The 71,742-nt window shown below is 46.9% G+C and overlaps 1 pseudogene across 1 annotated transcript; it reads left to right on the top strand.

Moving 5' to 3' along the window:
• Positions 1-13,103: 13,103 nt before the first annotated feature.
• On the top strand, positions 13,104-32,441 carry LOC147119697 (targeting protein for Xklp2-like; annotated as a pseudogene). Its single transcript, XR_015078060.1, has 7 exons — positions 13,104-13,174; positions 13,591-13,735; positions 15,873-15,978; positions 23,820-23,959; positions 27,135-27,284; positions 30,712-30,889; positions 31,734-32,441. The product of XR_015078060.1 is annotated as a targeting protein for Xklp2-like (transcript).
• The last annotated feature ends 39,301 nt before the right edge of the window (positions 32,442-71,742 follow it).

The following is a 71,742-nucleotide window of genomic DNA, read 5'->3' as shown; positions in this document are numbered from 1 at the left end:
GAGAGATTGGGAGTGTGCGAGAGAGAGATTGGGAGTGTGAGAGAGAGAGATTGGGAGTGTGAGAGAGAGAGAGATTGGGAGTGTGAGAGACGGCGAGATTGGGAGTGTGAGAGAGAGAGATAGATTGGGAGTGTGAGAGAGAGAGAGATTGGGAGTGTGAGAGAGAGAGGGATTGGGAGTGTGAGAGAGAGAGAGATTGGCAGTGTGAGAGAGAGAGAGATTGCAAGTGTGAGAGAGAGAGAGATTGGGAGTGTGAGAGACAGAGAGATTTGGAGTGTGAGAGAGATTGGGAGTGTGAGAGAGAGATTGGGAGTGTGAGAGAGAGAGAGACTGGGAGTGTGAGAGAGAGAGAGACTGGGAGTGTGAGAGAGAGAGAGACTGGGAGTGTGAGAGAGAGAGAAATTGGGAGTGTGAGAGAGAGAGAGATTGGGAGTGTGAGAGAGAGAGAGGTTGGGAGTGTGAGAGAGAGAGTGATTGGGAGTGTGAGAGAGAGAGAGATTGGGAGTGAGAGAGAGAGAGAGAGATTGGGAGTGTGAGGGAGAGAGACTGGGAGTGTGAGAGAGAGAGATTGGGAGTGTGAGATAGAGAGAGTGATTTGAGTTTCAGAGAAAGAGATTGGGAGTGTGAGAGGGAGAGAGATTGGGAGTGTTAGAGAGAGAGATTGGGAGTGTGAGAGAGAGAGAGAATGGGAGTGAGAGAGAGACAGAGATTTTGGGTGTGTGAGAGAGCGAGATTGGGAGTGTGAGAGAGAGAGATTGGGAGTGTGAGAGAGAGAGACTGGGCGTGTGAGAGAGAGATTGGGAGTGTGAGAGAGAGAGATTGGGAGTGTGAGAGAGAGAGAGAGAATGGGAGTGTGAGAGAAAGAGAGAATGGGAGTGTGAGAGAGAGAGATTGGGAGTGTGAGAGAGAGAGAGATTGGGATTGAGAGAGAGAGAGATTGGCAGTGTGAGAGAGAGAGAGACTGGGAGTGAGAGGGAGGGATTGGGAGTGTGAGAGAGACAGAGACTGGGAGTGAGAGAGATAGAGATTGGGAGTGTGAGAGAGAGAGAGATTGGGAGTGAGAGAGAGAGATTGGGAGTGTGAGAGAGAGAGACTGGGAGTGAGAGAGAGAGAGATTGGGAGTATGAGAGAGAGAGAGATTGGGAGCGTGAGAGAGAGAGAGATTGGGAGCATTATAGAAAATAGTGTTTCCACACTCATCCCACAAAATAGGTCCATTTTATTTCGTTTTATTGAACTATATAAATGCGTTCTTTCCACATAAGCTGCTGGAATATCCAGGGCCTCCGCTCCTCAACTTTTGGGATGAAGAGTACAGACCCTGAATTCCTAAAAGCTATAAAAGACATTGATATAATTGTGTTAACAGAAACATGGTGCCAAAAGGACATGCCGACCCACTGTCCCCCAATGTACCATGAAATTATTGTGCCTTCAGTAAAGAACATTAAGACACGCAAGGGCAGAACCTCCGGGGGAATCCTGGTGTGGTATAAAGGAGAACTGAACAAACACATCTCACCGATAAAACAGGGAAAATCACACGTATGGCTAAAATTAGATAAAAATATAGGAATAGAAAAAAACGATGTTTACTTATGTGCGATCTACATACCTCCAATAGAATCGCCATATTTTGAAGAGGAGATATTTGACACTCTCCACATGGAAATCAGCCATTTCCAGGCCCAAGGAAAGGTGCTACTATGTGGGGACCTAAATGCAAGGACAGGATGTGAACCTGACTTCATAGACCCACAGGGCAACAACCATGTGTTAGGCCAGACCCCTCTATATGTCACACCAGCCATCGCAAACCGAAACAACCTCGATTGTGAAATAAATAAAAGCGGTAGGGAGGTAGTGCAACTCTGCCGAGCCTTAGGCCTGTACATAGTTAACGGTAGGTTCAGAGGGGACTCCTTAGGGAGACTCACATATTCCTCAACTCTTGGGTCTAGTGTGGTGGATTATACAATCACTGACCTGGACCCCTGCGATATCAACGCATTCACTGTCAGGCAGCAATCCCCCCTCTCAGACCATAACCAAATAAATGTGTACCTTAAACTTTCTGCCCAAACTACAGACACAAAAAAGGAACCCAGTAAGCTACATAAAATAAACCAGACATACAGATGGGCCCCAGACAGTGGAGATAAATTCATCACAGCACTAAATTCACCTGATCTCACAAGTAAAATTTCAAAATTTAAAGAAAATCTATATGAGATCACCAGAGATGGGGTAAACATGGCCATAGAGGATATAAATATGATCTTTCATGAGGCAGCTGTAAAAGCCGACCTCGTGAAACAGAAGAGGAAGAGTCACAAAAGACAAAATAAAAATAAGAAATGGTTTGACCACGAATGCAAAAATGCCAGAAAAGACCTGAGAAAAATATCAAACCAAAAGCATCGCCAACCAAACAATCCGGACCTACGTACTAGATACAATGAAACCCTCAAAAGATATAAACACACCATTAGGAACAAAACACAAAACTATACCCACAAAATACTAGAAGAAATTGAAAACTCCACCAACCCAAAACAATTCTGGGAAATGTGGAATAACCTGAGTACAACACAATTGCAAGCATTACCAATCCAAGATGGCGACATCTGGAGAACACATTTTGAAAACCTCTACAAAGACATCCCAATAAACGAAACAAACCCAAGTCAACATCAGGTCACAGAAAAACTCCACACATTAGAAGCAACAATCAAAGACAACCAAAACCCTCTAGACTCCCCAATCACATGGAAAGAAATGGCCACAAAAACAAAATCTCTCCACCTAAAGAAAGCCTGTGGCCCAGACAACATCAAAAATGAAATGCTCAAGTTCAGCAATATGGAGATGCAGGGTGCGGTACTCAAATTATTCAACATCATATTACGTTCAGGCTGTTTTCCCGATATCTGGTGCCAAGGACTAATCTCCCCCATATATAAAAGCGGAAACAAATCAGACCCAAATAACTACCGCGGCATCTGTGTCAACAGTTGTCTAGGGAAGTTATTCTGCAGTATTCTAAATAGTAGATTACTTGATTTTCTTAACAAACATAATATCCTCAGAAAAAACCAAATAGGCTTTCTTCCAAAACACCGCACCGCCGACCATATCTATACCCTTCACACCCTCATTGAAAAACATATACACCAAACAAAAAATGGGAAAATATTCGCCTGTTTCATCGACTTCAAGAAAGCCTTTGACTCTATATGGCACGAAGGGCTCTATTATAAACTTCTTCAATGTGGAATAGGGGGCAAAGTCTATGACCTTATTAAATCAATGTATCTGAAAAACAAATGCGGGGTCAAAATTGGAGACAAACGCACCGATTTCTTCACCCAGAGAAGAGGCGTCCGGCAGGGCTGCAATTTGAGCCCGACCCTGTTCAACATATACATAAATGAATTAGCAGACATGCTGGAGCAAAGCGAGTCACCAGGTCTCCGTCTCCTAGATGGAGAAGTGAAATCCCTGTTCTATGCGGACGACCTGGTTCTGCTGTCTCCCACAGAACAGGGATTACAGCAACAACTAGACCTACTCGACAAATACTGCCAAAATTGGGCTCTAACAGTAAATCTAAAGAAAACCAACATCATGATTTTTCAAAAAAGGCCCAGATGTCAGGAAAACAAATACCAGTTTACCCTCAGTGATATCACTATAGGACACACTATGAGCTACACCTACCTTGGTCTAACTATTACAGCATCAGGGAGCTTCAGCATAGCAGTGAATGCACTAAAAGAAAAAGCCCGAAGAGCCCTATATGCAATAAAAAGAAAATTCTACAACATCCAAATCCCAATCAAAATCTGGCTCAAAATATTTGACAGCATAATCCTGCCCATTGCACTGTACGGTAGTGAAGTATGGGGCCCGCTAAATCACCAAAGCTACACTAAATGGGAAAAACATACAATAGAAGCCCTACATGCAGAATTCTGCCGAAGCATCCTTCGCACCCAAAGGAAAACGCCAACAAATGCATGCAGAGCCGAACTAGGCAGATACCCACTGATAATAAACATCCAAAAACGAGCACTAAACTTCCTAAATCACCTCAAATCTAGCTCCCCAGACACCCTTCATTTCAAAGCCTTTCAGACCCAAGAGCTAAACCCAGAAAAGAGTCCCCTGAGTCAGCTGCTACGGAAACTAAGTACTCAGCCGGACCCTGACCAGCCCCAGACCAACACAGCCGCCCAAACACCAATCCGAGTGAACCAAATCATTAAAAAATGCAAAGAAACCTACCTGGAACATTGGAACAAAATAACCGAAAGCCAAAGCAGATTAGAATGTTACCGGGCCCTAAAAAGAGAATATAAACTGGCAGACTACCTCACGACCATCAGAGACACAAAACAGAGACAGACCCTCACCAGGTACAGACTAAGCGACCACCAACTGGAAATTGAAAAAGGCAGATACAAGAAATCCTGGCAGCCTAGAGAGAATAGAATATGCGATCAATGTCTGGCTGGCGAGGTTGAAACAGAAATGCATTTCCTCCTAAAATGCGAAAAATTCAACACATCAAGAAACATATTATTCAACAAGCTAAGCCAAACAACCCCAGATTTCAAGGAATTGGATGATCTGTCAAAATTGAGATTAGTCCTAGGAGAAGGAGACAGACCATACCTTGGGGCCAAATATGTAACAACATGTCACAACCTGAGGACTGTTTAAAATTAAGACTGTTTAAAATTAATATTGAACGTACCAAATGAAGTACAAAGACTGTTTAAAATTAATATTGTTTAAAAGTAATATTGTATGTACCCAACAAATGTCAAATCGATTGACACCTACAGAATGTTGGAAAACTGTACCTTTTTGCTATGTAAGCTTTGGCAATATGGTTCTCTGTAAACTTTCATGCCAATAAAGCATTTTAATTGGAAATTGGAATTGGAATTGGAGAGAGAGAGAGGTTCGGAGTGTGAGAGAGAGAGAGATTGGGAGTGAGAGAGAGAGATTGGGAGTGTGAGTGAAAGAGACTGGGTGTGAGAGAGAGAGGGAATGGGAGTGTGAGAGAGAGAGATTGGGAGTGTAAGAGAGTTAGAGATTGGGAGTGTGAGAGAGAGAGAGATTGGGAGTGTGAGAGAGAGAGATTGGGAGTATGAGAGAGAGAGATTGGGAGTGTGAGAGAGAGTGAGATTGGGAGTGTCAGAGAGAGAGATTGGGAGTGTGAGAGAGAGAGAGATTGGGATTGAGAGAGAGAGAGTGAGATTGGGGGTGTGAGAGAGAGAGATTGGGAGTGTGAGAGAGAGAGATTGGGAGTGTGAGAGAGAGAGACTGGGAGTGTGAGAGAGAGATTGGGAGTGTGAGAGAGAGAGAGATTGGGAGTCTGAGGGAGTGAGACTGGGAGTGAGAGAGAGAGATTGGGAGTGTGAGAGAGAGAGAGATTCGGTGTGTGAGAGGGAGAGAGATTGGGAGTGTGAGAGAGAGAGATTGGGAGTGTGACAGAGTGATTGGGAGTGTGAGAGAGAGAGAGACTGGGAGTGTGAGAGAGAGAGAGAGATTGGGAGTGTGAGAGAGAGAGAGAGAATGGGAGTGTGAGAGAGAGATTGGGAGTGTGACAGAGAGTTTGGGAGTGTGAGAGAGAGAGAGATTGGGAGAAAGAGAGAGAGAGACTGGGAGTGACAGAGAGAGAGATTGGGGGTGTGAGAGAGAGAGATTGGGAGTGTGAGAGAGAGAGAATGGGAGTGTGAGAGAGAGAGAGAATGGGAGTGTGAGAGAGAGAGATTGGGAGTGTGAGAGAGAGACATTGGGAGTGTGAGAGTGAGAGAGGCTGTGAGTGTGAGAGAGAGAGAGAATAGTAGTGTGAGAGAGAGAGAGATTGGGAGTGTGAGAGAGAGATTGGGAGTGTGAGAGAGAGAGAGATTGGGAGTGAGAGAGAGAGAGATTGGGAGTGTGAGAGAGAGAGAGACTGGGAGTGAGAGGGAGGGATTGGGAGTATGAGAGAGACAGAGACTGGGAGTGAGAGAGAGAGAGATTGGGAGTGTGAGAGAGAGAGAGAGATTGGGAGTGAGAGAGAGACATTGGGAGTTTGAGAGAGAGAGACTGGGAGTGAGAGAGAGAGAGCGGTTGGGAGTATGAGAGAGAGATAGATTGGGAGTGTGAGAGAGAGAGAGATTGGGAGTGAGAGAGAGAGAGAGAGATTCGGAGTGTGAGAGAGAGAGAGATTGGGAGTGAGAGAGAGAGATTGGGAGTGTGAGTGAAAGAGACTGGGTGTGAGAGAGAGAGGGATTGGGAGTGTGAGAGAGAGAGATTGGGAGTGTAAGAGAGTTAGAGATTGGGAGTGTGAGAGAGAGAGATTAGGAGTGTGAGAGAGAGAGATTGGGAGTGTGAGAGAGAGAGATTAGGAGTGTGAGAGAGAGAGATTGGGAGTGTGAGAGAGAGAGATTGGGAGTGTCAGAGAGAGAGATTGGGAGTGTGAGAGAGAGAGAGATTGGGAGTGTCAGAGAGAGAGATTGGGAGTGTGAGAGAGAGAGAGATTGGGATTGAGAGAGAGAGAGTGAGATTGGGGGTGTGAGAGAGAGAGATTGGGAGTTTGAGAGAGAGAGATTGGGAGTGTGAGAGAGAGAGACTGGGAGTGTGAGAGAGAGATTGGGAGTGTGAGAGAGAGAGAGATTGGGAGTGTGAGGGAGAGAGACTGGGAGTGAGAGAGAGAGATTGGGAGTGTGAGAGAGAGAGATTGGGTGTGTGAGAGGGAGAGAGATTGGGAGTGTGAGAGAGAGAGATTGGGAGTGTGACAGAGAGATTGGGAGTGTGAGAGAGAGAGAGATTGGGAGTGAGAGAGAGAGATACTGGGAGTGAGAGAGAGAGAGATTGGGGGTGTGAGAGAGAGAGAGAGATTGGGAGTGGGGGAGAGAGAGAGAGAGATTGGGAGTGTGAGAGAGAGATTGGGAGTGTGAGAGAGAGAGATTGGGAGTGTGAGAGAGAGAGAGATTGGGAGTGTGAGAGAGAGAGAGATAGGGAGTGTGAGAGAGAGAGAGATTGGGAGTGTGAGAGAGAGAGAGATTGGGAGTGTGAGAGAGAGAGAGATTGGGAGTGAGAGAGAGAGAGAGAGATTGGGAGTGAGAGAGAGAGATTGGGAGTGTGAGAGAGAGAGACTGGGAGTGAGAGAGAGAGAGATTGGGAGTGTGAGAGAGAGAGATTGGGAGTGTGAGTGAGTTAGAGATTGGGAGTGTGAGAGAGAGAGAGATTGGGAGTGTGCGAGAGAGAGATTGGGAGTGTGAGAGAGAGAGGGATTGGGAGTGTGAGAGAGAGAGAGATTGGCAGTGTGAGAGAGAGAGAGATTGCAAGTGTGAGAGAGAGAGAGATTGGGAGTGTGAGAGACAGAGAGATTTGGAGTGTGAGAGAGATTGGGAGTGTGAGAGAGAGATTGGGAGTGTGAGAGAGAGAGAGACTGGGAGTGTGAGAGAGAGAGAGACTGGGAGTGTGAGAGAGAGAGAGACTGGGAGTGTGAGAGAGAGAGAAATTGGGAGTGTGAGAGAGAGAGAGATTGGGAGTGTGAGAGAGAGAGAGGTTGGGAGTGTGAGAGAGAGAGTGATTGGGAGTGTGAGAGAGAGAGAGATTGGGAGTGAGAGAGAGAGAGAGAGATTGGGAGTGTGAGGGAGAGAGACTGGGAGTGTGAGAGAGAGAGATTGGGAGTGTGAGATAGAGAGAGTGATTTGAGTTTCAGAGAAAGAGATTGGGAGTGTGAGAGGGAGAGAGATTGGGAGTGTTAGAGAGAGAGATTGGGAGTGTGAGAGAGAGAGAGAATGGGAGTGAGAGAGAGACAGAGAGGTTGGGTGTGTGAGAGAGCGAGATTGGGAGTGTGAGAGAGAGAGATTGGGAGTGTGAGAGAGAGAGACTGGGCGTGTGAGAGAGAGATTGGGAGTGTGAGAGAGAGAGATTGGGAGTGTGAGAGAGAGAGAGAGAATGGGAGTGTGAGAGAAAGAGAGAATGGGAGTGTGAGAGAGAGAGATTGGGAGTGTGAGAGAGAGAGAGATTGGGATTGAGAGAGAGAGAGATTGGGAGTGTGAGAGAGAGAGAGACTGGGAGTGAGAGGGAGGGATTGGGAGTGTGAGAGAGACAGAGACTGGGAGTGAGAGAGAGAGAGATTGGGAGTGTGAGAGAGAGAGAGATTGGGAGTGAGAGAGAGAGATTGGGAGTGTGAGAGAGAGAGACTGGGAGTGAGAGAGAGAGAGATTGGGAGTATGAGAGAGAGAGAGATTGGGAGCGTGAGAGAGAGAGAGATTGGGAGTGAGAGAGAGAGAGAGAGGTTCGGAGTGTGAGAGAGAGAGAGATTGGGAGTGAGAGAGAGAGATTGGGAGTGTGAGTGAAAGAGACTGGGTGTGAGAGAGAGAGGGAATGGGAGTGTGAGAGAGAGAGATTGGGAGTGTAAGAGAGTTAGAGATTGGGAGTGTGAGAGAGAGAGAGATTGGGAGTGTGAGAGAGAGAGATTGGGAGTATGAGAGAGAGAGATTGGGAGTGTGAGAGTGAGAGAGAGATTGGGAGTGTCAGAGAGAGAGATTGGGAGTGTGAGAGAGAGAGAGATTGGGAGTGTCAGAGAGAGAGATTGGGAGTGTGAGAGAGAGAGAGATTGGGATTGAGAGAGAGAGAGTGAGATTGGGGGTGTGAGAGAGAGAGATTGGGAGTGTGAGAGAGAGAGATTGGGAGTGTGAGAGAGAGAGAGAGAATGGGAGTGTGAGAGAGAGATTGGGAGTGTGAGAGAGAGAGAGACTGGGAGTGTGAGAGAGAGAGAGATTGGGAGTGTGAGAGAGAGAGAGATAGGGAGTGTGAGAGAGAGAGAGATTGGGAGTGTGAAAGAGAGAGATATTGGGAGTGTGAGAGAGAGAGAGATTGGGAGTGAGAGAGAGAGAGAGATTGGGAGTGAGAGAGAGAGATTGGGAGTGTGAGAGAGAGAGACTGGGAGTGAGAGAGAGTTAGAGATTGGGATTGTGAGAGAGAGAGAGATTGGGAGTGTGAGAGAGAGAGATTGGGAGTGTGAGAGAGAGAGATTGGGAGTGTGAGAGAGAGAGAGAGATTGGGAGTATCAGAGAGAGAGATTGGGAGTGTGACAGAGAGATTGGGAGTGTGAGAGAGAGAGGGATTGGGAGTGAGAGAGAGAGAGACTGGGAGTGAGAGAGAGAGAGATTGGGGTTGTGAGATTCCTGGGAATCTCCAATGTAAAGCGGGAAGCGAGGATCTCTTTTGGGCGATTAGAGATAAGGAATAGGCTTGCATCTGCAAGGAAGCTGCAGTGGCCACCTACCTCTCTGCGAGAAGCCCTCTGCTCTGCCTCTGGCCCCAATGCCTGCCAAGCCCCTGCCGATCACGTCCAGCACTGCCTCCTCAAAGGGAGTGATCTCTGGAGTCTTGCTTCCCCTCTCCCGGTCGGCTCCTGCTGTTGCTTGCCATGTGCTTGTTTTTCCTGGAACAGAAAAAGACTGGCGATTGTGAAGGAGTGTATTGGCAGGCGTGTTAGTGTGTGTGTGTGTGTGTGTGTGTGTGTTTGTGTGTGTGTGTGAGTGTGTGTGATGCCTCACATGGTTGAGGAGCTGTGAGATGTGTCTGAGGTGTGTGTACTCTTCTGATGGGTACATTAAAACCAATAGACTGTATCTAATAAAACTTTAAAAGAACCTTAACAAATTAAATTAAAATTTAATTGGCCGAGGGGATTTTGCACTCCACTTCCGTGGCACCCACCGGTCGTGGAAGGCCTCAAGCATGCCGGTGGACACCACGTGCTCCATCTCCAAGGCCACCCGGGTGCGAACATGGCTGTGGAAGAGAGAGGCAGGCAGTCAGGCCCCCTCGACCACCCGCTGCCTGGACCAGTTGGTTGCATTATCACCCCGGCCAATGAAATTTTAATTTAATTTGTTAAGGTTCTAGGTAATAGAAAAAGGTTATAGCCTAAAAATTAAAGCCAAGCCTTTCAAGGTGGGAAGTTAGGAAACATTTCTACATGCAAAGGTTGTAGGAATTAGGAACTCCCTTCCACAATCAGCAATTGTTACTAGGTTATTTATTAAGTTTAAACTGAGATTGATATATTTTTGTTAACCAAAACTATTAAGGGATATGGGGTAAAGGCAGGTCTATAGCGTTGGTCACAGGTCAGCCATGATCTCATTGAATGGAGGAACAGGCTCGTGGGGCTAAGCAGCCTGCTCCGGCTCCTATGTTCCCTCCATCATAACGTCAGGAATGGGCCTGTTCGCTAATAGTTGTAGTACTCTGCTCCGTTCGCAACTCCTCAGATAGTGAAGCAGACATATATATGAGTGAGAGGGGAGCAGAGGGTTATGCAGATAGATTTAGATGAGGAAAGGCGGGGGGAGGCTCTAGTGGAGCACAAACAATGAAATGGACTGGTTGGATCGAATGGCCTGTTTCTGTGCCTTATAATTGTGAAAATTGACAGACAGGATGTACTAGAAGTGCTGGGTATGCTTAGAGTGGATAAGTCGCCTGGCCCAGATGGCTTGCATCTCAGAATGCTAAGGGAATTGGGGGAGTGGAGAATGGAAGTGCTTGGTTTAATTTTCCAATCTTCCCTGGATGTGGGGGAGGTGCCTGAGGATTGGAACCTGGCAAATGTGACACCATTCTTCAAGAAAGGCTGTAAGAACAATCCAAGTAACTGCAGGCCAGTCAGTTTAACATCAGTAGTGGGTAAAGTTTTAGAAACAATAATCAAGGAAAATATTAACGGGCACTTGGAGAGGTTTAAGCTACTTAAGGAGAGTCAACACGGGTTTGTAAAAGGAAGATCGTGTTTGACTACACTAATTGAATTTTTTGATGAAGTAACAGGGAGGATCGTTGAAGGGAATGCATTGGAAGTTGTCTACATGGAATTTAGGAAGGCGTTTGACAAAGTACCAAATAGAAGGCTGGTTAACAAAATTGAGGCTCATGGAATAGGTAGGTCAGTGGCAGCTTGCATAAGGAATTGGCTTAAGGACAGAAAATAGCTAGTTGTGGTAAATAGCTGTCTTTCAGACTGGAGGATGGTAGACAGTGGTGTTCCCCAAGGGTCAGAACTGGGGCCACTGCTTTCTTGATATAAATAAATGACCTGGATATTGGAATGCAGAGTAGAATTTCTAAATTTGCTGATGACACCAAACTTGGGGGTGTGGCAAACAGTGAGGATAATAACAATCGACTGCATCAGGACATAGAAAGGCTAGCAGAATGGGCAGACACGTGGCATATGGAATTTAATACAGTGAAGTGTGAGGTGATGCATTTTGGCAGAATGAACAGGGAGAGGCAATATGCACTTAATGGCACAGTTTAAAAGAGTGTGCAGGGACAGAGGGACCTGGGAGTTAATGTGCATAGGCCCCTGAAGGTGGCAGGACATATTGAGAGAGTGGTTAACAAAGCATATGGGATCTTGGGCTTAATAAATAGAGGTATTGAGTAGAAAAGTAGAGAAGTTATGCTGAATCTTTATAAAACGCTGGTTAGGCCACAACTGGAGTATTGTGTCCAGTTCTGGTCACCACAATTTCGGGAGGATATGAATGCACTTGAGAGGGTGCAGAGGAGATTTACCAGAATGGTTCCGGGGATGGGGATGTTAGCTACAAGGACAGGTCGGAAAAGCGGGATTTGTTTTCATTAGAGCAAAGGAGGTTGAGGGGTGATTTGATAGAGGTGTACAAGATTATGATGGGTTTGGATAGGCTGTTCCCACTAGCTGATGGTACAAAGACTAGGGGACACAGATTTAAGGTTTCGGCAAGAGTTACAGTCGGGATGTGAGGAAAAACTTTTTTATGCAGCGAGTGATGAGATCCGGGAACTCGCTGCCAACGGAAGTGGTGGAAGCGGAGACACCGAATGTTTTCAAGGGGGGGCTGGATAGGCACTTGAGGGAAATAAACTTGCAGGGCTACGGTGATAGAACGGGGGAATGGGACTGACTGGACTGCTGTACAGAGAGCCGGCATGGACTCGATGGGCCGAATGGCCTCTTTCTGTGCCATTATGTCTCTATGGCCCTATGACATTGTCCCTTTAAAGAGACACAGAGACACTGCCCCTTTAAACAGACACAGAGACACTGCCCCTTTAAACAGACACAGAGACACTGCCCCTTTAAACAGACACAGAGATACTGCCCCTTTAAACAGACACAGAGACACTGCCCCTTTAAACAGACACAGAGACACTGCCCCTTTAAACAGACACAGAGACACTGCCCCTTTAAACAGACACAGAGACACTTTCAATTTAAACAGACACAGAGACACTGCCCCTTTAAACAGGCAGACAATTATATCGCCGATCCTTTATCGTTGCTGGGTTAAAATCCTGGAACTCCCTCCCTAACTGCACTGTGGGCTTCCGCGACCGGTGGGCGCCACGGGGACTGGAGTGCATAATTGATTTGGACAACCAAATTTTAATTTGATTTGTTCAGGTTTATTTAAAGTTTTATTAGTTACAGTTTATTTTGCTTGGTCCAATCAAAAGAGGAACAGCACTGTGGGAGGACCTTCACCACACAGACTGCAGCGGTTCAAGCAGGCGGCTCACTACCACCTTCTCAATAGCAACTAGGGATGGGCAATAAATGCTGGCCTTGTCGGTGACGCCCACATCCCATAAACAAATTAAACAAAATATAAGTGTTGCCCTAAAACGGACAAACCAAATTTTAATTTGATTTGTTAAGTTTTAGTTGAACTTTTGTTCATTTACAGTCCAATTTGGGGTTTTTTTTGGTCCAAACTAAAAGAGTGCCCTAAAACGGGCACTTGTTGCGATGATTGTTGTTTGATAACTGTCGGGGGGGGGGGCAACCCAGTCTCACCCTGATTGGTCCATCAAAAAGACCCAATGACTGAGGATCGGTTTCGATTCGCAGCGCCTTTTCCACTCAATCCCATGCGACCTGACAAGATGCTGTCTCTCAATCAGCACGGACACCCATTGGACGAGAAAAATGCTGACGTCACTAGTCACAAGGATTTGATTAAAGCTGCGGTTTGATTGGTCAACGCACGGTTAGAGTCCCGTATAAAGCAGAGCTGTGGGCTGAAGAGAAGTAAGAGATGCTCAGCGAGGTTTGATTTGATGTTCTCTGGAAGTAGTTTCTGGGGTTACAGAAGAGCAAGTTTTAGTGAGCGGGCGATTGTTTCTCTCTCCCTGCTCTGTTTGTTTTCGTTCTGTGTTTAGTTGGGGACCAAAAAGTTTCGGGTTGAAGCTGGAGCAGTTTCTGTGCTGATGATGTTTGAGATAGTTGCTGTAATCTCTTATTTAATTATTTATAAGCCGCTGGTTAACCGGCGTGTTTGGTTTTCCTGGTCTCGGCTGATTGATTCCTTCTGATTTAGGCTAAGCCTCTTTTGTAAGCTACGCGGCCGGGAGTTCAGCGCTGCAATCAGAAGAATATAAATAGGCCACTTGGCCCCTCGAGCCTCCTCTGCCATTTCTGAACCTCCTTCACACTTTCCTCTATTTGCTGCCACATTACCGTGTCTTCAAGATATGTTAATGACCATTCCAAACTGAGCTGATTGTCTCCTTCTAATGCAGATCCGATTAAATCTGTCATTCGGTGTAAAACTAGCAGATATGGAGAGTGGTGCCAAAATCAATTTACCTTGTATACCTTGGAGATGTGGCGTTCCTAAGGCTGTGGTGAGCCCGCTGATTGAACGGGAAGAACTCTGCGATTCCGGTAAGTTGCTTTTTCTTTCTTCTCACACGGTCTCTGAAATCCAGATGTTTGGGAGATCCCTGGTTTAGCGGCCGAGTCTGGAGAAGGTTCACTCGGTTTCCTGGATGTTTCATGTCTCTTGACTATTAAAATGATCTCTTTTGTAATGGTGTTAAGAATCTTAAACTTTCATTCATGTAGCGTCTTTCATGACCTCGACGTCCCAAAGCACCTTGTGCCCAATAAGACATTAAGTGTAGTCACTTAAGTTGTGATGTGAGCGTGGAGTTTAATCTCAGTCCAGATCTAATGGCTTGCCCCACATCTTTCCACTCTCTAATCTTACTCTGGGTTTGTAGAGATGAACTAGATGTGAGTAGAATTTTTACCTCGCCAGTTGGGTGTTGGAGGTGCCTTTGCTCTCGAGCTGTGACGGGGCACTAGTTCACTTGCTGGGCCTTAACGGTTTGTTAAATTTGGAAAATACTTTGCAAACTTCTGTGAAATATATCAAGGTATTGTACCATTTAATTTTTAATCAAACTGGGTCAGAGGAATTAGAAAACAAATTAAACCCGGTCCATCTGCAACTCGGTCATGATGGGTGGAGTTTAATGCCCACTTTACTGATCAACTTGTGTCGAGCTGTGGTTCTGCTGGAACCGCCCACAGCTGAAGGTTATGGGTTAATTCCCGTCAGACACTTGAGCATAAAAAAATCTAGGCTGAGACTCCAGCGCAGGACTGAGTGCTGCATTGGCTGGAGGGTGAGATGTTGAACCGAGGCCCTGTCTGCTCGGAGATTTAAAAGATTCTAACAGTGGTTGAAGAGCAGGGAGTTCTCCCTGATGTCCTGGCCAATATTTATCCTCAATCAGTATCACTAAAGCAGATTATTTGGGCACTATCATTGTGGGAGCTTGCTGTGTGCAAATTGGCTGCTGCGTTTCCCACACTACGACAGTGACTCCACTTCAAAAGTACTGCTTTGGCTGTAAAGTGCTTTGAGACGTTTGGCGGTCGAAGAGGCGCTATACTGATGCAAGTCTTTATTTCAGAAGAAAATCTGAACTTTGACCAGAACCGATGCTATAGGACAACAGGAAGAGGAGGAGGCAATTTAGCCCCTCGAGCAATATTCTGCCGTTCAATGAGATCATGGCTGATCTGTGACCTAACTCATTCCCGCCTTTGCCCCTCATACCTTTGGTTAACACATCTGAGTTAAATTTAACATTTGAGCTATCAATTGTTTGCGGATGAGTTCCCAAATTCTACCGCCCTGTGTACTGTCATCTCTCCGAATAATGTTTCACTTTTTGCACCGAATCTGGTACTGCCGGGTTAGACACTTTCGATGTGAAGTTTACTTTTCAAACTTTGCCCCGCCTCTGTGTCGGTGACCGACCCGTCCGACCCGGCTATTCACGTGGGCCACTCGAGTGATTTTTCCAATCCAGGCTCTCGGGAGTCTGGGCTCACAACCGCCAGGCTGGGTTCAAATTACTGCCGTGAACTGACCGAGCCCGGAGAGTGTTCAACTTCTCACTGGGACCTAACCCACTGCCTGCCGCAGTCTCTGGGCTGGAAGTTCCCGGAGGATTATAACCGGCTGGGTTAGAATGAAATGTCATCCTTTGCTGAAGTGGTTTGGGAGAGAATGAGGAACTGTTCTGACTCGGGTTATTGTCTCTCTGACGCTGGGCTGGGATCCCTTTCAAGGCTTGTGATGCAGGATGTGTCTATCGTAGAATCCTCTTACAGCGCAACTTCTGCTCTTGTGACCGACAACCTGAGATGCCCCGTGAGCGCCCGCCGTTTAAACCTAATAACGAGTTAGGAATGGGTCTGTTTGGTGCTTGTATATATGCTCCTAAAATCAAGCGAACCCGAGGGAGTGAATTTCAAGGTTTGGGGGCCGAGGATTTACCCCGTTCCTTTATTAACCGCTCACCCTCTGTACAAGGAAGGGCTGCGAATTCCTACTCCGGGGAGTGTCTCTTGTGGGATCGAGGGCTCAATCCAGACTCGGATCCTGGAGTTTGTGTGAAAATGGCTGTAGACTGCTTAGAATACCGGCTTGGCCTCAGTATCACAATTTAAGAGCTCTGACCGCCCCACCTCCTAAACTCCTGCCTTTCTCCTCCTGTCTCTGCAGAGGGCGGAGCGTCGAGCGCTGGAATCTCCACCAATCCCCCGAACACGGTAAATTCGCTGGCGGCCAGGAGACGGTCCGCTGCTGAGGGTCTGGCCCAGCCTCTGGGGTAAGTAATGCCGAGTCTCCCTCAACCTCCAGTGGCGGAGTCCTTTAGATTGGCTGTGTCACCATTCAGGCTCCGCGTTGGCCGTGAAGACCAGGCTCAATGTGAGGAATGAGTTCGGGTTTCCAGGAATTATCCAGGATCTCTGAAGACCCTGCCTGATACGATCCGGCTTGTCTGTGCTCCCTCTCCGCCGACCGGTGACTACCGAAGGATTGGTGATTAGCTTCGTTGAATTGGGGTTCGAACTAGTTTCAACATAGATTTTAGGGGGATTGTTGCTGCCAGAAATGTAACATAGCATTAATTTAAAAAGCAGACCCTCCAAGGTAGTAATCTCTGGATTATTCCCAGTGCCACGTCCTAGTGAGCAGAAATGGGAAGTGAATGAATGGCTAGCGACATGGTGCAGGAGGGAGGGCTTCAGATCCCTGGGACATTGGGAGCAGTTCTGTAGCGGGAGGGGCCTGTTCAAGAAGGCCGGCTTGCACCAGAACAAAGCTGGGACCAATACTTCTGGACAAGTTAGTCAATGTTGGGAAGGTTTAAACTAATTCGGCAGGATGGTTGGGTACCAATATGTAGTATTTATAAAGTAGAAATAAGATGTACACGACTGAGTTCTAGTTAGAAATACAGAATTGGGTGGGATCATAGACAATAAAGTCCAAGTTCGATTTGGAGTGCATGTGTGCACAGGTTGGTGAGCTGCAGGCGCAAAAAACCGCGAATATGATGTGGCACTAACGAGAACTGGCTCAATGAGGATTGGATGCTTCATATGGTGGTTCCAAAGTCTTCAGGAGATGGGGAGGGGACCAAGCACGAGGGGTAGCGGTTTTGATCGAGGGAAATATTCTAAATGTCCTTGAGGATCAAAGGCAGAATCTTTGATTTGTAGTTGAGAAAGTGTGGAGATATTGGGCTACTTGGGGTATTTTATAGGCCATTAAATAGTGAAGGAGATACATGGGCAGATTTTTCAAAAACTAGAGATGCATGAACGATAGTAGTGATAATGGGAGACATTAACTCCCTCTATGAAATGGGGCTGTGATTTTTCAAGGAGGGAATTCGGGTGTGCTCAAGAGAAATTTATTGATCAGTAGGTTATTAGCCAAAGAGGAAAGGAGGCATTGCTGGATGTAGTCCTGGAACTAACTCGATCAATTGGCGAATGTAACATTTGGAGAGCATCTCGAATATTTATCATAGTATGGTAAGATTTAGTCCAGTTATGGAGGGCTATTTTCAGTGAATTGATTAGGATCTGGCCCGGGTAAATTGGAGTTGCAAGACTTGATGTCAGACATGACAAACCATGAGGGTGAAACCAATCGACTGCAACAAGAGATAGAAAGGCTAGCAGAATAGGCTGGCAAGTGGCAGATGGAATTTAAGTGAGGTGATGCATTTTGGCAGAAGGAACAGGGAGCGGCAATATACACTTAAGGGCGCAACTTTAAAGCGTGCAGGGACAGGGTGACCTGGGAGTTAATGTGCATAGGTCCGTGCAGGTGGCAGGACACATGAGATCTTGGGCTTAATAGAGGTATTCAGTACAGAAGTGAAGAAGTTATGCTCGGCCTTTATAAAGCACTGGTTAGGCCACAACGGGAGTATTGCATCCAGTTCTGGTCACCACATTTTAGGAAGGATATGAAAGTATTGAAGGAAGGGGAGGTGGGGTGGCTGTTAATAAAGGAAGGAATCACTAATAGAGAAATGATATTGGGTCAAAAGATCAGGATAATGAAACAATTTGGGTGGAGGTAAGGAATAATAAGGGGGGGAAAAAACATTAGTGGGTGTAGTCTATAGGCCTCCGAACAATGGCAACTCTGTTGGATGGAGTATCAATCAGGAAATAGTTGAGGGTTGTAATAAGGGAACATCTTTAATTATGGGGGATTTTAACTATCATATTAATTGGACAAATCAAATTGGGCAGGGCTGCCTTGAGGATGAGTTCATTGTGTGTATTAGGAATGGGTTTCTTGAGCAGTATGTAACTGAACCGACCAGGGGGCAAGCAACCTTAGATCTGGTCCTGTGTAACGAGACAGGCTTAATTAAAAATGTCCTAGTAAAGGATCCCCTTGGAATGAGTGACCATAACATGGTTGAATTCCATATTCAATTAGAGGGTGAGAAGGTTGGATCTCAAACAAGCGTGCTAAGCTTGAATAAAGGAGACTATGAAGGTATGAGAGCGGAATTGAGTAGAGTGGATTGGGAAAATTGATTAAAGGGTAAGAGGATACATGATCAGTGGTTTACATTTAAGGAGTTATTTTACAACTTCCAAAAAATATATATTCCACTGAAGAAAAGGGTGTAAAAGAAAAGACAGCCATCCGTGGCTAAGTAAAGAAATTAAGGATAGTCGACAAAAAAACAAGGGCATATAACATAGCCAAATCTAGTGGGAGGATTGGGAATACTTTAAAAGACAGCAAAAAATAACACTGATTAAGAAAGGGAAGATAGATTATGAAAGTAATTTAGCAAAAAATATAAACAGATAGTAAGAGTTTTTATAGTTATATAAAAAGAAAAAGGGTGGCTGAAGTAAATGTTGGTCCCTTAGAGGATGAGACCAGGAAATTAATGGTGGGAAATATGGAGATGGCAAAAACACAATGAATATTTTACATCAGTCTTTACAGTAGAAGACACTAAGAATATTCTAACACTGGACAAACAGGGGGCTAAAGGGGGGGGGGAGGAGCTAAACACGATCAAAATCACTAAGGAAGTGGTACTCGGTAAAATAATGAGACTCAAGGCGGATAAATCACCTGGACCTGATGGCTTACATCCTAGGGTCTTGAGGGAAGTGGCGGTAGGGATTGTGGATGCATTGGTAATTTTCCAAACTCCTTGGACTCGGCAAAGGTCCCGGCAGACTGGAAAACTGCTAATGTAACACCCTTATTTAAAAAGGGCAGTAGACAGAAGGCTGGAAATTATAGACTGGTTAGCCTAACATCTGTGGTAGGTAAAATTTTGGAGTCCATTATTAAGGGGACAGTAACAGGACATTTGGATAATCATCATTTAATAGGACAAAGTCAGCATAGTTTTATGAAGGGGAAGTCATGTTTGACAAATTTGCTGGAGTTCATTGAGGAAGTAACGTATAGGGTGGATAAAGGGCAACCAGTGGACGTAGTGTATTTAGACTTCAAAGGCATTTGACAAGGTGCCACACAAGATTATTGCTTAAGATAAAAAATCACGGGATTGGGGGTAATATTCTGGCATGGATAGAGGATTGGCTATCTAACAGAAGGCAGAGTTGGATAAATGGTTCATTCTCAGACTGGCAATCAGTAACTAGTGGTGTTCCACAGGGGTCAGTGCTGGGTCCCCAACTCTTTACAATCTATATTAACGATTTGGAGGAGGGGACCGAGTGTAACATATCAAAGTTTGCAGATGATACTAAGATGGGAGGGAAAGTAGTGTGAGGAGGACATAAAAAACCTGCAAGGGGACATCGACAGGCTAAGTAAGTGGGCAGAGATTTGGCAGATGGAATACAATACTGCAAAGTGTGAGGTTATGCACTTTGGCAAGAAAAATCATAGAGCAAGTTATTATCTTAATGGCAAGAAACTGGAAAGTACTGTAGTACAAAGGGATCTGGGGGTCCTGGTGCACGAAACTCAAAAGGTTAGTATGCAGGTGCAGCAAGTGATTAAGGCGGCCAATGGAATGTTGGCTTTCATTGCTAGGGGGATAGAATATAAAAATAGGGAGGTATTGCTTCAGTTGTACAAGGTATTGGTGAGACCGCACCTGGAATACTGCGTACAGTTTTGGTGTCCATACTTAAGAAAGGACATACTTGCTCTCGAGTCAGTACAAAGAAGGTTCACTCGGTTAATCCCGGGGATGAGGGGGTGGTCACATGAGGAGAGGTTGAGTAGATTGGGACTCTACTCATTGGAGTTCAGAAGGAGAGGCGATCTTATTGAAACATATCAGATTGTGAAGGGGTTGGATCGGGTGGATGCAGGGAAGATGTTCCCGATGGGTGAAACTAGAACGAGGGGGCATAGTCTTAGAATAAGGGGCTGCTCTTTCAAAACTGAGGAGGAACTACTTCACTCAGGGTGGTAGGTCTGTGGAATATGCTGCACCAAAAAGCTGTAGAAGCTACATTACATAAATAAAAACAGAAATAGTTTCCTAGCAGTAAAGAGAATTAAGGGTTATGGGGAGCGGGCAAGAATTTGGACATAGTCTAGGTTCGGATCGGTCATGGCCCTGTGGGTAGCGGAGCGGGCCCAGGGGCCGTGTAGCCTGATCCTGCTCCTATTTCGTGTCTAATTCTGTTCGATTCAGGAGATGGTTCTGTGATAGTGGATTGGTGGTTAGGATAAGATCAGCCATGATCTTATTGAATGGCGGAGCAGGCTCGTGGGGCTGATTGGCCTACTCCTGCTCTTATTTCTTATGTTATGTACAGACGAGATTTACCGGGATGAGTAATTGCAGTTACGTGGATAGCGAAGCTGGGGCGGTTCTCCTTGGAGCCGAGGAGGCTAATCGGCTGTTTAATAGTGTTTAAAATCAAAGGGTTTAGAGAACTTCTTACAATGGCTGAAGGGTAGCTCACGAGGGCACAGATTTAAGGTGATTGGCAAAAGAACCAAAGGCGACATGAGAAACTTTACGAGTGGTTAGTCTTTGGCATGCACTGCCTGCTGTGATGGTGGATGCCGACTGAACAGTAGCCTTAAAGGGAACTGAATAAATGCTTGCAGGGGATAAAAGTGCATGGATTGCACGCCGAAAGAACAGGCGCAGACTCTCACTACTCTCTGGATATCGTGACTGTCGGCCTTGCTCTGGCGGCTCCTCACTTCACAGTTCACTGGCTGCAAGTGGAACAGTCAGCTCGAATGCTGTTTGAAGACTCGCCTTGTTCATTCAGCCTGGTTACATCCCGGGAGCCGGGGCTATGGTTCATTGAGCCTCTTTAAACTGTGGCCAGAAATCGGCTGGCTTCTCCCACCTGCCCAATTTGGTCTCCTTTTGAGAACTGGCTGGTCTTGGTCGTAATTTCTCCCACCGCCAGTTGCTCATATCTAGACTTCACCAGCAAATTGTCCGGTAAATTTAAGCTCGAGTTCCTTTCCAGAACAGTGGCCGATTCACCAGGTAGTTAACTCCCACAGTCAGGACTAACTGAATGTGGTATTAATAACCAACAGGTTTCACTTGGTTCCATATAACGCTTCCTTATTTCAGCCTGAAGATGGTCTCCCTCTGATAAAGATAATTGGATGTTAAATGAATCGCCTTCTCTTCCGGCAGGCTTGCTGCAGCCCAACAATCGGGAGGTGCTCGAGGTCACGTGGTGATCCCCGGAGACCCAAGCTGACTCTGCCTCGAACTCCCACAGTTCTCAAGTAAGTTGCAAACACGTCGGTCCGAACTGGGCTTGTTCCTTCAGTGTCCAGCTTCCCCATGACTTGACTTTTTAGGGCGGTGCCTTTTAACCGAGAATCCGAATCAGTGGGATGAATGCATAGCTCCTGTTGCAACTGTTCTTTCTCACGGTCGCGGGTCTGATGGGGGCCAGGGAAAGATTGCCTTGTATCCCTTGGTAATAGTTGGGCTAGAGCCCTGCATACAGCTTTGGGGTCGCCATTAAAGGAAATGTGATTGCACTAGAGAAGGTACAAGGGGATTTACCAGGATGTTGACAGGACTGGAGAACTTTAGCAATGAGGAATGATTGGATGGGCTGGGGTGGTTTGCATTGAGGTGTATAAACTGGGGTCTAGATAGTGGATAGGACGGACCTATTTCAGTTGGAGGTCAATAACTAGAACAGATTGAAAGTCGTCTTTAGAGGTGTTTAGAAATGTTCACCGAGGGTGGTGGGGTGGGGGGGCCTAGAACTCGCTACCTGAGGGTGGTAGAGGCAGAGACCCTCATCGCATTACATAGTACTTGGATATGCACAAAGTGTAGTAACCTGTAACGATACGAACCAAAAGATGGAAAGTGGGATTAGACTAGATGGCTATTTCGACATGATGGGACGAATGGCATCCTTCTGTACCGTAAACTTCCGATTGTGATTTCCATCAATCCCGATTCACCACATTGAGCCTCTATCTGCTGTTGTCACCCGTGCTAACTGCTCTCCTGTCAAATCAAACCTCGAGTTTCGTATTTGCCTCGGATTCATCAGGATTAGTTAAGTGAAGTCATGCCGCCCAAAAGTCAGTGTCCGGATATCGCCTTCTGAGACCTGTGAATTCTAAATTCACGCTGCTTCTTGCAGTGATTCCCTGGGTTAAACGCACCACTTAATAATTAAAACCGATCGAAGCTTAATTCCGTAGTCTGGACCTGATTTCTACCGCTTCAGCGGAGTGTTGGACCATCAGGTGTCCCCACTATCCATTTTGAATAAGAGGTGGGGATGGGGAATGGCTGCAGTGTAGTGTCACCTCTGGTCTTGTAAATCTAAATCTGAGGCGTTGGCTCCCTGTCTGTTGTCCGTGCGTGAGGCTCAAACCCGCGCAGTTCAATTATCTAACCAGGAACTAGCGACCCTCCAGTGACTCTGGGGCCGAGGGGAAGTAGGACTGGGAATAGAAGTGACCATTGCAGACCTGGTGATTTTTGAAGTTCAGAGCCAGATTAGCTATCGCAGCCACGCTAATGGGTGACTTGTGCTAAGGAAGCCGACAGGACTCCGAGCTGGTCTCGCTCACCCCGAAGGTTTGAGCCTTCACTCGATGCTGGAGGGCATTTTCCCTCCGAATAACCCTGAACTTAAACAGCCCGAGACCTGGCTAGAGGATGATCACCAGCTGACTCATGACTCCAGTGAAGCCCCCTATAGTTCAGGTCCTGGCACCTGTCCCAATTCCTGCTCACCTTGTAAATTACTGGGGTTGGGTTGCAAATTGAACCTGGATTTTCTTAGGAATTCGCCACCTTTGTGGATGTGAGGCAGGGAGGAGACAGCTGCTGCTCAGTTGGGAGCAACCTCGCCTGAGTGAGGAGGTTGTGGTTTCAAGTCTCACTGCAAAAACCTGTACAATAATCGAGGCTGACACTCCAGTGCAGTACTGAGGGAGTGCTGCACTGTTGCTGGTGCTCACCTTTCAGATGAGACATTAAACCCAGGCGCTGTCTCTTCTCAGATGGACGTAAAATCTCCCATGGCACTAAAACAGCAGGAGTTATCTGCGGTGTGCTGGCCAATATTCCATCAATCAACGTCAGTGAAACAGATATCTAAAAATACTGCAGATGCTGGAAATCTGAAATAAAAACAATGCTGGAGGTCAGGTAGCATCTGAGAAACAGATTTACCGTTTCATGTCGATGACCTTCCGTCAGTACTGGAAAAAAGCAGGAAATGGAAAAGATTTTAAGCAACTGCAGGGGCTGGGAAAGTGGGGAGGGGATGAAAGAACAAAGGGGAAGGTCTGTGATGGGATACAAGGCAGGAGAGGTTCAGATATTCAAGGCAAAAGGAGGTGGTAATGGGACAAGTTAAACAAAGTATCAGATTAAACATTATCTCGTCTATTTGTGGGAGCTTGTGTTCAGATTGGCTGGCACGTTTCCTACATTACGACAGTGACTACACTTCCAAGTTTTAAAGCATTTTGGGACGTGAGCTATATAAAACAGGTCTTAAAATAAACTTGCTTTTTCTTTGGAGAGCTTGAATTGTTGGTGCGAATCAAGTTCATGAAGAATAGACTGTCTAATTTGTAGTGTTGGCCAGCCTGCGTGAACTAACTGCCAACTCCGCTTTTCTGGGTGAACTAACCACATCTGTGCTTCCCTTTACCCCCTAGGCGGTCCAGGAGCCATGTATACTGGAGGCCAATGAGCTCGGAGGAGCGGGAAATGTCGACAATCGCTCGATTACAAAGGGAGACGGCAGAACACAGGCGGCTCAACGAAGCAATGATGCATCTCGCGATTGCTGGCACAAGTAAACTGGTTGACTGCGCGTGGCTGATTTGGAAGAGATTCCAGGTGTCCCTTTTGTAGGGAGGTGTCTATAGCCAGTGTTGGAGAGATGAAATGCAAGTTTCATTAATGCTATTTCGTGAGGCTGACTTTAGATAGCCCACAGGCTATTTGTAACCCACTGAACTATGGGGAGAAGGCTGGTGTGTATGGGGTGCGTAGGTTGTATTGCCTTCCAAGTAATTCAGATTATGTTTCTACAACTGGAGCTCTACCTGCGATCATGTACAGAGTTCAATTTGATTCCCAACATTGTCCATTCTAAAAGCTCATTTTTCATGATTGCCACTGTCACCAGTTTCATCTGAGTCTGTTCTACAAGGGAAAGAATCCCGGACCATTAGCCAATTCCATCAGTTAGTTGATCAGAGGCTGATGGTCAGTATTTAACACAGCGGCAAGGCTAATAATTGGGTCCGTTTGAAGATCGGCTTCTTTAATCTGAGTTTGGAGTCACCAGTCGTCTGTATCTGTTGTCTCTTCCACTCGGAAGTTTCTTCCCAGCAGGATGGCGTGGCACCAGATCCCTACTGAGCATCCCGGGGATGGATAGCGCTGAATGCTTTCACTGGCACTGAGTGACTTCAGAATGGCCTCAATTCCTTCTGGGGCCCTGGATCATTCTTCCTGTGCCGACAAATAAGGCAGTAGCCAAACGACACCGCTCCATTTTGTCTTGGGCTTTTAACTCCAGCTCATCCTTTCAAGTTCACTTCAGCTGCATCCCTGTTGGGTTGCGTCCAGCTCCACATTTGATTAGGATCTTTGTCAGGAATACAGAATATGATTAATCCAGGTCCATCTTCTGGCTGGTGGCATGCAGTACACTTGGACCATCGGATCACGGTAAATCTATTAGGATAAATGATCGTCCACGAGAAAACATTGGGTGGGGGCTCCCACTATCAATGGCCCCCAGGATCTTGCCCAAGTGGTTATGTTTGTGAGGCAGTTCTATGCAGGAGCGGGCACATCACTGAGCCTGATCATTGCCATATTCCAATGTAGAGCTGCTGACATGTCAAGTGGTGTCCCTCGTGTTTCCCTCTTCCGAGATGGATGATGGCCAGTGAATTGCTGTCGTTGATGCTCTGCCAGAGTCCAGCAACTCTGCCCCAAGGCGTGAGACTGTCCTGGGCCTTAATCAGCACCACATAGGTGGCCCGTTTCTCAAGTTCTGCGAGAACTTGAATATTGACCTTGTGCCCTCCTGAGCTGCGTCACTTCAAACGCCCTCCTGTTAATTCTGAAATGGTCCCCTTGCTCTGCTGATGTATCCAGTTTTATAGAATGTTTCTTGCTGTTCGCCTTCACTTGCACTACAGCAACCTCTTCAGCTCCTGCTGTGGACTTTCCGTTAAGGGTTCAGAAAGTGATAATCCCGCAACTTTTAAATTTTGGGGGTGACTGGAGAAGTGATATCCCAAGTGGGAAGCAGGGAGATCCATGAGGAGAGACACCCAGATTTCCAATATGCATCAAAGATTCCACATGACAAAATTTAGGTTGACTAAAAAAGGTGGAGATTGCATTATAGGCTGTGGAGCAAACAGGCTATTCGGCCCAACCAGTCCATGCTGGCATTTATGCTCAACTTGAGCCTCCCCCTGTCTTTCGTCATCTAACTCTATCTGTAGCCCTCTATTCCCTTCTCCCTTAAGTACATCCATACTATTTGCTTCAACCACTCCGTGGTAGCGCGTTCCACATTCTCACCACTGAGTAAAGAAGTTTCTCCTGAATTCCCTATTTGATTTCTTGGTGACTCTCTTATATTGATGGCCTTTAATTTTAAAGACCTCTTGGGTCACTACTCAGCTGTCTCTTTTTCAAGAGAAAGGAGACCCAGCTTGTCCATCCTTTCCTCAAGCCAGCTAGTTATCCATTTTGCTACTTGTCCCCTGACTCTGCATTCTCTGGCCTTGTTCTGCATTCTCTGACTTTGTTCATCAGTCTCTTATGTAGTACCTTATTTGAAGGCCTTCTGCAAATCTAGATAAATTACACCTACTGCATCACCCTTGTCTGCTCTCCCTGTTGCCTCTTCAAAAAAATTCAGAGGTTGAACAAACAAGCTTTCCCTTTTGAAATCAATGTTGACTATTCCTTTTTTGGCGTTTCTAGATTTTCTGTTTTCTCCTTTAGTAGGTATTCCATTTATATTTCCTACCACCATTAAGCTGACTGGTCTATAGTTCCCTGGACATGTTCTATCTCTCCTTAAATATAGGTATATTAGCTAACCACCAGTCCTCTGGCACCACCATTTTTAACGAATTACTAAATATGTAGTATGAGCCTATCTCTTCCCTAGATTATTTTAAAATGTGCAGATGTAACCCATCTGAACCAGGTTTTTCCTTAGTTTGATTAGTTTATTTAATATCTCAATGCACATTTCTAATTTTGCCTTCCAGCATCATGTCCACCTGTTCTATCTCCCTGGTAAATATAGAAGCCAAGTAATTATTTAATTTCTGCCATCTCTCTATCACTGCCTGTGGTATTATCCTGTCCATCTTAGTGGCCCTATTCCCATTCCGACCTCCCTCTTTTAGCTTGTCTAAAATATTTCACTACATGTGCCTTGATTTAATTTCATAGTCCCTCTTTGCCTTCCTAATTGTTGACTTCTCTCCTAATCTCGTCGTATTCTCCCTTATGCTCTCCCCTTGCGGTCCACGTAATGTATGCCTCTTTCCTTACCCTCATTTTTCTCTTGTGGCTTTAATCATCCATGATATCTCATTAGTGTTCAGTTTGTCTTTTAGCAGAATCTCGAGACTGCGAGCTTGGGTGAAGGATACAGTGGGCACTTGCTAGTCAGGCTGAGGGTCAAAGGTGAGCATCGGGTCTTGTGGGCAGACTGGGGAAGGCCTGATGCCTTTCCCATCTTGAGTTAATCTACAGGAAGACATTGGATTCATCAATTCAATGTACAAATGGCAAATTTGTAGCTGAAGCTGGGACCGGGTAAAGAGGTGCTTGTGTGTGTGGGGGGGGGGGAAACCGGAGGGAATTTGGATGGAGCAGTGTCTGTTAAGTACCTATCGGTAGTGTGGATATGGCAAATGCGTGTTGAGTCTTTAAGCGGACTGAGCTATCCGATGCCGCCTTCAATCTTGTGATCTCCTCAGGTCAGAACATGAGGAATTCCATCCCGCTCACCAGGCCGATCAATATACAGCTCCACACACAGGCCAGCCGAAGGCCACCGGGAGTTCGGATCAGACCAAGAGTACAAACTGTCGCACTTCATCAAGGATCTCCGCAAGTACCCGCCCTCGGTGAGTGAACACCGAGAACCACGGTAACATTTCACCATCCATTTAACGCTGAGAGGAATCCCAAGATACCTTGAGCCGTTTCTCATTAAAAGCCCTGATGCCTACATAAACAGGAGCAGGCTATTTAGCCCCTCGAACCTGTTCTGGTATGAGATCATGGCTGAACTCTGACCTAACTGCATATATTCGCTTTTGCCCCATATTCCTTAGTACCTTTTGGCTAACGATCTATCCATCTTAGATTTAAAATTAACAATTGATCCCAGCATTAATTGCCGTTTACAGAAGTTTCAAACTTCTAACACTATTTTATGTCGAAGCGTTTACTAACTTCACCCCTGAACGGTGTGGTTCCAATAGGCTATGTCCCCTAGTCCTAGACTCCAACCAGGAGTAATAGTTTCTCTTTACCTTCAGTTCGCTTTTAACTTCGACCAAATCCACTTAACCTTAAATGCCAGCTAATACCACTCCTGTTTGTATAATTTCTCCGCGTAAGTTAACCCTTGGCAGTCAGGTATTCTGGTAAACCTACACTGCACTCCCTCCAAGGCCAAGCCAATATACGTACCCGTACGTACCAGATTTAGGAACAGCTTCTTTCCCAGGGCTGTCATCCTACTGAACTCCACAAATAAACTCTAAAGCCTGCACATCTGCCAATGCACTTTGTTATGATTATGCTTATGTTAATGTATTACAAGCCAAATGTATGTTGAATGTTTAAATGTCTTAATCTAAATGTACACTCTCTCGGGAACCACAAGCCTATATTTATTTGTACTGCACTTGTGCACTAACAATGACAATAAAAGTTGATTTGATATCCTTAAGGTGTGGTGCCCAGAACTGTGCTCAGTTCTCCAGGTGTAGTCTAACCAGGGCTTTGTCTAACATTAGCATAACTTCTACCTCTTCCCCTTGGTTAATCCTCGAGATATAAGACCAGCATTCATTAGCTATTTTTGATTTTCTGTAGCTGTCCGTGAAATTTTAATGATCTATGTACATGGCGGGAGGCCTTTCTTTCTTTATCTTCTACTTTTACTAGCTTTTCACCATTTGGAAAGTACTCTGATCTATCCTGCATTCAAAAGTGGATGACCTCACTTGCTTTGAAATCCATTTGCCACAGTTTTGCCCATGTGCCTTTCTATCTCATTTAGTTAATAAATAGTGAATAGTTGAGGCCCAACACATTCCTGTGGGACACCACTAGTTACATCCTGCCAATTATCCCTACTGTCTCCTGCCACTCATCCAATTTCCTAACAAGGTTAATGATTTGCCTTTAATTCCATGAGCTTGAACTTTTAGCTAACAGTCTTGAGGAATTTATCGAATGCCTTTTGGAATTCCATAGACCCTCCTCCGACTCCACCTCCGTCAGGCATGACCTGCCTTTCACAGATCCATGTAGGCTTTCTGATCAGCTGCCACTTTTCAAATGTTTAGTCTCTGCATTCTTGGATTCTAGTAATTTCACAACAGGTGTTAGGCTAACTGCTCTAATTCCTGGTTTCACACTCCTTGAATAGCGAGTATCATGCAGTTTTCCCACTAAAGGAATAGTTGTTGAATCGAGAACAATTTGGAACATCATAGTTGGTGCATCTGGCATGTTCTTATCTGCTCCCTTTAAATCCCTGGGATGGGAGCCATTGGGTCACATAGTGCCATTACTGTTTGCTTTCATTGAGTCCATATTTCGTTGATGTCTGGCATTATTCAACATGGCCACCATTTCCGTATTTTCACTTATCGATTTTCAAGGGGGCGCATGTCACTCACGACCACCCGCTTTTTCCTAATATAAATGTAAATAATTGATTGGTGCCATACTCTGAGCAGATGAAGCCCATGCTGTAATTGAGTATAAGGAAATGGCAGACTTGCGAAATAATAAGAGGAAACTGTAGAATTAATTGGCTTTAAATCTAAGAATGGTAATGGGGGCTGAAGATTGACAAATCTCCACGGCATTAGTGGTAGATTGACTGAGCACTTGGAACACGGAGCCAGCATAGCGTTGTAAAGGGTAATTGATTTGCCTATTTTTCTTGGTCACGTTGTAGATGTATTTAAATGGAAATTAATTTAAAGGAGTTGGTGCATCTTGGTAAGGAAATGAGTCCACAATCCTTGGTAAACAAGAATTGAAATGCAGTAGAGGAGAATTTCTCGAACAGATTCTCAAATCAAAAGTAGCAACAGCACGGTCGGTTTAAGAGCGCATACAAACCAAACAGTGGGTTTTACTAGAAGCAAAGCATTGAAGAGCAGAAGTTCTGGTTAATTTGTATAGGACTTCTTGTACTGTACACGTGATCTCAATTGAAAAATGAGGCACTGGAGAAGGCTTATGGTGCAAGAAATTGCACGGATCAGGAAAGACTAGCTGGCTGGGGCTGAGGTGACAGATGTGTCTGCTTGTCGAGAACCCAAAACTAGATCATAAGATCGTCCCTAAGATTTCAAGAACTACTTGATAGAATGTGGAACTGGATACCACGAGGGTAGTTGAGGCAAATAGTATAGATGCATTTAAGGAGCAGCTACATTAACGAGGGAGAAAGGAATACAAGGTTCTACCCATGGAGTTGATGAACTAGGGTTGGAAGGAAGCTCTTGTGGAGCTTACAGCAGTAGGACCGAGCGGCCTGTTCCTGTGTTGGGGATTCTATGTAATTCTACGGATGTTATTTATATGGACTTCAGAAGGCGTTGGTTTACGGTTTCACGAAATAGACCGTTGGCATAAATGAAAGCACATGGAAAAGGAGGCAGCCATTTGACATTGGTTAGCAGGCAGGAAACAGTCGGGCTACTGGACATGTACTCCAATTGGCAGGTTGTGACTGGCGGTTCCCCTAGGGAATCCGTACTGGGGCGTCAGCTTTTCACTTACAATGAGTTGGATGAAGGAATAGAGATCCGTATATCCAAGTTTGTTGACGAGAGCAAGTTTAATGGTGCAGTTAGTAGTGTAGGTGTTAGCAGCAATTTTCAAAAGGCCGCTGATCGAGCAAAACTGTGGCCAGATGGAGTTTAATGTAGGGAAGTGAGGTCATCCACATTAGACCCTGAGGAACTTTGATCCGAGTATTTTTATAAATGGTCAGCTAGGAACTGAAGGAGTAGAGATTGAGGCACATGAGCAGATCATTAAACTAGTGGACAGGTACAAAATAACTTTACAAGGCTATGGGATGTTGGGCTTCCTCGAGTGAAGGCCATCAGTGGAAGTCCTTGGTTGTACAGAGCTCTGTTTGGACCACCTCTGGAGAACTTGGTTCAGTTCTGGGCAACGCGCCTCGGGAAGGATGTATTGGGCTTGGAGAAGGTGCAAGACATTGTATGCATTGATATCAATCCTGGGATTGGCAGAGTAGATTGAGATTCTGCACTAACGCTACTGTCATTCCAGACACACACAACCAGAGGATGCACCGTGCCAAGGCCGTTCAACTTGTCTTGCCCCAGGAAAAGGGAGTGCAACGATGCGGCTCTCGGGCAGTATATCTCGATGGCAGAGTACATTGACGTGTTTGAACATCGCACACAAGCGAGAGGCGGCAAGCAGGCCAGGCGCCAGGAGACACCAGGTACTACAGTCGGCTCTTCTCCCGACCATTCTCGGAGGCCCTCTATCTTCGCCTCCACCCCCCCCCCCCACACACACACTGCCTTCTCCGCGCTCTCTGCCCATAGTCTTCAATTCAGAAACCTTGAGAACCGATTTAAACGTTGATCCCCCCCCCAAAAAAAAACACTGGCCTGTTCGAGCATCTCTGGACACGCCCAGCTCTTGCTGCCCGACCCGAACAACGCGGTGCCCGAGCTAGTATCAGAATCTGCCGCTCTGACCAGGGCCCACGGCGGGGCTGTGCCTGTTAAGAAATGGCTTGAGGCCCAAGTATTTTGAGCCGGGAGGGGCCTCGCCAACTCCGGGCTGGATTTGAATCTGACCCCAGAGGTAAACTGACAGCGTCTGAGCTGTGAGACTCTGCCAACTAATGGCTCCCGGCTCTGGACATTGAGACCCAGGAATCGTCCGTTTGTTTCCCAACAGGACTGGGGGATTGGAGTTTCGTTCCCTGACGGGTTATTGGAGGGAGGTCGGGGATGAACGGGCCCGCACGCTTCCTCATTGTCAATCTGCTCTCTTTGTGCTATTAACGTACAAAGAACGGGGTAAAGGGAAGCTTGTTTAAACTGGACTGAAATAACTGGGTGGGCGCGGTTAACCATCAAACCCTGGATTTATATCCCTTCTCCCAGCGGGTTGCGACATGAACGGGAAGATCTCGGGTCCTGCTGACTGACTCGGTCTATCGCGGGCTGTCCGGGACACCAACTATTAGAGCGGGGCCGGGGTGAGTCCAGCTAGTCAGAAGTCACTGTCTTGAGACTGAATTCCGCGTTTCTCTTTCCCTCTGCACTTTACAGATGAACAAGGCGGGTTGAGGCTAAAGGGAGACTGTGAAAACCGGGATCAGTGAGCAGTCGAGAGCCGGAATTTCCTGATCAGTGTCCGTTTGTCGTTGCTCAGTCCGGTCTTATCCAAGGGCCTCCTTTGTGAAAACTCTTCCATGTTTTAGTTTTACTACTGCCGCCGGTATAATCCTCATCTTGCGGTCAGTGAATGATTCCGGTCCGGTTTAGTGTCTCGTCAAAACCCAACCAGGCAGCGGAACTGTTTTTTCTAAGCTGAAATTTTGAAAACGGGGCAGCGCCCGAGATGTAACATTTTAAGACCGGGGTTTATTTCACTGCTCCAAGGTCACGCGGGGTCTCAGCGGGTCAGTGAAATTTTATTCATTCTTCAGACCGATCCGCCCTCCGCTGGCGCTCACCCGGCCGATTCGTCAGTCGCTGACCTTATTGGATCAGAAATGTTTAACTTTGTTTGAATAGTGATGCACGAGTCTCTAATCTGCAAGATTTGCTCTTCCTGACCCCCAGAGGGGAATCTTCCCCAATCCAAATCTCCTTTCCCTGTATCTGGTTTCGAAGATGCTGATGGCCGTTACTGCGGGACTGTGGTCCCAGGGGAGCCGGGCAGTAAGTGGCCAGGGATTGTCAAACTCGGTACATGTATGGATGTGGTTTTAATGTTTAATACTTGTTTGTACTTAATAAAGACCTTCCACGTAAGGTTCTGGTCTCCGGTGTTTGGATCTTGAACAGCCGAGCTTATTCCGGGTGAAGTGAAATTCGCTGTCGCAGGAATAGCAAATGAGACTGGGCCGGAGCTGGTTAAACTCTGGGTTAGATCGTGTTGTATTGCGAATATCCGGTGGTGCATTAACAGATTTCGGGAATGTCCAGTTTTGGAATAATGTGACTTTTTTTCCTGCCCCCCCTCCCTCCTTTCCTGCGGACCTGGCCTCATTAGGCCGCTCCTCCTGTTCACGGACTCGCCCCGCTGGCAATGGAGGCCCAGCCGATTCACCGAGTTTAATGGGCTAACTCAGGACTCGGGTCCCCAGTCCCAGCACGGTCAGTGTTCCATATTCAATCATCAGTCTGAACCGCTGCTGCCACCTGCCTTTAACCTTTAATAACAAAGCATTATTACCTCGAGTGCTGGACCTCCTGGCCCCCTCTCCTTCTCATCGACATGTTGCAGGATTTCACAGGGCTGGCAGCGTGCGTATGGAGTCATAAGCGCCCCACAAGTTCCAGCTTTCCACATGCAATGGTGCCCATCTGCTAGAAATTCACTTAAGCTGGGACAGGGTTGGGCATTTATTGAGGTGTATAAAATTGAGGGGCCTAAAAGTGGATAGAAGAGGGGTCAGAAACCAGGGGAGACAGTTTTAAAGTAATTGGGGGAAGGCTTAGAGGGGATTTGAGGGGAAATGTCTTCGCCCAGAGGGTCGTGGGGGTCTGGAACTCACTGCCTGAAAGGGTGGTAGAGACAGGAACACTAAACACACTTTTTAAAAAGTACTTGGATGTGCACTTGGAATGCTGTAACCTGCAGGGCTACGGACCAAGAGCTGGGAAGTGGGATTAGGCTGGATAGCTCTTTGTTGGCCGGCACGGACATGATGGGCTGAAATGGCCTCTTTCCGTGCTGTAACTTTCTGATTCGCCCAACAACGGCCCAGCCAATACCCACAAAACCCTTGCGCCTTCTTGCAACTGCATAAGGCTTTAAATAATTGTTAAATACAAATTTTATAACTATTTACATTTGCTTACATTTAAAATTAGGTCAATTTTTTCCTGGTTAGTTTTTTTCTGTTTACATGGTAATACATTTTGAACCCGATTTACTTTTATTTCAGTGTTTAATTATTTTTGAGGATTTCTGTTTGCTTGTGGAGGGTTCCCTATGTAAATGGATTCCCCATGAGCGCAATGGGAATCCCCCTTTGTCAATGGTTGGCCTGGCCCACGTGACCCCAGAGACGCTTGCGAACTTCCTGCGCCCCCTGGTGTGCGTGGGTCTTTATGCAGGTGGACCCCTGCCGGCCCAGCACCGCCAGATTCAAAACCCAGTCAAATGTGCCGCTATCGCATTTACCCTGACGATACGCAGTGGTACCCCTCGAACCTTCCTGACTGAGCTGTCACGCTGCTTGTCTGACATCAAGCATATGCTCAAACATTTTTCCTGTAATACTGGCCAGACTGAATCCCCAATCTGCGGTTGCCAACCCACTCCATCACTCCCCCTGACGGCTTTGAATGAGGCGGAACCAAACCGTTCGCAATCTCGGCGCCTTATTTGACTTTCATTTTATATAGCGCCTTCCGCTACCTCGGGACAGTCTAAAAGCGCTTTTGAGCTGTTGTATTGTAGAAAATGCGGCAGTCAATTTGCGCACCGCAATGTGATAATTACAAGATAATCCGTAAGTGATCTTGACTGAGAAATATTGACCAGGACACCGCGGATTACTCCCTCGTTCTTCAAAATGGTGCCATAGGATCATTTTCCGTCAAACTGAGGCCAGGCCCGCTCTCAGATGAACAGCACCTCCAACAGTGCAGCAATGCCTCAGTCCTGCACTAGAGTAGCAGCCTAGATTTGAACCCACAATCTTTTGACCATCCCAACTCTCAGCAAGCCCCCTTCACTCATCGCCCCTGTGACCTCTGATCTGCATTGGCTCCCGGTCTGGCAACGCCTCGATTTAAAATTCTCACCCTTGTTTATTAAAACCCCTCTGCTACCCTGAGATCTGTGCGCTCTTGTACACCCAATTTTTATCCTTCCACAATTGGCGGACGTGCCTTCAGTTGCCTAGGCCCTAAGCTTTGGAACACCCTCCCTAATCCCCTCCACCTTTCTGGTTATTTCTCATTGATTAAGCGGCTCTGTAAAACCTACCTCTTTGACCAAGCTTTTCTCACATGTCCTAATATTTCTGTGGCTCGAAGTCAAATTGTTTGATGCCACTCATGTGAAGCGCCTTGGGACCTTTGACTGTTATGTGCGCTATATAAAGGCAAATTGTTTTGACTTTAATGGCATTTGGGTCTCTTTATTTAAGGAGGGATATATTTGCATTGGAGGCAGTTCAGAGAAGGTTCTTTAAGTTAATTCCTGAGTTGAAGGGGTTGTCTTGAGAAATTTGAGCGGTTTGGGCCTATAATCGTTGGAGTTTACAAGAAAGATGTGATTGTGGCGGCGCCACCAAGGGTCTCAGAACAATTAGTAATAATCCCTTTAACTAGTGTAGTGCAGCTGCGGACTGCACCTTTAAACTGCCTGTTAACTACTGTATTGTGTTTTCCTGCACTCCACGTGATGACGCCAATCACGTGACCGCCAGTGGCGTGAAGAACGTCATGACGTCTGCTTCCAGAATCTTCCAGTAGTCGTCGAGTACCCAGCAAGCTGACTAGACCTGTGTACTGTTTCTCCTGTAGTTTCCCTGTTAACTTCGCTGTTCATTAAAACCTGTTGATTTGATTCATCGAGTCGAATACCTTTATTCAGATAGGAACCTCTGTTCCTACATTGGTGACCCCGATCTCGGCGGCCAAATTTAGTCGAGGATGAACACGAACGCCGTCGCCCTTAAACTGCTGCAGTTCTGGGAACAGCATCCAACAGCATGGTTTTTCCAGGCAGAAGCACCGTGCGCTCTCAGGGAGGTCACAGCGGATGTGACCCGTTATGTGGTTGCCGCTCTCGACAGTGCCACGGCCTCGCGGGTCATCAGCATCCTTGGAAGCCCACCGGAGGAGGGCAAGTACGAAGTGCTTGAAGCCCGTTTGCTACAGGTATTTGATCTTGAGTCGGAGCGGGCACGCAAGCTTATTTCCATGCCCGGCCTCGGACTCAAAACCGTCAGAGCTGATGAGTCAAATGCTCACGCTGTTGGGCATGGAACTCCAATGTTTTTTATTCCATGAGCTTTTCCTCTGCCAGCTTCCCGAACCGGTTCAGGTGGCCTTGGCCAACACTGCCATCACAGACGGTGCTGAACTCGCTGCAGAGGCGGACAAGATATTTACTGTTACTCAGCAATGTTGTGGAGCCACGAGGTGCCTGTCCCCCATGCGAGCAAAGCCGTGCCCTCCCCCAGCAGGATGGTGCACGTACCACGCCCGTTTTGGCGCCAATGCTCGATGCTGCCGGCCTCCTTGCAGTTTCCCTCAAGAAAAAAAAAACCACTCCAACAAGCCCGCGTCCTCCCGGATGGACGACAAGGTCTAAAGCACAGCAAGTTAGCTATGGGGGCGGGCTCAGCGGGCAAACTCATTTATGTTATGGATTCCGTTATGGGCCAACGATTCCTGTGCAACACTGGTTCACAGTGCAGCATCCTCCCAGCTTCAAAGCTGGACCTACTATCTGGTGGCCAGGGGCCTTCCCTCGTGGCAATAAATGGCGCTGCCATGCGTACGTTCGGGAAAGGGACGGTAAACTTAACCTTCGCCGGTCAGCGTTTTGTCTGCGACTTTATTACAGCTAAGGTCTCGCAGGCCATCCTGGGGGCTGATTTTTTTTCTGCGCCAACGGTCTGCTGGTCGACGTCCAACACTGCCGACTCATTAATGCATCCACTTTCCACGCAGTGCCCTGCCACCGCAGCACCGCCGTGGCCTGTGTGGTTCTATCGCAAGACAGGTTTACGCGTCTGCTTGGCGAATTCCCGGAGCTCACCAGGCCCACTTTTTTTGGGCTGCAAGCACACGGCACAGGGTGGAGCACCATATCTCCACGACCGGAGCATCCGTTTACGCTCAGGCATGGTGATTAGAAGCTGGCAGCTGCACAGGCTGAGTTCCAGACCATGGAGCACCTCTGGATCATCCAGCGTTCGGACAGCCCTTGGTCCTCCCCACTGCATATTTTACCCAAACCAGGTGGCGGATGGCGACCTTGCAGGGATTACAGACTCTTAAATGACGCCATGACACCGGACAGGTACCCTATTCCCCACATCCAAGATTTTCGGCACATCTGGCTGGTAACACTATTTTCTAAAGTGGATCTAGTTCGTGGATATCGCCAAGTTCCGGTGCACACTCCACACGTCCCCAAAACAGCAGTCATCACTCTGTTCGGCCTTTTTGAGTTCCTCCGCATGCCATTCGGTCTGAAAAACGCAGCGCAAGCATTCCAGCGTTCGATGGACTCTATTACGGGACCTGCCCTTCATTTTTGTATATTTGGATGACATCCTAATAGCCAGCAAGGATACGACAGCTCACATGGCACATTTACGTACACTTTTCGCCTGACTCAGCCAACACTGCCTTATTGTCAATCCAGCCAACTTGAGGGCCCCAACTAGGTGGACAGGCTCCCATGGGTGATGCTAGGCCTCCGGACAGCACCAAAGGAGGATATTCAGTCTTCATCGGCTGAACTGGTTTATGGCCAGACACTCTGGGTGCCAGGTGATTTTCTCCCTCCGCACACCGAACCATGGTCCGCAGCTCAACAGCTCCTACTTCATCAGGCGGTGGCTAGGAATTTCCTGCCCATCCCAACCTCACAGCCTGACACAGAGGCCTCGCATCCCGACAGAGCTCATGAGTTCGGACTATGTCTGTCTTTATTCGACAGTATGGTCACAGAGACCCACTCAAGCCACAGTATATCGGACCTTTTCGTGTCATCTCATCGGGGGAAAAGTTTTTCAGTCGAAGTCGGAAAGTCTGATACCGTCTCTATCGACCGGCTCAAACCAGCCCACCTGGATCGGAGTGAGCCTGTCGTGGCTGCCTCACCGCGGCCGGCCGCCAGACCAGCCGTGCACCAGCCCGCTGCCGGACAGCCCGATCCGGCCTCCGATGCAGCTGCACCCCAGCCTACCATTTCTGCCCCGCCCGAGACACCGTTTCTGCCGCAATCCGGCACTGCTTCTTCTACTAACGTCCCGTTTCCGCTGCCGGAGTTTTATCGCCGTTCAGCCAGGATCATTAAGCCTCCTACTCGGTTGACAATGTCCATTAAAGTGGATTCTGGGGGGGGCGCCTGTTACAATTAGTAATAATCCCTTTAACTACAGTGTACTGCAGCTGCGGACTGCACCTTCAAACTGCCTGTTAACTACTGTATTGTTTTCCTGCACTCCGTGATGACGTCATGACGCTGATCACGTGACCACCAGTGGCGCGAAGAACGCGATGACCTCATGACGTCAGCTTCCAGAATCTTCCAGTAGTCGTCGAGTGCCCAGCAAGCTGAATAGACCTGTGTACCGTTTCTTCTGTAGTTTCCCTGTTAACTTCATTCATTAAAAACTGTTGATTTGATTCATCGAGTCGAATACCTTATTCAGATAGGAACGCCCGTTCCTACATGATCTTATTAAAACGTAAGATTCTGAGGGCTTGACAAGGTAGATGCAGCGAGGATGCTCCCCTCGTGGGGAATCTAGAACTAGGGGGCATAGTTTCAGAATAAGGAGTCGCCCATTTAAAACTGAGGAGGGATTTCTGAGGGTCGCAAATCTTTGGCTTTCTCTACCCCAGAGAGCTGTGGCAGTGGAGCTGGTGGATTTCTTTTCAAGTGGAGATACAGATTTCTGAATAGGAAGGGAGTCGAGGGTTATGGGGAGTTGGGGCTGGGAAGTGGAGTTGAGGCTAAGATCAGATCAGCCATGATCTTATTGAATGGCGGAGCAGGCTCGGGGGCCGAATGGCCTATTCCTACCCTTATTTCTTATGTTCGTGTCATTCTCGGGATAAGGGTGTCACAAGCAAGGCAGGTAATTGTTGCCCTGAGCAGGTGGTGATGGGCTGCCGCCTTGAACCGCTGCAGTCCCTGTGGTGAAGGTGCTCCCACAGCGCTGTTTGACCCAGTGACGGTGGTATTTGCCGCGATGTGATGCAACTGAATGGCTTGCTGGGGCACTTCCGAGACCAGCCGTTTTGCTGAGACTGGAATCACAAAGGCCAGACCAGGTAAGGACGGCAGCTTCCTTTCCCTAAAAGACATTAGCGAACCATTTGGGTAGTTACGACAATCTGACAGCATCGTGGTCAGTTTTTTTCGGATGTCAACTTTTATTATAAACTGGACTCAAATTCACAAGCCTAGTGCGATTTTAAACCCGTTATCTGGATTATTAGTGACATGACCACGACGCTGCCGAACAGCACACTGGCTTTCAATGCAGTTTTTTTAAGATAAACACTTGGAAAGCAGAAATTATGGTTCAGGGAGCGTCTGTAAATGAGAGCGGTGTCAGAACGTACAGTCCCTCTCCACATCCATTTGTCTCCAGGTTGATCAGCAGCCCAACCAGTCTCCTTCCCACTTACTTCCTCCAAATAAAATGTCACAATGGGAGAGATTGGGGGGAGTATTGCTGTACATACTTTACCTCTAATAGGAAACATTGAAACTCTAGTGAGCACCGTATATTAAATCGTCACTGAGATAATAACCTAACCCATTATACGCCGTGTATGAGGTAAATACCAGTTCTAACATTATAAATCACATACCAGTGACTCCCGTCAGCAGCTAGACAGTGTGTCGTCATTAACTGCTAAGACTAACACAGTCCCCCCCCCCCCACCCCCCCAGGAGCTCTACCTTTTGTATATGGTTAATTTGGTCCTGGGTTAACGCTATTATGTCAGTGTACTTTCTCTCCAACAGGCCTAAAGATTTGCACTTGTATCGCGCCTTTCACGACCGGGGGACGTCCTAAAGAATTTCACAGCCAATGAAACACTTTTTGACGTCTAGTCACTGTTGCAATGTAGGAAATGCAATGTCGCCTGCACAGTGACCTCTGTTTAATCACTAACGAGTAACCGTGGATGGGTTATGTCCATTTTATCTCTTCCCAGTAAATTCCTAAAACAAGCCTATTCATCCCACATCACAGTCACAAGAGAAGAAATAGGAGCAGGAGTAGGCTATTCAGCCCTTCGAGCCTGCTCTGCCATTCAATGAGATCATGGCTGATCTGCCTCAATTCCATTCACCGGCCCTATCGCCATATCCCTTGATGCTCTTACTAGTCAGAAATCTAACGACTTCTGTTTTGAATATACCCATGACTGAGCCTCCCGAGAATTCCAAAGATTCACCACCCTCTGAAGAAATGTTTTCTCATCTCAGTCCTGAGTGGCCCCTGGTTCTAGACTCTCCAGCCAAGGGAAACATTCTCCCAGCATCCACCCTATCAAGCCCTGTAATAATTTTGTACACTTCAATGAGATCCCCCCTCATTCTTCTGAATTCAAGAGAATACAAGCCTCGTTTACTCAATCTCTTCTCATACGACAGTCCCACCATCCCAGGAATCAATTTCGTGAACCTTCGTTGCACTTCCTCGGGCAAGTATATCCTTCCTTGGGTAAGGAGACCAAAATTATAGACAGTACTCCAGGTGTGGTCTCACCAAGGCCCTATCTAATTGGAGTAAGACTTCTTTACTCTTGTACTCAAATCCTCTTGTAATGAAGGCCAGCATATCATTTGCCTTCCTAATGGCTTGCTGCACCTGCACATTCACTTTCAGTGACTCATGTACAAGGACAGCCAGGTCCCTTTTGAGCATCTGCATTTCCCAATCTTTTGCCATTTAGGAAATACTGTGCCTTTTTTTTTCTACCAAGGTTTATCCACATTATATTCCATCTGCCATGTTTTTGCCCACTCACTGAGCCTGTCGAGATCCCCTTGAAACCTCTTCACATCCTCAACTGACACTGCCACCTAACTTCATCAGCAGCAAATTTGGAATTGTTACACTTAGTCCCCCTCATCCAAATCATTGATACAGATTGTCCCCCTCATCCAAATCATTGATAGATTGTAATAGCTGGGGCCCAAGCACCGCTCCATGCGGTACCCCACTATTCACAGCCTGCCATCCTGAAAGACCCATTTATCCCTACTTTGTTTTGTCTGTTAACCAATTTTCAATCCATGCTAGTATATTACCCCCAAATCCATGTGCCCTAATGTTGTTCACCAACCTCTTGTGACCTTATCGAAGGCCTTTTGAAAATCCAAATATGCCACATCTACCGGTTCCCCTTTGTCTACTCCACTAGTTACATCCTCCAATAGGTTTGTCAAACAGGACTTCCCTTTCATAAATCCATGTTGACTCTGCCCAATCTTACTATTAGTTTCTAAGTGCACAGATATTGCATCCTTTATGACCGATTCCAGCATTTTCCCAACTACTGATGTGAGGCTAACAGGTCTGTAGTTCCCCCGTTTTCTCTCTCCCTCCTTTTGTAAATAGCGGGGTTACATTTGCCATCCTCCAATCTGCAGGAATCGTTCCAGTATCTATAGAATTTTGGAAGATGACAACTAATGCGTCCACTATACTAACGGCCACCTCTTTCAAAACCCTAGGATGTAGGTCATCCGGTCCTTGGGATTTATCGATTTTTAGTCCCATTAATTTTGCTAGTACTATTTTTTTTTTACTAATTTTTTTAACTTCTTCATTCTTGCTATACCTGTGGTTTTCTCGTATTTCTGGGAGTTTTTTTTGTCTTCCACTGAAGACAAACAAAGTATTTAATTCCTCTGCCATTTCCTCATTCCCCATTATAAGTTCTCCTGTCTCTGACTGATTTGCTGTATTTTCTATTGGATGGCTAATGAGAATGTTTCCACCTTTTCCAGGCCTGTCCCTGTATAACCGGCAGCTGATTCGTGTTAATATGTGGACATATTTACAAAGCTCACCATGGGTTTTCTACTTTCTACACCTATACTTGCATTTCCCAACTTGAGGCTCCAAAATAACCTGGTTGCATCCTCGAAGCCTAGTTTCCTGTCCGTGCTAACATTCCCGTCACTTACAACAGTCTGCTTCTGTCGGGGGCAATGTTTACTTGAATTTCTGTGACATTGTGGGCCCTTGCAGGCAGCAATATCTAATCTCCAATTTTAGTCATTCTGGTTGGTGTAAGCGAGAATGTTGACCACATGAAGGGCCCCGTGCGTGTAGAGTTTCTCATAAGCTGTAATCACAGGTGATCTCATTGAAGTCTGACAGGGTAGATGCAGGAGGATCTTCCCCCTGGCTGGGGACTCTAGAACCAGGGGTCACAGTCCTAAATGGCTGACCCTTTATTCGGAGACTGAGATGCGGAGAAATGTCTTCACTCAGGGTGGTGAATCTTTGGGAATCTCTAACCCAGAGGGCTGTGAAGGCTCATCATTGAGTAGATTCAAGACCGAGATCGATAGATTTTTGAGTATTAATGGAATCGAGGGATATGCGGATAGTGAAGGAAAGTGGCGATGAGGTAGAAGATCAGCCATGACCTTATTGAATGGCGGACCAGGCTCCAAGGGTCAAATGACCAACTCCTGCTCCTATTTCTTATGTTCCTCGCTTCAGGAAGTGCCAAAAAGATTTGCAAGGTTGGCACCAGAACTGAGATTAGCTATTGGAAAGAATGAACAGGTTGTGGTTTTCTCTTCAGAAGAGACCTGATCGACGTCTTTAAATTATGAATGGCTTGGTGAGAGGTGGAGAGAACGCTTCCACTTGTGGGAGAATCCAAAACAAGGGGCCATAAATAAAAGAGCTAATAAATCAAATAGGGAAATAAGGAGAAATATCTTTACTGAGTGGTTAGAAAGTGGAACTCGCTGCCACAGGAAGACGTTGAGACAAATAGCTTAAATGCTTTCAAAGGGAAAGAGACGAGTACACGAGCGAAACAGGAATAGAAAGATATGCTGAGAGGTTGAGATGAGGTCGATGCAATGGGAGGAGACTGGTGTGAATCATAAACAGCAGCACAGACTAGTTGGGCCGAATGGTCTGTTTCTGTTCTATCTAATTCTATGTATTGCTGTTGTCCCAGGATTCAGTCCCAAAAAAATGTCATTCCTCTTGCAAGGCTCCATGGTATCATACACCGATCTGAATCTTCGCACATTGCCCCGATCCATATCCCCATCTGATTTCCAGATATTCATATCTTTGGCAAATATAACATTTTGGATCCTATCGTGTTCTACACCATCCACCTCTTTCTGAACCTGATTCAGCGCAAACCCTCCATACATGCGGCACGTGATTGCCCGTGAGACCAGTTGCTCCTTGTAATCTTTGTTGTTCTGAATGATTACTGTATTAATTTTATTGCTAATCTGCCCGACCCCTTCTGCCAGTTCAGTCACTGACCCTGCTTGTTCTGTAGCACCATCCCCTGTCTGCCTGTTTATTCTTTTAGGCCAGCCCTGTAATTGTTAGAGCACTGTCCCATCATCTTCCCGCGCCGTCCCATCATCTTCCCGCACCGTCCCATCATCTTCCCGCACTGTCGCTGTTAATTCATCTAAATAACCTGACTTGTGATTAGTAAAATCGTGTATCATTTCTCTTAGCACCGCAGACTACAAATTCAACACACATTCAAGTACATAAATAGAAAGGCAAAGATACAGAAGAAAAGCTTAACAGTAGGAATAATCGGGAGTTTCAATCCACCCTATAAATCTTTTAGGCGTACGTGTCCCTACAAGTCATTTACAGGTCCTTCCAGAAGATGGCGAGTCTCCCAGCTCTCAGTTTTATTTCAGTCGCTGTTTGTTGCCTGTGTTATACATCACCGCGAAAGAGCTTGTTCAAGAAGTGCTTTCGCAGTCGCTAAAGCAGTACAGTGACGAAAAGGAATAGCTTCGACCCACGAAAGGAAATAATCAACAGTAACTAGAAAATATTTATTTGCCCATGCCGTCTGGGGCAGCTCGCCTGTGTAGTCAATTTTCAATCGTTTACAATATCCCTTCGGGGGTTGGCTAAGGAGGGAGTCTCGCTTCTTGCGGGAGGATGGATTGTCATGTGCACAAGGGAGCCGAATATCAAGGTGAGCCTTGACCTCATCTTTGCACCGGCAGCTAGCAGCCGTGACCCCCTGTAATAAAGAGCAGGAAATCCCCCATGGCTCATCTGGGGAGTCCTGGAATGGGTGAAAGAAACGCATTTGTCAATTTTCTAATAGCCTTCTGTCATCATGGTTAGTGTATTTGGTAAATGGACCCTCAAATTAAAGCTTGACATGTAACAGAAAATTAGGAGCAGGAGTAGGCCATTCGGTCCTTCGAGCCTGCTCTGCCATTCACTATGATCATGGCTGATCCTCTGTCTAATACCATATTCCCGCTCACTCCCCATACCCCTTGATGCCTTTTGTGTCTAGAAATCTATCTATCTCCTTCTGAAATATATTCAGTGACTTGGCCTCCACACCCTTCTGTGGTAGAGAATTCCACAGGTTCACCACCTCTGAGTGAAGACATTTCTCCTCATCTCATGTCCTAAATGTCCTACCCCGTATCCTGAGACCGTGACCCCTCGTTCTAGACCCCCCAGCCAGGAGAAACATCCTCCCTGCATCCTGTCTGTCTAGCCCTGTCAGAATTGTATACGTTTCAGTGAGATCCCCTTTCATTCTTCTAAACTCTAGTGAATACAGGCCTAGTCGACCCAATCTCTCCTCATACGACAGTCCTGCCATCCCAGGAATCAGTCTGGTGAACCTTCGCTGCACTCTCTCTATGGCAAGTATATCCTTTCTTAGGTCAGGAGACCAAAACTGCACACAGTACTCCAGGTGTGGTCTTACCAAGGCCCTGTATAACTGTAGTAAGACATCCTTGCTCCTGTACTCTCATCCTCTTGTAATGAAGGCCAACATACCATTTGCCTTCCTAACTGCTTGCTGAACCTGTGTTTGCTTTCAGTGACTGGTGTACAAAGACACCCAGGTCCCTTTCTCCATCAGCATTTCCCAATCTAGCACCATTTAAATAAAACTCTGCCTTTCTGTTTTTCCTACCGAAGTGGATAACTTCACATTTATCCACGTTATACTGCATTTGCCTTGTAATTTCCCACTCACTGAACTTGTCTAAATCACATTGCAGCCTCTCTTCAACCTCCTCACAACTTATAATCCCACCTAGTTTCGTGTCATCAGCAAACTTGGAAATATTACATTTGGTTCCCTCATCCAAATCATTGATATGTATTGTGAATAGCTGGGGCCCAAGCACTGATCCCTGCGGTACCCCACTAGTCACCGCCTGCCACCCTGAAAAAGACCCATTTATTCCTACTCTCTGTTTCCTGTCTGTTAACCAATTTTCAATCCATGCCAGTATATTAACCCCAATCCGAGGTGCTTTAGTTTTGCACACTAACTTCTTATGTGGGACTTTATCAAAGGCCTTCTGAAAATCCAAATACACCACATCCACTGGTTCTCCCTTATCTATTCTACCAGTTACATCTTCAAAAATCTCCAGTAGGTTTGTCAAACAAGATTTCCCTTTCATATATCCATGTTGACTTTGTCTAATCCTGCTGATATTTTTTAAGTGTACTGTTATCACATGCTTTATAATAGACTCTAGCCATTCCCTACTACTGATGTTAGGCTAACCGGTCTGTAGTTCCCTGTTTTCTCTCTTCCTTTTTTAAATAGTGGGGTTACATTTGCCACCCTGCAACCTGCAGGAACTGTTCAATAATCTATGGAATTTTGGAAGAGGACAACCAATGTATCCAGTATTTCCAAGGCTACCTCTTTTGGTACTCTGGGGTGTGGATTATCATGCCCTGGGGATTTATCAGCTTTCAGTCCCATTAATTTCTCCAGCACACTTTTTTTACTAATACTAATTTCCTTTAATTCCTCCTTTTCACTAAACCCTTGGTTCCCTAGCATTTCTGGGAAGTTATTTGTGTCCTCTTCTGTGAAGACCGAACCAAAGTATTTGTTTAATTGTTCCTACATTTCCTTGTTCCCCATTATAAATTCTCCAGTTTCTGACTGTAAGGGGCCTACATTTGTCTTCACTAATCTTTCTCTTTTTACATACGTGTAGAAGCTTTTACAGTCTGCTTTAATGTTCCTTGCAAGTTTACTCTTATACTCTATCTTTCCCCTCTCAGTCAATCTCTTGTTCCTTTTTTGCTGAACTCTAAACTGTCCCCAATCCTCAGGCTTGCTACTTTTTCTGGCAGCTTTATATGACATCTCTTTGGATCTAATACCATCCTTAATTTCTTTTGTTAGCCATGGTTGGGCCACTTTTCCTTTTGTGATTTTGCGCCAGAAAGGAATGTATAACTGTTGCAATTCATGCATTCGTTCCTAAATGTTAGCCATTGCCTATCCACCATCATGCTTTTTAATGAAGCTCCCCAATCTATCATAGCCAACTCACTCCTCATACCTTCGTAGTTTCCTTTGTTTAGATTTAGGACCCTAGTTTCGGATTGGACCTCTTCACTTTCCATCTTAATGAAGAATTCTATCATGTTATGGTCACTCTTCCCTAAAGGACCCCGCACAACAAGATTATTAATCAACCCCTTTTCATTGCACAATACCCAATCTTGGATTGCCTGTTCCCTAGTTGGCTCCTCAATGTACTAGTCTAAAAAAACATCTCGTACACACTCCAGGAATTCATCCTCTACAGTAGTATTGCTAATTTGGTTTGGCCAGTCTCGATGTAGATTAAAGTCACGCTGATTACTGTAGTACCCTTGTTACATGCATCTCTCATTTCCTGTTTTATGCCATCCCCTACATTACCACTACTGTTTGGAGGCCTATAGACAACTCCCACCAATGTTTTCTGCCCCTTGCTGCTTCTTAGCTCCACCCAGACTGATTCTACATCTTGATTTTCTGTGCCAATATCCTTTCTCACTAGTGCTCTGAATTCATCCTTTACTAACAAGGCCACCCCACCTCCTTTTCCTTTTCGCCTATCCTTCCTAAATATCGAATATCCTTGGATAGTCAGCTCCCAGCCTTGGTAACCCTGCAGCTATGGCTCCATAATCGCAATTATATTGTATCTGTTTGCGCTGTTAATTCGTCTACCTTATTACGAATGCTTCGTGCATTCAGATATAGTGCCTTTAAATTTGTCCTTTTAACATTTTTAGACATCTTAACATTTTTTTGTACTATGCCCCTATTTGTCTTATTAGTATTTTTTCTTACCCGGACCCTATTTGTTAATGCACTCCTTTGTCTGTACGCACTGTCCCTTCCTGACACAATCTGGTTATCCTTACCCCAATCACTTTCCTGCACTGCTTCCTTGTCTTTTCTCCTCAGCATCTTTAGTCATTCACTTATCTCATCCATTCCAACACTAACATGTTCATAAGGGGGAGAATCTATTCACTGCTCTGTATGTGGAAAGTGATTCCATCGACCATCCCATTTACTGACACACCAGCACAGTCACACCTGAGAGAGACCGTTTAGATACGTCACGTGTGGGAAGGGATTCACTCCGTTGTCCCACCTGTTGACACTCCAGAGTGTCCACATTGAGAACTGTTGCTGTAAATACTCTGAATGTGAGAAAAGCTTTCAAAGTTCAAAGAAGCTGATGCACGATCAGCGCATTGATGCTGGAGAGAGGCGGTTTCAATAGCCTGTGTGTGGGAAGAAATTCACCCCACCTGCTGAGACTCCAGTGAGTTCACAGGTGACTGCAGAGGTTTGGATTCTGTTAATCACATCCAGGACAGAACCATGGCAAAGTGGGTTTCTGTGTGAATTACTGATTAATTTTCTCTCTCTCGGATCACGGAAACTCATTCTCCATTCAAGAATTGGCACTTTCAATGGCGGGGCTTGTCCCCAGCATGCCCTTCGGGGGAGAATGTGCCTGATAACAACTGGAAGAGCACAGTGCGCAGGCGCACTACCCGCCAATATACGGCGCATGCGCAGTGTCACTGAGACGAGCTGTGCGGGTTCAGAAGTGGACAAAGGCGGGAGATGCGATTTTTGCGTCGATTACGATTCAGTGGGGCGCAGGGAGGTAACGCACTCGGTGGGAGGGCTTCATAAACACCTGGTGTAGGCGGCAACTCCGGGGCTTTTTCCTGCTAATAGGACGAGGCTGATTGCGGCCATCTTTGTAAAGGAAAGCTGCAGATGTGTTTGTCGCAGACTTGCTTCATCTAGCGGTAGAGTGTGTGCGCGGCCATTTTTGTAAAGGACCCATGAGTGGACGGGGCTTCAGCATCCCACTTCGTGAACTGAACCCAGCCAGAGGCAGCACCTTCAGGGGGGGAGAGGGAGGGGAATCACTGAGTGTAGAACTGAACCCAGCCAGAGTCATAACCTTCATAGAAACATAGAAGATAGGAACAAGAGTAGGCCATTCGGCCCCTCGAGCCTGCTCCGCCATTCAATGAGATCATGGCTGACCAAATTCAGTACCCCGTTCCTGCCTTCTCTCCATATCCCTTGATCCCTTTAGCCTTAAGAAATATATCCAACTCCTTCTTGAATATATTTAATGCATTGGCCTCTACTGCCTTCTGTAGAAGAGAATTCCACAGGTTCACCACTCTCTGGGTGAAGAAATTCCTCCTCATCTCTGTCCTAAATGGCTAACCCCTTATCCTTAGACTGTGACCCCTGGTTCTGGACTCCCCGACCATCGGGAACATCCTTCCTGCATCTAGTCTGTCTAGTCCTGTTAGTATTTTATAAGTTTCAATGAGATCCCTTGTCATTCTTCTAAGCTCCAGCGAGTATAAGCCCACTCGACCCAATCTCTCCTCATACGTCATCCCTGCCATCGCAGGTATCAGCCTGGTGAATCTTCACTGCACTCCCTCCATGGCAAGAACTTCCTTCCTCAGATAAGGCGACCAAAACTGCACACAATACTCAAGATGTGGTCTCACCAAGGCCCTGTACAACTGAAGCAAGACATCCTTGTTCCTGTACTCGAACCCTCTCGCTACGAAGGCCAACATACCATTTGCCTTCTTAACCGCCTGCTGCACCTGCATGCTTCCCTTCAACGACTGGCGCACAAGGACACCCAGGTCTCGTTGCACTTCCCCTTCCCCCAATCTATTGCCGTTCAGATAATAATCTGCCTTCGGGGAGGTGAGGGGGGGAACCAGTGAGTGCAGAACTGAACACAGCCAGAGCCAGCACCTTCAGGGGAGGAGTAATGTTATAACGGCGCAGAAGGAGGCCATTCGGCCCATCGAGTCCGTGCCGGCTCTCTGTAGAGCAGTCCCTTTGCCCTGCTCTATCCCTGTAGCCCTGCAAGTTTATTTCCCTCTAGTGTCTATCCAGTCTCCCCTTGAAAACATTGAGTGTGTCTGCTTCCACCACTTTCATTGGCAGCGAGTTCCAGATCATCACCACTTTCTACGTAAAAAGTTTTTCCTCACATCCCCCCTGTATCTCTTGCCCAAAACCTTAAATCTGGCTTCCCTAGTCCTTGTACCATCAACTAGTGGGAACAGCCTTTCCCCGTCTAGCCTATCCAAACCCGTCATAATCTTGTACACCTCTATCAAATCACCCCTCAACTTCCTTTGCTCCAGTTAAAACAAATCCAGCTTCTCCAACCTGTCCTTGTAGCTAACATACCCCATCCCCGGAACCATTCTGGTAAATCTCGTCTGCACCCTCTCAAGGGCCTTCACATCCTTCCTAAAGTGTGGTGACCAGAACTGAATGCAATACTCCAGTTGTGGCCTAACCAGCACTTTATAAAGATACAGATTCACCATAACTTCTCTACTTTTGTACTCAATACCTCTATTTATGAAACCCAAGATCCCATATGCTTTGTTAACCACTCTCTGAATATGTCCTGTCACCTTCAGGGACCTATGCACATTAACTCCCAGGTCCCTCTGTCCCTGCACACTCGTTAAAATTGTGCCATTAAGTGTATATTGCCTCTCCCTGTTCCTGCTACCAAAGTGCATCACCTCGCACTTCTCTGTATTAAATTCCATCTGCCACTTGTCTGCCCATTCTGTTACCCTTTCTATGTATGTCCGTTGCAGTCGATTGTTATCACCCTCTGTTTGCCAGACCCCCCATGTTTGGTGTCATTGGCAAACTTAGAAATTCTACTTTGTATTCCAATATCCAGGTCATTTATATATAGTACTGACCATTGGGGAACATCACTGTCTACCAACCTCCAGGCTGAAAAGCAGCCATTTACCACAACTCGCTGTTTTCTGTCCTTAAGCCAATTCCTTATCCAAGCTGCCACTAACCAACCTGTTCCAAGAGCCTCCATTTTGTTAACCAGAGGGAGAGAGGGGACTCAGTGACTGTAGAACTGAACCCAGCCAGAGTCAGCACCTTCAGCGGAGGAGAGGGAAGGGAACCAGTGAGTGAAGAACTGAACCCAGCCAGAGTCAGCACCTTCAGGCGAGGAGAGAGTGGGGAGCAAAAGACAAACTGTCCTGAGATGTGTGATTGTTTTGTATTTTAGCACAGGGCGGAGGGACAATGTGTGGGACGGGGATTTACAGCTTTGGGGGAACAAGAGAGGAAAGAATGTTCCATAGAAACTAGAATTGTCTGTTCTGAATTTCTGCCCTGCACTTACAGTGATGAGTGTTGTAAACTCCTTTTACAGGGTATTAGAAGGGGAGGATTTGCAGACGGAATCTTGAACCAAACATCATGTCAAGATCTGTCAGTCACTCGATTCATCAGGACCTGAATATCGTCGGCCTTTGAATTTGGAAGGAGAATTGTTTGTCTGTTCTGTCTGGGAAAAGATTTCAAACATCAATGTGACTGGAAAAGCACCGAGACACACACACCCGAGTGAGAGTGTTCCAGTGCACTGACTGTAGAAAGAGCTTTAACCAGTTACACAGCCTGGAAAAACATCACACCGTTCACAGCGGGGAGAAACCGTTCACACGCTCTGTGTGTGGACGAGCCTTCAATTGATAGTCCAACCTGGAGAGACACAAGGACACCCGCACCACGGAGAAACCGTGGAAATGTGGGCACTGTGGGAAGGAATTCATTTGTCGTCTAATCTGGAAATTCATTGGCGCAGTCACGCTGGGGAGAGGCCGTTCACCTGCTCCAACTGTGGGAAAGGATTCACTACTTCATCCCACCTACTGAGACACCAGCGAGTTCACAAGTGACCGGGGTTGGATTCTGCTGTTATTGCTGCTTTCAATTACATCCCGACTGAAACATGTCCATTCTGACAGTTGGAGTTTGTTTCTGCTGCTGTTAATAACCCCTATAACTGGGCTGGAGTTTAGTATTTTGATATTTCAAATAACACAGTGTGGCGATATTTGATGTCTCCAAGAGGAGACTAATTGATGTCCTGTTACAAACTGCTCCATTTTTGGGCCTTTTCTCCTTTCTAACTCGAGATTATTTCAGTTCTCCTACCTTCGATTACTCTCATGGACAAGTCCCAGCTCCCCATACCTTCCAGAGTGCCTCTCCTAGCCTTGGTATCCAGGGAAGGTCTCGGTAACACGCCCGAGATTACTAAACACAAAACCCAGTCTGTTAATCACGTTCAGCTACTGGACTTAGCGTGTGTCCAACAGCATCTCTCTCACCTTTGATGTGTGAATAGAGTATCACGCCTGCAAGCCTGCTTTCAATTTAAATTTGAATCCTCTCAGTAAGTGTATTTTTAAAAATTACGTACAATTAAACAGATCACATCAAATAATTGGCAAAGATTTAGAGTCAACAAGATGAACAAGTGAACACCTCATGGCACAATACCCCAGCTCTATATTCACAGGAGAAAGTCTGTTGTCTAACTCCTCGAGTGGACAGAATAGAGAAAGATCCCAACTCTAAGAACATCTAGAATCTGTTGTAAATATCTTTCAAATCCTGACTGGTCCAATCCGTCGGTTTCCTTTCAACTGAAGTGAATGGATGATGAGAGGGGTGTTGACATATGGACCTCGGTTAATTCAACTTCTGGAAGGTGTTCATGTTTAGTTCATTTGATATTGGGGAAAATGTGGTTGGTATCATCAGAGAGAGAGAGAGATTTCACTGAGCAACAGCTGGTGTTTGCAACCAACTGGCCTTGGATATTTTCATCATAGAATATTTCAATCAGAAATATGATGTTGGGATAAGAAAAGTCTGGAGACTAGTGGTTTGTGCTGCCCCAGGAAGGCCAGTGTTTTTACCTGCTTCTAATGTTGTTGATGTGTGTTGAAGAAAATGCAGACTTGTGTCTCTGGACTGTGCAGTAGCCAGAGACGACGATATTAGGCAATGCCAGCTCCAGTTTGATAAGAGGTTGATGGCAGAGCAAGAGATCCAGCAGTTTTAAGAATTTATCTCTCGTTATCTGCAGACATCGAATGTTGCAGCATGCTGACAAAATTGGACTTAAGACTTTAACCTATTGGGTTAAATTATTGGGATCGATTGTTATAGAATTGAATTGTTATAGAATGGAAAAGTAGTGAAGTTATGCTAAACTTGTATCGAACCTTGGTTAGACCACACTTGGAGCACTGCGTACAATTCTGGTCGCCATATTATAAAAAGGATATAGAGGCACTGGAGAGGGTGCAGAGAGGATTTACAAGGGTAATACCAGAAATGAGAGGGTATACCTGTCAGGAAAGGATGGACAGGCTGGGTCTCTTTTCTCTTGAAAAAAGACTGAGGGGTGACCTAATTTCATGAAAGGTCTTTAAAATTATGAAAGGTTTTGCTAGAGTAGATAGAGAGAGAGTGTTTCCACTTGTGGGGAAGAGCATAACTAGAGGCCATCAATATAAGATAGTCACCAAGAAATCAAATAGGGAATTCAGGAGAAACTTCTTTACCCAGAGAGTGGGGAGAATGTGGAACTCGCTACCACAGGGAGTGGTTGAGGCGAATAGTATAGATGCATTTAAGGGGAGGCGAGACAAGTATATGAGGGAGAAGGGAATAGAGGGTTATGCTGATAGAGTTAGATGGGGAAAGACGGGAGGAGGCTCGAGTGGAGCATAAAAGCCGGCATGGACTGGTTGGGCCGAATGGTGTGTTTCTGTGCCGTATATCCTGTGTAATCCTATTTTCCAAGACACATTGCTCGAAGGGGAGGATAAATGACTCGCATCCAAACACAATTGTTACTTTTGTCTTCTTTGTAATATCACATAGTCTGGGCATAATTTGTTTGTGAAATTAAAATTGATTATATGGACTAGAAGTAATTGAATCAGGAAATGTATTTTATAATGATGTGCATTTTGAAATTGTACTTGGAACATCTCCTCATTAAAGACCACCCATTGTTCCATTACAGTTTTTCCTGTCACTCTTTAGTTCCATTTTACCCTGGCTAGATCCTTTCGCATCCCATTAAAGTTAGCCCTATTCCACTCTAGATTGTTCCTTGCTCCTCTCCATTGCTAATCTAAATCTTATGATACGATGATCACTCGTACCCAAGTGTTCTCCCACAGACACTTGGTCGACCTGGCCCACCTCATTCCCCAGCACCAGATCCAGCGATGCCTCCTTCCTAGTTGGGCCAAGAACATACTGTTCCAGGAAATTCTCATGAACACATTTCAGAAATTCCCTCCCCCTCCTTTCCCTTTACCCTAGTGTAAGTGAGGAAAATCTGGATGGTAAAACAGAACTAACAGATTCAGGTGTTACCCAGTTTATTACGAGTGCACATGGGAGAACCACCTCAGCCAACCCCAGCTGGAGGCTCCGTTCTCAGAGGAAAAGTGACAATACAGCTTAGTTTATACAGTTTATTAGACAACACACACTTATTACTAATGGGGGGCGTATACATGGGAATATTGATACTTCATTGGTTTACATGGTTAATCAATCAACTACTAAGCCTGTCCTTCGAACTCGAGTACCCCCTGAATACATCAGTAAAAAGCTTATGGGCTGCAAAGGCATCATTCTAACTTCGCATTCATTAGCTTATCTCTTATTCTTGTTATCAAAATAGGGAGGCAGGCATCTTCAGCACGACATGGCCTTGCTGAACAAAGCCCTCGTCAAAAAGGGCCAGCTGACTATTCTCTAAGACCTGTCTGCAAAGGTCTCATCAATGTGCCTTTGTGCCTTATCTCTTTCAAGAGGCCTCCTCCAAACATGTACTCGGAGTAATTTACGAGTGGAGCTTTGGAATGTCCTTGGTCATCTACTTGTTAGTTTAAAAAAAATTAATATAGCCAAGTATCCCATGGTGCTTTGCATTTTGTTTTCCAGCTAACAAGACTAAATGGTACCTTTCAGACAGTTTTTTACCGGTTGAATATTGAGGACCCCTTTATATCTTTTAAACCAAATTTTATCCTAACAATCCCCTCTTTTGGCCCTTGGCTAAGCCCAAGGTAGCCAACCCCTATCTGTCACCTATATGCAGGATGCTGTACCTCATCTTAACCAGATTCCCTTCATGGTGGCCACCAGTCCGGGTGGAAGAGAGACAGAACATCTGAAAGTCCTATGAAACTATGATTGTCTCCCCTTTTATATGCACCTTACCCCGGTATATACTACTCCCGGTACCACTCAGACGTGTCCTTTGTTGAGATCAAAGAGGCACTGGGGACATTCTCACCCAGTCTCTGCTTTACTGCCTTAGCCAACCTTTTCATCCTCTGCCTATGACATTTATTACAGGCCTTGAAAATCAAGAAGCACATTATAACAAACTGCACTACTACTAATACATGTGAGATTAATCTAATCCAAGGATGGATCTGTATATTCAGCCCCCAACTCCAAAGGTCATCCCACCAAGCGGTGACTTTAATTTGATCAATGTCATGCTTAATGTTTTTATTGTTCTGTTGTAGGTTATAATAAACCTTCTGGGAGAGGCATATCTCCATTTTCAATACTTTCAAGTGTTCGGGCAACAGGGTATCGGATACCCAAATGTGTTCTGATAGTCTTTTAAGTCTTTCTTGATATCTTCAGAAACTTGTAAGGTGGTGAGGTTATGCTGGTGTATCTCCACCAATTCCTCGTGTCCAATCCGTACCGGGATTTCCGGAGTGGAGCAGAACTCTGAACTTGGAATATCACAAGTTAGATTGGCATATTTAAACATTTTCAAATTAGTTGTAACGCAATATTCACCCTTTCCGGCGTATGCCACTTGAGTGGGTTTTAAATCCGCCTCTAAGGCCTCCATGGTACAATTAATATCCCGTACTTACAAGCAGCTAGAGATGGCAGCAGGAAGGGACCGCGCCAGAGAGGGGAGGGGGGTCAAGTAGGTATTAGGGCTATTTAATAATTGCCAGAACTTTATCCTAGAATATGCAGAAATGGCCCGACTATACAGGATTTGATCAAAGGGGGATGCCCTTACAAATAGATTCCGACCAAGGAACGCACTTCACGGGCAAAATACTGAAGGATATATGTAAACTAATGGGAATTAAACAAAAGTTCAACATACCCTATCGTCCGCAAAGTTCGGGCATGGTGGAACGCATGAACCGTACATTAAAGCAATCCAAGAAACAGGGCAATGCATGGGCAGACGAGGCAGCCAAGCGGGCAGCTGAGAAAGGGAATCTGACCAATGAAGCCCAGGTGTTCGTGTTTAGTTAAAGTGTGAAAACACAACTGTCTTATTCGATTGGGGAAGTTTTTTTTTTATTTACGTGAAGTGACGCAATTGCGTAAGGCTGATAATGTTTTGCTCCACCTTCAAAAGCCTGCAAAGGAGTTAACCCTTTCCACTGTTAAGTTACTTAAAAAAAGTTAGTTAATAGTCGAATAATTAAAGGCACGGCACAGTAACTTGGTCCAGCGGATGCACATCCTGTGCCTTTCCACCATCTAAATGGCACAATTCAGGAGTGTGCTGGAATACTCTCCACTTGCCTGGATGAGTGCAGCTCCAACAACACTCAAGGAGCTCGACACCAAAGCAGCCCACTTGATTGGCACCCTATCCACCACCTTAAACATTCACTCCCTCCACCACTGGCGTACCGTGGCTGCAGTGTGTACCATCTACAAGATGCACTGCAGCAACTCGCCAAGGCTTCTTTGGCAGTACCTCCCAAACCCGCAACCGCTTCCACCTAGAAGGACAAGGGCAGCAGGTGCATGGGAACACCACCACCTCCAAGTTACCCTCCAAGTCACACACCATCCTGAATTAGAAGTATATCGGCCGATCCTTCATCGTCACTGTTTCAAAATCCTGGAACTCCCTCCCTAACAGCACTGTGGCAGTACCTTCACCACACGGACTGCAGCGGTTCAAGAAGGTGGCTCACCACCACCTTCTCAAGGGCAACTAGGGATGAGCAATAAATGCTGGCCTTGCAAGCGCAGCCCACATCTTATGAACGAATAAAACAAAATAGTGGGAACTCCAGGATGCTTCCCATGTCCTGGACAACCACGTGTGCAGGAGGTGTCATCAGCTGGAGGAGATCGAGCTCTGGGTTTCGGAGCATGAGCAGCAGCTGGTGTCACTGCGGTGCATCCATGAGGCTGAGAGCTGTGTGGATAGCATGTTTCAGCAGGTGGTCACCCCGCAGCTAATGAGTCTGCAGGCAGAGAGGGAATGGGTGACTGCTAAACAGAAGAGGAGGACCAGGCAGGTAGTGCAGGAGTCCCTGGAGTGCATCTCGCTCTCCAACCAGTATTCTGTGCTGAGTACTGTTGAGGGCGATGGTTCCTCTGTGGAGTACAGCCAGAGCCAAGTCCATGGCACCACAGGTGTCTCAGCTGCACAGGGGTGGAGGAGGAAGACAGCGAAAGCAATAGTGGGAGGGGATTCAATAGTTAGCGGAGCAGACAGGGGTTTCTGCAGCTGCAGACCTGACTCCAGTATGGTATGTTGCCTCCCTGGTGCCAGGGTTAAGGATGTCACTGAGTGGATGCAGGACACTCTGAGGGGGGGAGTGTGAACACCCAGAGGTTGTTGTCCATATCAGTACCAACAACGTAGGTAGAAAGAGGGATGAGATCCTGCAGATAGATTTTAGGGAGCTGGGAAAGAGATTAAAAAGCAGAATCTCAAAGGTAGTAATCTCTGGATTACTCCCAGTGCCACACGTGAGTGAGTATAGAAATAGGAGTATAGGGCAGATGAATGTGTGGCTGGAGAGACAGTGCAGGATGGAGGGCTTCAGATTCCTGAGGAATTGCGGCCGATTCTGGAGGAGGTGGGATCTGTACAGGCCGGACAGGATGCAGCTCAACAGAGCCGGGACCAATATCCTCGTGGGAAGGTTTGCTGGTGTGGCAGTATTGGTTAAGGAGAATGTTACACTGCTGGAGCGGGAGGATGTCCTGGAGGGGTCAAGGACATAATCTATATGGCTGGAGTTAAGAAGAAATAGAGGTGCCATTACACTACTAGGTGTATTCTATAGACCACCAAATAGTGGGAAAGATATGTAGGAGCAAATTTGCAGAGAAAATACAGAGAGGTGCAACAACTATAGAGCAGTGATAATGGGGGACTTCAACTATCCTAATATAGACTGGGATCATAATAGTGTTAAGGGCAGAGAAGGGGAAGAATTTCTGAAGTGTGTTCAGGAGAACTTTCTTCATCAGTATGTTTCTGGCCCAATGAGGGAGGAGGCATTGCTGGATCTGGTTCTGGGGAATGAGGTGGGTCAAGTGGAGCAAGTGTCAGTAGGTGAACATTTAGGGAACAGTGATCAGAGTATCATAAGGTTTAGATTAGCTATTGAAAAGGATAGGGAGCAATCTGGAGTAAAAATGTTTAACTGGGGGAAGGCCTATTTCAGTGGGATGTGAACGGATCTGGCCTGGGTAAAATGGAATCAAAGATTAGCAGCAAAACAGTAATGGAACAATGACACATTCATTACAGGCCTCAAGATCAACCCACACAGGGACATTGCTGTCAGTGAAGAGAGACGAGAAAGACCAAAGTGCCGTTTGCCCCTCTCAGTGTGGCCCTGAAGGACTCTGTCCAAGCTGTAGTTCTGTTCCCGCCGTACGATCCTACCCCCAGATTGTCCTTTCTGAGCACCAGCCAGGTGATGCTAAACACTCAGGTGGGAATGACAAAAATCTACAACAATGTGTTTAAAGCAAAGCTGATTTATTTGACATATTCCAGAATATTAATAACCCCTGTAACTGGGCTGGAGTTTAATATCAGCAGAAACAAACCCCGACTGTCAGAATGAACATGGTTCAGTCCTGGATGTGATTAACAGCTGCAAAAACATCAGAATCCAACCCCTGCAGTCACTTGTGAACTCGCTGGTGTTTCAGCAGGTTGGATGACTGAGTGAATCCCTTCCCACATCAGTGCAGGTGAACGGCCTCTCCCCAATGTGAACTCGCTGGTGTGTCACCAGGGAGGATGACTGAGTGAATCCCTTTCCACACTCGGAGCAGGTGAACGGTCTCTCCCCAGTATGAGTGCGCTGGTGTACAGTGAGGTCAGATGATCGCCTGAACCCAGTTCCGCAGTGAGAGCACCTGAACGGTCTCTCATCAGTGTGAACATGTTGATGGCACATCAGTTCCCCGGAACTTTTATAGCACTTCCCGCAGTCCGGGCATTTAAAAGGTCTCTCGTCAGTGTGAACTCGCCAGTGCTGCAGCAGGTGGGATGAATTAGTGAATCCCTTCCCACACTCAGTGCAGGTGAATGGCCTCTCCCTGGTGTATTCAGCTCAGACGGGTAGTTGAATTGCTTCCCATGGAACCACATTTACATGGTTTCTCCCCGGTGTGACTGCGCTTGTGTCTCGACAGGCCGGAGGATCGGCTGAAGCCTCATCCACACACAGAACACGTGTACAGTTTCTCCCTGCTCTGAACGGTGCTTTCTGCTTCCATGCTCAAAGGTCCTGATGAATTAAGCGACTCTGTCAGATCTTGAAATGAAGTTTGGTTTGAGTTTCCCATCTGAAAAGCCACCTCTTCTAATACCCTGTAGAATTAATTTCAAAGAGGAAAAAGGGAGGGTGGGAGAGAATCCACAAAAACACAAACGCAAGTTGTGAAATTGAGCTCAATGCATCTGGGAATTTGTGGGTCCGGCATTAGAAAAAAGTGACCATGAAAGCTGCCGGATTGTCGTAAAAACCCAACTGGTTCACTAATGCACTTCAGGGAAGGGAACCCGCCACCCGGTCTGGGCCTACACAAGACTCTGGCCTCTATGGGAGGAGAGAGAGTGAGGTGGGAGGGGGAGGGTTGAAGGAGAGTGACTTTATACATCTGCAACTCGACTAGAACTTTGACAGACCCGCCCAAACACGTGACCTGCACCACCTAGAAGGACAAGGGCAGCAGGTGCATGAGAACATCATCATCTCCCAGTTCCCCTCCAAGTCACACACTGTCCTGATTTGGGCATATATCGCCGTTCCTACATCGTCGCTGGGTGAAAATACTGGAACTCCTCACCGAACAGCATTCTGAGAGTACCTTCACCACACGGACTGCAGAGGTTCAAGAAGAAGGCCCAGCATCACCTTCTCAACGGGCAACTGGGGACTGGCAATATCTGCTGGCCCTGCTAGTGACACCCACATCGAATTAATTTTAAAAATCTGTACATATAAAATGGATTGAAGGCCTCTACAGAAATACTTGTTCCTAAAACGATAATCTTTTACACTGCACAGACAATGTCTGTTTAGCAAATTAATCTCCCCTAGAATCCAACTCCCTTTACAGTCTCACATTGGAAATTGTTGGGTCCCACTGGGCTCAGAGGTACTGGGGGTTAAACCCAGCAGATTCTCCCCCCTCTCCACTCCAGCTCAAACTGCTGCAACAAGAAAGCCCCACAAAGGAGGCCAGGGACCGAGTTCCACATCCACCACCCACCGTGATGCTAACTGGCTCTGAATTGCTCCCTCTGCTGTATAAATGCAAGTTGTCATGTTTCTTGTCTGGGGGAGGCGCTGCACCCTGGGGTTAATGGTGCCAGTATCCTGGGCACACATCCGCTGGCTCTGACTCGGGGCCTGAGAACCACAATCAGTGTTGCTGAGGGATTCCAACCCTGGGACTGTACATGGGGATTTCAACCCTGGGACTGTACATGGGGATTCTAACCCTGGGATTGTACATGGGGATTCTAACCATGGGATTGTACATGGGGATTCCAGCCCGGGGACTGCACATGGGGATTCCAGCCCTGGGACTGTACATGGGGATTCTAACCCTGGGACTGTACATGGGGATTCTAAACCTGGGACTGTACATGGGGATTCTAACCCTGGGACTGGACATGGGGATTCTAACCCTGGGACTGTACATGGGGATTCCAAACCTGGGACTGTACATGGGGATCCAACCCTGGGACTGAACATGGGGATTCCAAACATGGGACTGCACATGGAGATTCTAACTCTGGGACTGTACATGGGGATTCCAACCCTGGGACACTACATGGGGATTCCAGCCCTGAGACTGTACATGGGGATTCCAACCCTGGGACTGTATATGGGGATTCTAAACCTGGGACTGTACATGGGGATTCTAACCCTGAGACTGTACATGGGGTTTATAACCCTGGGAGTGAGAGAGAGAGAGAATGGGAATGAATGAGAGAGAGATTGGGGGTGTGAGAGAGAGAGATTGGGAGTGTGAGAGAGAGACTGGGAGTGTGAGAGAGAGAGAGACTGGGAGTGAGAGCGAAAGAGATTGGGAGTGTGAGAGAGAGAGAGTGATTGGGAGTGTGAGAGAGAGAGAGAGAATGGGAGTGTGAGAGAGAGAGAGATTGGGAGTGTGAGAGAGAGAGATTGGGAGTGTGAGCGAGAGAGAGATTGGGAGTGTGAGAGAGAGAGAGTTTAGGAGTGAGAGAGAGAGACATTGGGAGTGTGAGAGAGAGAGAGACTGGGAGTGAGAGAGAGAGAGATTGGGAGTGTGAGAGAGAGAGATTGGGAGTGTGAGAGAGAGAGAGTGATTTGAGTGTCAGAGAGAGAGATTGGGAGTGTGAGAGGGAGAGAGATTGGGAGTGTCAGAGAGAGAGATTGGGAGTATGAGAGAGAGAGAGAATGGGAGTGAGAGCGAGACAGAGAGATTGGGGGTGTGAGAGAGCGAGATTGGGAGTGTGAGAGAGAGAGATTAGGAGTGTGAGAGAGAGAGACTGGGCGTGTGAGAGAGAGATTCGGACTGTGAGAGAGAGAGATTGGGAGTGTGAGGGAGAGAGACTGGGAGTGAGAGAGAGAGATTGGGAGTGTGAGAGAGAGAGAGATTGGGTGTGTGAGAGAGAGAGAGATTGGGAGTGTGAGAGAGAGAGATTGGGAGTTTGACAGAGAGATTGGGAGCGTGAGAGAGAGAGAGATTGGGAGTGACAGAGAGAGAGACTGGGAGTGAGAGAGAGAGAGATTGGGGGTGTGAGAGAGAGAGATTGGGAGTGTGTGAGAGAGAGAGAGAATGGGAGTGTGAGAGAGAGAGAGAATGGGAGTGTGAGAGAGAGACATTGGGAGTGTGAGAGAGAGAGAGGCTGGGAGTGTGTGAGAGAGAGAGAATAGTAGTGTGAGAGAGAGAGAGATTGGGAGTGTGAGAGAGAGATTGGGAGTGTGAGAGAGAGAGATTGGGAATGTGAGAGAGAGAGAGATTGGGAGTGAGAGAGAGAGAGATTGGGAGTGTGAGAGAGAGAGAGACTGGGAGTGAGAGGGAGGGATTGGGAGTGTGAGAGAGACAGAGACTGGGAGTGAGAGAGAGAGAGATTGGGAGTGTGAGAGAGAGAGAGATTGGGAGTGAGAGAGAGAGATTGGGAGTGTGAGACAGAGAGACTGGGAGTGAGAGAGAGAGAGAGATTGGGAGTATGAGAAAGAGAGAGATTGGGAGTGTGAGAGAGAGAGAGATTGGGAGTGAGAGAGAGAGAAAGAGATTCGGAGTGTGAGAGAGAGAGAGATTCGGAGTGAGAGAGAGAGATTGGGAGTGTGAGTGAAAGAGTGGGTGTGAGAGAGAGAGGGATTGGGAGTGTGAGAGAGAGAGGTTGGGAGTGTAAGAGAGTTAGAGATTGGGAGTGTGAGAGAGAGAGAGATTGGGAGTGTGAGAGAGGGAGATTGGGAGTGTGAGAGAGAGAGATTGGGAGTGTGAGAGAGAGAGAGAGATTGGGAGTGTCAGAGCGAGAGATTGGGAGTGTGAGAGAGAGAGAGGTTGGGAGTGTCAGAGAGAGAGATTGGGAGTGTGAGAGAGAGAGAGATTGGGATTGAGAGAGATAGAGTGAGATTGGGGGTGTGAGAGAGAGAGATAGGGAGTGTGAGAGAGAGAGATTGAGAGTGTGAGAGAGAGAGACTGGGAGTGTGAGAGAAAGATTGGGAGTGTGAGAGAGAGAGAGATTGGGAGTGTGAGGGAGAGAGACTGGGAGTGAGAGAGAGAGATTGGGAGTGTGAGAGAGAGAGAGATTGGGTGTGTGAGAGGGAGAGAGATTGGGAGTGTGAGAGAGAGAGAGATTGGTGTGTGAGAGAGAGAGATATTGGGAGTGTGAGAGAGAGAGATTGGGAGTTTGACAGAGAGATTGGGAGTGTGAGAGAGAGAGAGATTGGGAGTGACAGAGAGAGAGACTGGGAGTGAGAGAGAGAGAGATTGGGGGTGTGAGAGAGAGAGATAGGGAGTGTGTGAGAGAGAGAGAAAATGGGAGTGTGAGAGAGAGAGAGAATGGGAGTGTGAGAGAGATTGGGAGTGTGAGAGAGAGACATTGGGAGTGTGAGAGAGAGAGCGGCTGGGAGTGTGAGAGAGAGAGAGAATAGTAGTGTGAGAGAGAGAGAGATTGGGAGTGTGAGAGAGAGATTGGGAGTGTGAGAGAGAGATAGTTTGGGAGTGTGAGAGAAAGAGAGATTGGGAGTGAGAGAGAGAGAGATTGGGAGTGTGAGAGAGAGAGAGACTGGGATTGAGAGGGAGGGATTGGGAGTGTGAGAGAGACAGAGACTGGAAGTGAGAGAGAGAGAGATTGGGAGTGTGAGAGAGAGAGAGATTGGGAGTGAGAGAGAGAGATTGGGTGTGTGAGAGAGAGAGACTGGGAGTGAGAGAGAGAGAGAGATTGGGAGTATGAGAGAGAGAGAGATTGGGAGTGTGAGAGAGAGAGAGATTGGGAGTGAGAGAGAGAGAGAGAGATTCGGAGTGTGAGAGAGAGAGAGATTGGGAGTGAGAGAGAGAGATTGGGAGTGTGAGTGAAAGAGACTGGGTGTGAGAGAGAGAGGGATTGGGAGTGTGAGAGAGAGAGGTTGGGAGTGTAAGAGAGTTAGAGATTGGGAGTGTGAGAGAGAGAGAGATTGGGAGTGTGAGAGAGAGAGATTGGGAGTGTGAGAGTGAGAGATTGGGAGTGTGAGAGAGAGAGAGAGATTGGGAGTGTCAGAGAGAGAGATTGGGAGTATGAGAGAGAGAGAGATTGGGAGTGTCAGAGAGAGAGATTGGGAGTGTGAGAGAGAGAGAGATTGGGATTGAGAGAGAGAGAGTGAGATTGGGGGTGTGAGAGAGAGAGATTGGGAGTGTGAGAGAGAGAGATTGGGAGTGTGAGAGAGAGAGACTGGGAGTGTGAGAGAGAGATTGGGAGTGTGAGAGAGAGAGAGATTGGGAGTGTGAGGGAGAGAGACTGGGAGTTAGAGAGAGAGATTGGGAGTGTGAGAGAGAGAGATTGGGTGTGTGAGAGGGCGAGAGATTGGTAGTGTGAGAGAGAGAGATTGGGAGTGTGACAGAGAGATTGGGAGTGTGAGAGAGAGAGAGAGAATGGGAGTGTGAGAGAGAGCTTGGGAGTGTGAGAGAGAGAGAGACTGGGAGTGTGAGAGAGAGAGATTGGGAGTGTGAGAGAGAGAGAGATTGGGAGTGTGAGAGAGAGAGAGATTGGGAGTGTGAGAGAGAGAGATTGGGAGTGTGAGAGAGAGAGAGATTGGGAGTGAGAGAGAGAGAGAGATTGGGAGTGAGAGAGAGAGATTGGGAGTGTGAGAGAGAGAGACTGGGAGTGAGAGAGAGAGAGATTGGGAGTGTGAGAGAGAGAGATTGGGAGTGTGAGTGAGTTAGAGATTGGGAGTGTGAGAGAGAGAGAGATTGGGAGTGTGAGAGAGAGAGATTGGGAGTTTGACAGAGAGATTGGGAGTGTGAGAGAGAGAGAGATTGGGAGTGACAGAGAGAGAGACTGGGAGTGAGAGAGAGAGAGATTGGGGGTGTGAGAGAGAGAGATTGGGAGTGTGTGAGAGAGAGAGAAAATGGGAGTGTGAGAGAGAGAGAGAATGGGAGTGTGAGAGAGAGAGATTGGGAGTGTGAGAGAGAGACATTGGGAGTGTGAGAGAGAGAGCGGCTGGGAGTGTGAGAGAGAGAGAGAATAGTAGTGTGAGAGAGAGAGAGATTGGGATTGTGAGAGAGAGATTGGGAGTGTGAGAGAGAGAGAGTTTGGGAGTGTGAGAGAAAGAGAGATTGGGAGTGAGAGAGAGAGAGATTGGGAGTGTGAGAGAGAGAGAGACTGGGATTGAGAGGGAGGGATTGGGAGTGTGAGAGAGACAGAGACTGGAAGTGAGAGAGAGAGAGATTGGGAGTGTGAGAGAGAGAGAGATTGGGAGTGAGAGAGAGAGATTGGGTGTGTGAGAGAGAGAGACTGGGAGTGAGAGAGAGAGATAGATTGGGAGTATGAGAGAGAGAGAGATTGGGAGTGTGAGAAAGAGAGAGATTGGGAGTGAGAGAGAGAGAGAGAGATTCGGAGTGTGAGAGAGAGAGAGATTGGGAGTGAGAGAGAGAAATTGGGAGTGTGAGTGAAAGAGACTGGGTGTGAGAGAGAGAGGGATTGGGAGTGTGAGAGAGAGAGGTTGGGAGTGTAAGAGAGTTAGAGATTGGGAGTGTGAGAGAGAGAGAGATTGGGAGTGTGAGAGAGAGAGATTGGGAGTGTGAGAGAGAGAGATTGGGAGTGTGAGAGAGAGAGAGAGATTGGGAGTGTCAGAGAGAGAGATTGGGAGTATGAGAGAGAGAGAGATTGGGAGTGTCAGAGAGAGAGATTGGGAGTGTGAGAGAGAGAGTGATTGGGATTGAGAGAGAGAGAGTGAGATTGGGGGTGTGAGAGAGAGAGATTGGGAGTCTGAGAGAGAGAGATTGGGAGTGTGAGAGAGAGAGACTGGGAGTGTGAGAGAGAGATTGGGAGTGTGAGAGAGAGAGAGATTGGGAGTGTGAGGGAGAGAGACTGGGAGTTAGAGAGAGAGATTGGGAGTGTGAGAGAGAGAGATTGGGTGTGTGAGAGGGAGAGAGATTGGGAGTGTGAGAGAGAGAGATTGGGAGTGTGACAGAGAGATTGGGAGTGTGAGAGAGAGAGTGAGATTGGGAGTGAGAGAGAGAGAGACTGGGAGTGAGGGAGAGAGAGATTGGGGGTGTGAGAGAGAGAGATTAGGAATGTGAGAGAGAGACTGGGAGTGTGAGAGAGAGAGAGAGATTGGGAGTGTGAGAGAGAGAGAGAGAATGGGAGTGTGAGAGAGAGCTTGGGAGTGTGAGAGAGAGAGAGACTGGGAGTGTGAGAGAGAGAGATTGGGAGTGTGAGAGAGAGAGAGATAGGGAGTGTGAGAGAGAGAGAGATTGGGAGTGTGAGAGAGAGAGATTGGGAGTGTGAGAGAGAGAGATTGGGAGTGAGAGAGAGAGAGAGATTGGGAGTGAGAGAGAGAGATTGGGAGTGTGAGAGAGAGAGACTGGGAGTGAGAGAGAGAGATTGGGAGTATGAGAAAGAGAGAGATTGGGAGTGTGAGAGAGAGAGAGATTGGGAGTGAGAGAGAGAGAAAGAGATTCGGAGTGTGAGAGAGAGAGAGATTCGGAGTGAGAGAGAGAGATTGGGAGTGTGAGTGAAAGAGTGGGTGTGAGAGAGAGAGGGATTGGGAGTGTGAGAGAGAGAGGTTGGGAGTGTAAGAGAGTTAGAGATTGGGAGTGTGAGAGAGAGAGAGATTGGGAGTGTGAGAGAGGGAGATTGGGAGTGTGAGAGAGAGAGATTGGGAGTGTGAGAGAGAGAGAGAGATTGGGAGTGTCAGAGAGAGAGATTGGGAGTGTGAGAGAGAGAGAGGTTGGGAGAGTCAGAGAGAGAGATTGGGAGTGTGAGAGAGAGAGAGATTGGGATTGAGAGAGATAGAGTGAGATTGGGGGTGTGAGAGAGAGAGATAGGGAGTGTGAGAGAGAGAGATTGGGAGTGTGAGAGAGAGAGACTGGGAGTGTGAGAGAAAGATTGGGAGTGTGAGAGAGAGAGAGATTGGGAGTGTGAGGGAGAGAGACTGGGAGTGAGAGAGAGAGATTGGGAGTGTGAGAGAGAGAGAGATTGGGTGTGTGAGAGGGAGAGAGATTGGGAGTGTGAGAGAGAGAGAGATTGGTGTGTGAGAGAGAGAGAGATTGGGAGTGTGAGAGAGAGAGATTGGGAGTTTGACAGAGAGATTGGGAGTGTGAGAGAGAGAGAGATTGGGAGTGACAGAGAGAGAGACTGGGAGTGAGAGAGAGAGAGATTGGGGGTGTGAGAGAGAGAGATAGGGAGTGTGTGAGAGAGAGAGAAAATGGGAGTGTGAGAGAGAGAGAGAATGGGAGTGTGAGAGAGAGAGATTGGGAGTGTGAGAGAGAGACATTGGGAGTGTGAGAGAGAGAGCGGCTGGGAGTGTGAGAGAGAGAGAGAATAGTAGTGTGAGAGAGAGAGAGATTGGGAGTGTGAGAGAGAGATTGGGAGTGTGAGAGAGAGAGAGTTTGGGAGTGTGAGAGAAAGAGAGATTGGGAGTGAGAGAGAGAGAGATTGGGAGTGTGAGAGAGAGAGAGACTGGGATTGAGAGGGAGGGATTGGGAGTGTGAGAGAGACAGAGACTGGAAGTGAGAGAGAGAGAGATTGGGAGTGTGAGAGAGAGAGAGATTGGGAGTGAGAGAGAGAGATTGGGTGTGTGAGAGAGAGAGACTGGGAGTGAGAGAGAGAGAGAGATTGGGAGTATGAGAGAGAGAGAGATTGGGAGTGTGAGAGAGAGAGAGATTGGGAGTGAGAGAGAGAGAGAGAGATTCGGAGTGTGAGAGAGAGAGAGATTGGGAGTGAGAGAGAGAGATTGGGAGTGTGAGTGAAAGAGACTGGGTGTGAGAGAGAGAGGGATTGGGAGTGTGAGAGAGAGAGGTTGGGAGTGTAAGAGAGTTAGAGATTGGGAGTGTGAGAGAGAGAGAGATTGGTAGTGTGAGAGAGAGAGATTGGGAGTGTGAGAGAGAGAGATTGGGAGTGTGAGAGAGAGAGAGAGATTGGGAGTGTCAGAGAGAGAGATTGGGAGTATGAGAGAGAGAGAGATTGGGAGTGTCAGAGAGAGAGATTGGGAGTGTGAGAGAGAGAGAGATTGGGATTGAGAGAGAGAGAGTGAGATTGGGGGTGTGAGAGAGAGAGATTGGGAGTGTGAGAGAGAGAGATTGGGAGTGTGAGAGAGAGAGACTGGGAGTGTGAGAGAGAGATTGGGAGTGTGAGACAGAGAGAGATTGGGAGTGTGAGGGAGAGAGACTGGGAGTTAGAGAGAGAGATTGGGAGTGTGAGAGAGAGAGATTGGGTGTGTGAGAGGGCGAGAGATTGGGAGTGTGAGAGAGAGAGATTGGGAGTGTGACAGAGAGATTGGGAGTGTGAGAGAGAGAGTGAGATTGGGAGTGAGAGAGAGAGAGACTGGGAGTGAGGGAGAGAGAGATTGGGGGTGTGAGAGAGAGAGATTAGGAATGTGAGAGAGAGAGAGACTGGGAGTGTGAGAGAGAGAGAGAGATTGGGAGTGTGAGAGAGAGAGAGAGAATGGGAGTGTGAGAGAGAGCTTGGGAGTGTGAGAGAGAGAGAGACTGGGAGTGTGAGAGAGAGAGATTGGGAGTGTGAGAGAGAGAGAGATTGGGAGTGTGAGAGAGAGAGAGATTGGGAGTGTGAGAGAGAGAGATTGGGAGTGTGAGAGAGAGAGAGATTGGGAGTGAGAGAGAGAGAGAGATTGGGAGTGAGAGAGAGAGATTGGGAGTGTGAGAGAGAGAGACTGGGAGTGAGAGAGAGAGAGATTGGGAGTGTGAGAGAGAGAGATTGGGAGTGTGAGTGAGTTAGAGATTGGGAGTGTGAGAGAGAGAGAGATTGGGAGTGTGAGAGAGAGAGATTGGGAGTTTGACAGAGAGATTGGGAGTGTGAGAGAGAGAGAGATTGGGAGTGACAGAGAGAGAGACTGGGAGTGAGAGAGAGAGAGATTGGGGGTGTGAGAGAGAGAGATTGGGAGTGTGTGAGAGAGAGAGAAAATTGGAGTGTGAGAGAGAGAGAGAATGGGAGTGTGAGAGAGAGAGATTGGGAGTGTGAGAGAGAGACATTGGGAGTGTGAGAGAGAGAGCGGCTGGGAGTGTGAGAGAGAGAGAGAATAGTAGTGTGAGAGAGAGAGAGATTGGGATTGTGAGAGAGAGATTGGGAGTGTGAGAGAGAGAGAGTTTGGGAGTGTGAGAGAAAGAGAGATTGGGAGTGAGAGAGAGAGAGATTGGGAGTGTGAGAGAGAGAGAGACTGGGATTGAGAGGGAGGGATTGGGAGTGTGAGAGAGACAGAGACTGGAAGTGAGAGAGAGAGAGATTGGGAGTGTGAGAGAGAGAGAGATTGGGAGTGAGAGAGAGAGATTGGGTGTGTGAGAGAGAGAGACTGGGAGTGAGAGAGAGAGATAGATTGGGAGTATGAGAGAGAGAGTGATTGGGAGTGAGAGAGAGAGAGAGAGATTCGGAGTGTGAGAGAGAGAGAGATTGGGAGTGAGAGAGAGAGATTGGGAGTGTGAGTGAAAGAGACTGGGTGTGAGAGAGAGAGGGATTGGGAGTGTGAGAGAGAGAGGTTGGGAGTGTAAGAGAGTTAGAGATTGGGAGTGTGAGAGAGAGAGAGATTGGGAGTGTGAGAGAGAGAGATTGGGAGTGTGAGAGAGAGAGATTGGGAGTGTGAGAGAGAGAGAGAGATTGGGAGTGTCAGAGAGAGAGATTGGGAGTATGAGAGAGAGAGAGATTGGGAGTGTCAGAGAGAGAGATTGGGAGTGTGAGAGAGAGAGTGATTGGGATTGAGAGAGAGAGAGTGAGATTGGGGGTGTGAGAGAGAGAGATTGGGAGTCTGAGAGAGAGAGATTGGGAGTGTGAGAGAGAGAGACTGGGAGTGTGAGAGAGAGATTGGGAGTGTGAGAGAGAGAGAGATTGGGAGTGTGAGGGAGAGAGACTGGGAGTTAGAGAGAGAGATTGGGAGTGTGAGAGAGAGAGATTGGGTGTGTGAGAGGGAGAGAGATTGGGAGTGTGAGAGAGAGAGATTGGGAGTGTGACAGAGAGATTGGGAGTGTGAGAGAGAGAGTGAGATTGGGAGTGAGAGAGAGAGAGACTGGGAGTGAGGGAGAGAGAGATTGGGGGTGTGAGAGAGAGAGATTAGGAATGTGAGAGAGAGAGAGACTGGGAGTGTGAGAGAGAGAGAGAGATTGGGAGTGTGAGAGAGAGAGAGAGAATGGGAGTGTGAGAGAGAGCTTGGGAGTGTGAGAGAGAGAGAGACTGGGAGTGTGAGAGAGAGAGATTGGGAGTGTGAGAGAGAGAGAGATAGGGAGTGTGAGAGAGAGAGAGATTGCGAGTGTGAGAGAGAGAGATTGGGAGTGTGAGAGAGAGATTGGGAGTGAGAGAGAGAGAGAGATTGGGAGTGAGAGAGAGAGATTGGGAGTGTGAGAGAGAGAGACTGGGAGTGAGAGAGAGAGATTGGGAGTGTGAGAGAGAGAGATTGGGATTGTGAGTGAGTTAGAGATTGGGAGTGTGAGAGAGAGAGAGATTGGGAGTGTGAGAGAGAGAGATTGGGAGTGTGAGAGAGAGAGATTGGGAGTGTGAGAGAGAGAGAGAGATTGGGAGTATCAGAGAGAGAGATTGGGAGTGTGACAGAGAGATTGGGAGTGTGAGAGAGAGAGGGATTGGGAGTGAGAGAGAGAGAGACTGGGAGTGAGAGAGACAGAGATTGGGGGTGTGAGATTCCTGGGAATCTACAATGTAAAGCGGGAAGCGAGGATCTCTTTTGGGCGATTAGAGATAAGGAATACGCTTGCATCTGCAAGGAAGCTGCAGTGGCCACCTACAACTCTGCGAGATGCCCTCTGCTCTGCCTCTGGCCCCAATGCCTGCCAAGCCCCTCCCGATCACGTCCAGCACTGCCTCCTCAAAGGGAGTGATCTCTGGAGTCTTGCTTCCCCTCTCCCGGTCGGCTCCTGCTGTTGCTTGCCATGTGCTTGCTTTTCCTGGAACAGAAAAAGACTGGCGATTGTGAAGGAGTGTATTGGCAGGCGTGTTTTTGTGTGTGTGTATGTGTGTGTGTGTGTGTGTGTGTGTGTGATGCCTCACATGGTTGAGGAGCTGTGAGATGTGTCTGAGGTGTGTGTACTCTTCTGATGGGTACATTAAAACCAATAGACTGTAACTAATAAAACTTTAAAAGTACCTTAACAAATTAAATTAAAATGTAATTGGCCGAGGGGATGTTGCACTCCAGTCCCCGTGGCACCCACCGGTCATGGAAGGCCTCAAGCATGCCGGTGGACACCACGTGCTCCATCTCCAAGGCCACCCGGGCGCGAACATGGCTGTGGAAGAGAGAGGCAGGCAGTCGGGCCCCCTCGACCGCCCACTGTCTGGACCAGTTGAGTGCATTATCACCCCGGTCAATGAAATTTTAATTTAATTTGTTAAGGTTCTAGGTAATAGAAAAAGGTTATAGCCTAAAAATTAAAGCCAAGCCTTTCAAGGTGGGAAGTTAGGAAACATTTCTACATGCAAAGGTTGTAGGAATTAGGAACTCCCTTCCACAATCAGCAATTGTTACTAGGTTATTTGTTAAGTTTAAACTGAGATTGATATATTTTTGTTAACCAAAACTATTAAGGGATATGGGGTAAAGGCAGGTCTATAGCGTTGGTCACAGGTCAGCCATGATCTCATTGAATGGAGGAACAGGCTCGTGGGGCTAAGCAGCCTGCTCCGGCTCATATGTTCCCTCCATCATAACGTCAGGAATGGGCCTGTTCACTCATAGTTGTAGTACTCAGCTCCATTCACAACTCCTCAGATAGTGAAGCAGACATATATATGAGTGAGAGGGGAGCAGAGGGTTATGGAGATAGATTTGGATGAGGAAAGGCGGGAGGATGCTCTAGTGGAGCACAAACAATGAAATGGACTGGTTGGATCGAATGGCCTGCTTCTGTGCCTTATAATTGTGAAAATTGATAGACAGGATGTACTAGAAGGGCTGGGTATGCTTAGAGTGGATAAGTCGCCTGGTCCAGATGGCTTGCATCTCAGAATGCTAAGGGAATTGGGGGAGTGGAGAACGGAAGTGCTTGCTATAATTTTCCAATTTTCCCTGGATGTGGGGGAGGTGCCTGAGGATTGGAACCTGGCAAATGTGACACCATTCTTCAAGAAAGGGTGTAAGAACAATCCTAGTAACTGCAGGCCAGTCAGTTTAACATCAGTAGTGGGTAAAGTTTTAGAAACAATAATCAAGGAAAATATTAACGGGCACTTGGAGAGGTTTAAGCTACTTAAGGAGAGTCAACACGGGTTTGTAAAAGGAAGATCGTGTTTGACTACACTAATTGAATTTTTTGATGAAGTAACAGGGAGGATCGTTGAAGGGAATGCAGTGGATGTTGTCTACATGGATTTTCGGAAGGCGTTTGACAAAGTACCAAATAGAAGGCTGGTTAACAAAATTGAGGCTCATGGAATAGGTAGGTCAGTGGCAGCTTGCATAAGGAATTGGCTTAAGGACAGAAAATAGCTAGTTGTGGTAAATAGCTGTCTTTCAGACTTGAGGAAGGTAGACAGTGGTGTTCCCCAAGGGTCAGAACTGGGACCACTGCTTTTTTGATATAAATTAATGATCTGGATATTGGAATACAGAGTAGAATTTCTAAATTTGCTGATGACACCAAACTTGGGGGTGTGGCAAACAGTGAGGATAATAACAATCGACTGCATCAGGACATAGAAAGGCTAGCAGAATGGGCAGACACGTGGCATATGGAATTTAATACAGAGAAGTGTGAGGTGATGCATTTTGGCAGAATGAACAGGGAGAGGCAATATACACTTAATGGCACAGTTTTAAAGAGTGTGCAGGGAGAGAGGGACCTGGGAGTTCATGTGCATAGGCCGCTGAAGGTGGCAGGACATATTGAGAGAGTGGTTAACAAAGCATATGGGATCTTGGGCTTAATAAATAGAGGTATTGAGTAGAAAAGTAGAGAAGTTATGCTGAATCTTTATAAAACGCGCTGGTTAGGCCAC

This window comes from Somniosus microcephalus, chromosome 4 (genome assembly GCF_052327205.1).
Source record: "Somniosus microcephalus isolate GS21.2 chromosome 4, FLI_Smic_1.0, whole genome shotgun sequence".
Classification (NCBI taxonomy): Eukaryota; Metazoa; Chordata; class Chondrichthyes; order Squaliformes; family Somniosidae; genus Somniosus; species Somniosus microcephalus.
This window is presented reverse-complemented; position numbering and strand designations above follow the sequence as displayed.